Source organism: Larus michahellis, chromosome 5 (genome assembly GCF_964199755.1).
Source record: "Larus michahellis chromosome 5, bLarMic1.1, whole genome shotgun sequence".
In the NCBI taxonomy this organism is placed as follows: Eukaryota; Metazoa; Chordata; class Aves; order Charadriiformes; family Laridae; genus Larus; species Larus michahellis.
This window is the reverse complement of record NC_133900.1, coordinates 60,426,950-60,499,038: the sequence shown is the minus strand read 5'-3', so window position 1 is coordinate 60,499,038 and position 72,089 is coordinate 60,426,950. Positions and strand designations below refer to the sequence as shown.

Genomic DNA, 72,089 nt, shown 5'->3' with positions numbered 1-72,089 from the left:
GATACGGCCCCTGCTGCGACTGCTCTTTTGAAGTGCTCACAGGTAGGGGCAGCTCAGCAGAGGAAGCCCTGCTGTTTTAAACCAAGGAGCCTGAACCCGCAGAGATTACTTTCGGCTTGTTCTGGAAAGAAACTCCTGCTGAGCTGCAGGGAGAGGTATTCAAACAGGAGGGTGATAGGTACATTAGAAACATTGCAATTGATTAAATGACATTTTGCATGGGAGAGTGGTTCAAATTTAAGGTAAGGTCTTTGCACCTAACAGTAACATAGCTATAAACTGAATTTTAACCTGTGTTTTAAGGCTAGTGCCTTACCTTTGCTTTGGGAGTGAATTTTTAACTACACCTGAGACCGAAGATGTTGTGGTATCACCTGCCTTTGAAGTAGATACTGAGACATCTCTCTGCAATGAGAAGCAAGTCTTTAAGTCAAGTTCCAACTAAGCTACAGCAAATTTAAAGCCAATGCTTCAAGACAGCAGGTTTCTTTGTCTGCAGAGAGGAGCTTCAACCCCAGCTGTGAGTACTTCAAAGGCATAGATGCCACAGCTGGAACTAGAGCTAGAATTACGATGCCAGCCTCAACACACGCTAGGTTTTATGATCCAAAGGTTTCCAGCATCAGTTTTATGAATGTACACATTTTAATAAATTAGAAGCCATCTATAACACCAATTTGCAATTTTAAATACAGCTACACTCTAAAAAATTATTTAGATGAAGTAGACGTTTTAGCATTTGTGAATTATTTACATTTGTCAGAGGCCTTCCTTTCCAAAGGATCACAAATACACCTCCTGTAGTTTTGTAAGGTGCTGAAAGTAAGATTTGCCTTTATTAGCATGTCAGGGAGAACTCTTCCTATGATCAATCAAGGCCTCTGAAATATTTATACAATATACTGAGGAACGACTTCACAGCCCAGCCAAGTACAGCGTGCCCCGCAAAAAGGCCAGTGCTACTATACAGAGAGGTAGCATTATTCCCCAGACTTTATTCAGAAATAACCAGAACACTTCAGGCATGCAGCTTGGTACGTGAAGGGAGAGCTAAGAGCAAGGTTGCAGCTTTTGCCAGTCTCTAAGTGTGGCAAGGTGGGTGAGAACGAGCTCCTCACCACACAGACGCTGCATTCAGGGGAAGTTCAATTCACTTGGGGAAAAGCACAGATTTTATAATATTGTAAAAACAAACAAACAAACAAAACATTATCCCTGTGATACATTGTTTAACAGTGTTTCCTAGATTAATCCACAGACACCCCCCCATCTTATCCCTGATCCACAGAGTTTCCTAGATTAATCCACAGACCCCTCCCATCTTATCCCTGATCCACAGAGACATAGTTCCATCATTCTCCTTTCCTTCTGACTTTGGAGTCTAAAGAGAGGATCTAGATGCGGGCAAGGGACACAAAAGGAGAACTCCCCACTGCTCCATTGTCTACAGGGGGTGTTAAGCCAACAGGATGAGTGGTAAGATATCTTAAGAATAGGCTTTTTGGGGGTTGTCAATTCCATTTTTTAGTCATGAGTTTTATTTTCTCTGAAATGAAGCTCTACTTTTAAGAGTTCGCCCTTTTATTTTTAATGAAAAAGCTAAGTCAATAATTTACAGCTTTGCTGACAAAAAGGTCTCTTAAAAAACTTCTCTAGATTTCCTTGGTGAAGTAGCTTTATTTTACTTTCTCTTCATTATTTGATGAACAAAGCATTCTAGTTTATTTGGCTTTATTTATAAGTTTCCCATCCTTCAGAAATAAAATGAAAAGAGGACAAAAAAAGTAAGAGAATGGGGTGAAATCAGGAGGAAAAACTAAATTAAACCGTAGAAAGCGCGATGCTTCCTAAGAGTCCTTTCTACATACTCATTACACCTCCCATTTCCTCCTTTCCTCCTCTGGGCAAGAGGCAATACTCCATTTTACTAGCCCACGATGAGAAGCTATACAATGTTTGCTATCTCTCTGGCCAGTCTGGAATTACTGTCAATTAAGCTGCTCTGTGCAAGAGATATTAAAGAGTATCTCTTGTTCCATACTGGGGTTTACATTTTGTCTACAGCTATGAAGCTTTTTCAGTCTTTTTAGCAAGAGCAGTACAATGTCTTTGGAGGGATTATACGCTTGCCCTTTTCTTACTGTGACTTAAAGTATAATAGAGAGCTATGGAGTAAATATAATGCTGTAATTAACTGGAGTGGCTCTGCTGATGTTATTAACTATGAGTGTGTAACTCAAGTGGCTTCTGAATAGCCACAGAGGCCCAAGAGTGAAATACAGTTCTCTATTCACTTCATAGCCATCTGTTATTATTAAAGTATGTTGGGTTTTCCAGTTAATGCTGAAAGTTTTAAAGTAAGGCATCACTATGAGATGTTGGAAAATGGTTTTCTAGGTGGTATGTGATTGGGGGAGCAGGCACAAATTCTAATACTCTAATAATACATTATTTTACTGTGTATTATTTTACTGTGCATTATTTCACTACTTACAGCGAAGGCATGCTTATAATTCTGATTACCCTTTTTTTTTTTCCCCCCAATGCGGTATTCTTTTTCATTCTAATTCTTCATTCTGAGCAGTTTATGTACATCCAACATAACTATATTCTGCATTTGGGAGGAGTGGAAAACATACAGTTCAAAGCCATTACGGCTCTCCCTGCTCTGTAGTACAGAGCCCAGCTTGTGTGATTTGTCGCAGCTTTATTAAGGTTAACGTTCCAGTAACTGGTAGAGCATCTATTGCTCCTGTGGTTTTCAGCTGATCACGCTCATGATGTCCTTCTCATCTGCTTTCCCTTGCATACTAAACATTTATATTTCGAAAATAGTATGCTTAAAATTTCACCTTTTAATTCACGTGCAAGCAGCTAAAAGTTTTTATTTTTAAGGTGCTTATGCCATTTCTGGCACCTGGGAAAGCAGGACAGGAACCCTGGCTGGGAGAAAAAAGCTTAGCAGGCATCGATCCTTAAGCTTTTAGCACAGAATTGGAATTTCCTGAATTTTTTGGTGCTTCCCTTATTACATGCAGCATCACTCTAGTTCTATTTTTAGAAATTGAAGATATTTCAGGACAAATTATTAAAAACATGAAATTGGTCACAACAGGGAGCTAATCACTCAAAGGAATACAACAAGCTGGGCAAGATGGACCTCACCACTTTCCTTTATAATAGTACTCTGGCCAAATGTTTCAACTATAGCGGAGTACCCACAAGTCTCTGTCAAGCCACTGCAGTTGCGTGTAAAGAACTAGGGGCTGAGATGAAAACAGTCAGTAGAAATGTGAATCCAGTTGCTGATGGGCGGGGTGTGGAGATGGGATTGTGGAGCATTGTTCAAATTTGGGACACAATCAGATCTAGGACTGAAGTTTGAGACTAAAGTAACCAAAGCTTGTTTATTACAGGACTCTGTAAAGATGGTTGTGTTGCTGAATGCCAGTGACCCCCACAGGGCCAGCAAATGCATATTGTCAAAGGTGACTTTACAGATGGATATGGTTTGTTGAAAGACAGTAACGTCCAGGGCAAAGATGAGGGAATTAGATGAGCATAAACTGAATTTAATATTCTGGTGGATGAGAACCACCCCAAGGGCTGCAGAGCCAGGCACTAAGGGGGATGATGGGACCATCAGGACAGTGCCTTGCCAGCCAGGGCCCATCATACCACCCCAGTGGGACAAGCAGGGCACACCCAGGGATGGCAGCCAGGTTCAGCCAAGGGTCCAGATCAGAAAAGTTCATGGCAATGAGACAGGGCCAAGATCAAGCTGGGAAGTCAAGTTTGCTGATCAGGATTATGATCATGTCTGATGAAGATAATCAGGGTCAGGCACAGCCCAGTTGTTGCTAGGCAGGTTCAAGGTCAGGCTAGGAAGTCCTTTTGTGGGTTGGGGAATAAATCAACAGGATCTGTGGCCAGACATGGGCATGGCTGTGGCTGAGCTGGAGACTGAAACTTCTGTGACATCATTCATTGGGAAAGGTCTAATGGCCCCCGGCTGAACTGAAATTGAGCTCCTGAGCCATGGGCAGGGGTGGGGAGAGGCCCCAGGTGAGGCTGGTCAAGGCCATTAAAGCCTATTAGTGCCCTCAGGGCCCTGAGAATAGATGATGATGAGTATTTACAACAGTCCCTGAGCTACCTTTAAGATTCAGAATTGGGGTGGAGGCTCAAGACCTAGATTGAGCAGATAGCTTTAAACCGTGTCAGATAAACCCCACAGAATTAGGATGTGGGCTGCCAGCAGCAGCACGCAGCACGGTTAGGTCTATAGAAGGTCTCACTCAAGTATAGTTAAGGTTAAGTTCCACTCAGGGAATAAGTGATAGAGGAAGAGGCACAGTTTATTGCTGGATCAGTCAAGACTAGGATAAGAGTTGTGGCTGGCTGAGTAAGTAAATTGTGTTTAGTTTTAAGATGAGAACAGATTGCCTTGCAGTGTCTGCCTATAGGGCTGGGACACATTTTTTGCCAACTGGGACTGAAAATCCAGGTATTGCCTGAGCTTACTAAGAAGGCAAAATGGCAAAAAATGAAAATGCTTTTTCTGGTGATTTTCTTATGGGTGTGAACAGGAATAAACTGCACATCAGCTGAAAGCAAGGGTGAGAGCTTGGCTAAACTTTTTCCTTCAGAAAAATAGATTTTGTGTGTGTGTGTGTCAGTGGTCAGTTTAACATGGACAAATCCTGAATGTGAATCCTCCTTCTGAAGATATTTTGGTTGCAATCAATGTTATTGAATATTACGTTTGAAGCTGAAACAAAAACATCTGGGCTTCAGTGGTCCCAGTGCTCTGTTGACCTAGATGGAAAATTGGTCGGTCTTTCACAGGGTTTTTCTTAGGTGACCACTTTGGACACACCATCGTATTAAAGCTGCCTGGGTGCAGCGCTGCTGACTTTATCCCTGGAAGTAATTCTGCTGGTAACATTTTGAACATCAGCAAGGGCAAGTGGCAAAGCTTGCGCTTATACGGTGGCAGTGCATTAATTGAAAGTATGAGGGCTCTGTATAGCCAGGTCTTGTCACAGGAAGAAAAATTGATCAAATTATGCAAAGCCTTCCCTTTAAAAAAAAAAAAAAAAACACCACGTCTTTAAACAAATGAAGTAATGTTGTCTCCAGTAGGGAAGGAAGGAGTAGCTCCTCAGACTAATCTAGCCTTCCTATGGGGGCATCATGAAAATTCAGTTTGTCAGGTTTTTTTACTGTAATAGATATTATAGAGACATTAAAGATAACTTTATTCTAGGACTATGTTAGAGGATTAATAATGCAAACCTGCATTATTATAAACCAGTTTTTAGTATGGTAATTCATGTTAGTAAAGGAAAATAATCTTCCCTTCTTCCAGCACATGCTCACATTTGGCAGCCTTTAAGCTGCCAACACACTCCTCCTCCCTCCGGTAGCATCCTGATGATGCTACTGGGGACATCCTCAGAGAAAAGGACAAGATTTTTGCAGTGCTTTGTCTCCAACATGAAATTTCTATTGCTGTCAAAAGAGAGTATCTCTGTGGTTATCACTGACATCTTGACAGGAAGAAGGAAAAAAAAATTATTGATGCACATGAACACAAAATCAAACGACCTGTGAATAGATGTTTATATTAGCAGAAACCCATTCCTTTGAAAAAGTGTATGCACATACTGAGCAAGGTGCAGGGTTTATGGAATAGTTTTGTAGTGATGGCCAAGACAGATGAGGATAAATGTCTCTCTTCTTTTGATTCTCCTGGACCTCTTTCTCTATGTTCTGTTCCACATTCTAATGGGGGAAAGGGTAGCAAAAATGGACATTTTGGATGTATAGATGTTATTGAATGAAACTTTCATTTGTTGTAAAAGGATTAATCCTTACTTTAAAACCTAGTATAACTCTTTTCAACTTTTGCCAAAGATACTGCTGAAGTATCTTTTTCCCTGCAGTGGAGCCTACCAGTTTTCATTTGACTGCCTGTCCCAGCATAAGTTTTATTTGCAGATATTTTGGACGTGCTTCCGTGACATTTAACCTTGCTTTGTCTAATCTGGGCATGGAGTTCAGAGTTTGGTTTCACTAGGCACGGTATCTGAACATTAGACACTTGGGATAGCATTTTTTTTTTTTTAAGTGTCATGTTATGGCTGTATGGTGAATCTCCAGTTCATTTTGCTATATTCCTTAATTTAGCCCAAGTGTATATCTATGCAATAGCATGTGCATAGAAAAGTATTCTGCTGTATGTTAGAATAAGGGCAGGTAGTAATGGTACCAGTATTGAAAATGGCAAGGTGGAAAAGCAGTATATTTACAATCCTGATTTTCAACTGGCATCTACTGCAAAGGCAGGCATTATAGGAATCTGATCAAGACCCTTTTGGAATCAGTGGGAATTTTCCCATAAACATACTTGTCTCTAGGTCATTCACTAGATTTTTAATTAGCTTGGTGATGAAATGATGTCATATTAACGATTCTGCCATTAACTGCAGAAGTAGCATTTGTGAAGGAGGTGTTTTGATAAGGTTATGCCATTAGGTTAGCACTACTGATTTTTATCAAGTAGCCTACCCATTGTGCTCTCCCCAGACATGAAAACACTATGGTCTGCTCCTCTAAGCCATGTCTGACAGCAACTAAAGTTGCTACATGCAAGAAATAAATACAAAAATAAAAAATAAAACATTGAGCATAACTGCAAGAAATTAACTAGCCCGGTGTGGAGCCAAGCCCGTTTGTGGCCTGAGTCCAAGACCATTTCACTGCAGACAGGATGGACAACTTGCGGACTGTTTAAGTTTTATCACCTTCAAATCCTCATGCATCACAGACAAAATTGAGCTAACTGTTTTCCAATCCATTATGAAAACCCAGAGTGCCCAGCTATTCACGGATTTGTTTGTTTGTGGTTCCTGGATGTTTCTGGTTCTGTTGAATGCCTTCAAAGAGAGAAGAGAGGACAAGGATTAAATATTAGGCTGTAATTGAAAGTGATGATTTAAAAAATATTTTCTAAAAGGAACATTGTGCTGCTTGTGAACTCTGTCCTGTTTTCATCTTTGACAGCTACCACAATCGGGCTGTTATTCACAAAGGCTTCAGAAACAGCGTGGTCTATTCCACCCCAGTGCCTCTCCTTTAGTAAGCTTTTCGTGAAGACATACAACATTTCACCTACGTACGTGTCTAGCTGTCAGGCAGCATGAACTGAAATCCCAGGAAGCACCAAGATCGGATAGCTGGCAGCACTGAGCACATACCCCGCTATGACTTCTGTAGAGTTTATACCCTCCAGATTGGGGTACAACTGTAGAAGAGTGGTCAAAAGCAAGAAGAGGGTTAATCTGGGATTAGTCAGGAACAGACTAGGACTTGGACTGGTCAAGAACATGGGTTTTTACATCAAGTTGTATAATTGAAAAAGAGAGAGAAAGAGAGAAAAAAAAAATCTCTTAAGTGGAGGTTTGTTGGGTTTTTTTCAGGGGCACTTAGCTAGAGCTAGAAAAAAGCCAGTCTCTTCAAACGTGAATGCCTACACTGAGTCAACAGCAGGGTAATTCAAACACGTAATTTATATTTCAGGACCTCAATCTGAGCAATATGAATGTTTAAATAAGCAAAGATATGCTATTCAGCAAAGCCCCTTCTCTTTCTCCCAAATTGTAGCATTTCTTACATTTGATGTTTCAGTGGGAGTTCTACATATTGCTAAATCAAGACATCAAAGTGTTCTGTGAAATTGACAAGTAATTAATGGATACTGTTTTCCAGTCACACCCCTACAGAAGCCACTGTTTTACTATTTGCTGTCCTCCATGAGGAACTTTAGGTTTAAGAAATGTTGATGGCTATTTTTCCAACAAAACACAATGAGGTAATTAATAAAAAAAAAATAAACCCGATCAAATTAATTATTTTTGTTTGCTCTTTGCTAATGATTCAAAAACTCCAACAACATGCATATAAAGGAAAGAACCATCTATGAAGGTGCTTGCTTTTATTTTTACTTGGAAAAATGACTACTATACAGCATGACCTCTAGTACAGCATGGAAACCACTCCTGTGAGAATACTTGGAGAAATCATTTTCATCCATCTATAAACTGGATTTCATTGGCAACCTGTAAGTACAGTGTAATGCTGTCGGGTTCACAGATACGAAGGATGTGGATGGATATAGGTTTACAGTGCTGTCGCTGTAAACTGGAGTGCTTCAGTGTACGCTGTTCTTTTCTCTAGATACGTATTTCTCTCCTACCCTGGGCAGAGTAATTTTATTCTCCCTGGGTACCAAGAGCCATACTTTAGGTTAGACTCTATATCTGTGATGGAAGGATGAAGCACTTGCACTTGCATTATTATATTCCTATGCAGATTACTCCACTTTGACTCAGATAGAGTGAAATTAAATTAAAAGCTGCTTACCTATTAGCTCCTTCCTGACAGCAGATAGCAAGGAAGGACAGAAACGGCATTTTCTTTGAGTTCTGTCTCGTTACTTGCCTCTCATGTGCAATAGGCCTGCTCGGGTTGTTTTATGATTTGCTGTTGCAGAGAAACAGCAAACCATCGGCATAACAGGAATAAGGAGGGAATTCTGATCCAGGCACTTAACTCTGAGTCAAATGTCTGCTGAAACAGCAGGTTTGCCTAGGGCTATGGGGAAGATTGCCAGACCCTGGTATATGCTATACACATAATGACAACACCCTGGGCAGTGCTGGGTCGTACAGCACCTGCCCGGATCCTCTGGCAGTAGCTGCAGCCAGCATCACATCCTCTGAGATAGGATATCATTTGCCTGGCTTCTTGTCTGCTCCCAGGATGGAGAGGAGGAGGGAGATAAGAAACCTTCAGCTCCTCTGACCACCAAGACTGGGATACCTAGGTATTCTCTAGGCAAGTGGAAAGCTAGAAGGAAGGCTTTAGCTTAATTTTTCACACCAAGCAGTCCCCAAAAGGTCTGGTAGATGGAAACCCCAAGATTTCAAGCACTAGTGAAAGAATTAAGAAGTTAAATACTTAAGAATTAAGTATTAATTATTAAGAAGTTAAATACCTGATTTCCCCAGGTGAATAGGGATTTGCACTCTTTATTACAAGATGCAAGGGCAGAGACAAGTGATGTATCCTGATGTATGCCGATAGAAATAATTTGGTAGGTAACAACACAGAACAAGTCTGAAAACTGTACTGCTTATAAGAGAGAGGCAAAAGAGAAAATAATTTTAAATATATATATATATGAACATTCTGAAAGACATATATTGCAGGCAGAAGTATCTTTAGATAGAATGTTTTCAAATTTTGCATGTCCTCTGAGATCCTGTCTTACCAGGATCTTCATGAAAAAGTAAAACACATTCCTTTCCCATTCACATCTTTGTTTTTTTATTTCCTGTTCCAGAAGAAACTCTCTACCATTTAGATGTGAAAAATCCCCAGGGGTTGCACAGGAGCTAAGAAATGTAAAAAAGGAAAATAGTCACAGTGATGCAACCCTAAACCTCTACAAAGTGTAAATATTATCCCAGCACCAAATTCAGATGAGGCATTGTAATTGAATGACTCCCATTTCTATGGTCACAAACCACAGTGCTTCAAGAGCATCTTTTTGCTATTACGATGTTACTATAAATCATTTTACATGCGCTTAAGACTTCCCTCAGCTATCCCCGCTTGCTTTAGTATTTAACTGCTTGGACTGAAAAATGTGAAAACCCTATCCACACGATAGATTTGGTTCATTTGTGGTTTTCCTCATCTTCTCATAGAATACATGATTTCAGGTGAGTTTAGCAAAACTTACAGAGAGACCATTTTTGTTCGCACTTAATAAGCATTTCTATTTCAATCCACTGTTTGCCTAATCTCCCTGCTCTATGCTGTGCCGTGGCAGAGCTGCTATTATAGATAAGAGAGTGCTTGGCATAAACATGCACAGTAATATGAACAGTAACCACGGGTACCAAATCCTCCCGCTAGCATTCTTCCAAGTGTCAAAAGTCTATGGTTACCTTTCGGGAACCCGCAGCCCCTGTCCCTCCTGACAGCATCTCTTCAGCCAGCAAGTCACTGCCTGACAATTTATTAGTAGTTCAAACCACATGAACCTGACTAAATGCATGCTGGTCCCAAGCGTGTGGACTGAGGTGGGAGATGCTACGCTTAAATAAGTATATATTATTAATGAAGCTACGTGGTACTGCCTTATGCAATGTATACCGTTAAGGAGACAGTCAGGGAGGGTAAGCCAAGGAGGAGGCAGGCTCAGGGTTCATACTCTTTTATTCTATTCAGGGGCAAAATTTTCATGCCACGCCTCCGCAAGGAATCTTTGCAATGTGGTTCAGATTATCTTGTAGCGTTTGGCTTGAAGTGTCCCAAAACACTCTGTTGCTGTGTGAATGTGTTTTGTCTGATTCGATAAAAGAGTTGTGGGAAGAAAACCATGCCAAACACCAGATCTTTTCCAGGCATTTCTCTGCACAGCATGGTGTCGCGCACAGCAACAAAAAACAAATCTCAGATTTGCAACAGTAATGGCTTAAAAGGGATAGTCTCTGTGAGTATTTGCAGTTAAGGTTGAGTAAAATATTTTCTTCTCCTACAAGATCATGAACGTTTGGCTTGAAATATGCCTTAGTATAGTGCCATCCTTTCCTTCAGCCACAATGGCTTATCATTTTTTCTCTTTTTAATCTCTTCCACCCAGTGCAAAGTCACCCGGCAAGGATTCATTACAGCAATTCCAAACTAGATGAGGCTGTAATAGAAATAAAAGTGCATTCTGTGTATCCTAATTGTCAGCCTGAATACCTGTATTAACCAGTACTAGAGGAGTGGGATTCATAACACATTCGCCAGGGAACCTGGTTCCCTGATAAAGCTAGTTTTAATATCTTTTAATATTTTATATGTGGACTTGCAAAAAGCTGGCATTTTGCAGCTTGTTAATGCAGTTTGGCACTAAGGAAATGTTTCTATTCGACATTACTAAAATCTGCATTTAACCAGTAAAATAATTAATGTTCATTGTATTTGTGTTTCTGTGGGATTATTTGAACTGACATTATGCTGATTGGTTGGTATGTTTATACATATCATTTTAGAGGTTGCCAAGGAAACCTAGAGCACTCTTTTTTGAAGGAAATAATTCAAATTAATTGTGCCAGTCATAATTTTTAAATAGTTTTGCAAGTGATCAGTTACATAATTATGCTAAGAGAATATAGCCTTTCATATTTATTATTATGTTCCTAACATTTACTTTAGGTTAAAAAACAGCAGAACAAGTCTCCCCCTACATGACACGCTTGGAGGACTGCAGCTGTAGTAGTTTAAATATGTTAATCATATGAGCATCTGGTTTATGGAGGGTTTTTTCTGATGCCACGACGCTGAGCACAATGTTTCCATGGGTGATCTTATTACTGATTCATAAATCTGACCTTTATAAAGTAAAAGAAAAAAAAAAAAGCTCAATTTTAGGGCAGTATCTGGGACGTATTTGAGAGAAGTGGTTAGGCCTTTGCCTCAGACCTGGAGGATGTTTATACGCTTGCGTCAAAACTGTGATCCTGAAACTCCTGTGACAGCTGACTCTTCCCTCCCTTCCCTTTGGCTCTGCTTGCCCGGAGGCATGCGGGGGGCCTGAACCCGGCCAGCAGCCAGGCCCCACCGAGCCACTCGCTCCCTCCCCGCCGCTGGACAGGAGAGAGATGGAAGAGCAAAAGTGAGAAAACTTGTGGTGGGTTGAGATAAAGAGAGTTTAGTAAGCGAAGGAAAGAGAAAGAAAAAAACCAAAACAAAGCAAGTGTTGTGAAGGCAATCTCTGAGCAGTGGTTACTTCCAAAAAACCCGCTCCCTCGGTATCTATTGCTGAGCACGATGTCATACGGTGTGGAACATCCCTTTGGTCAGTTGGGGTCGGCTGTCCCACCTGTGTCCCCTCCCAACCTCTTGCCCACCCCCAGCCTGCTCCCTTTGAGAGCAGAACAGGAAAAAGAGAAGGCCTTGCCGCTCTGCAGGCACTGCTCAGCAACAGCCACCACGCGGGTGTGTTGTCAACACTGTTCTGATCACAAATCCAAAGCACAGCACCGTATGGGCTGCTCTGAAGAAAATTAACTCCATCCCAGCCAGAGCCAGTGGAGCACACTTCAAATTCTCTCACATACATAGAAAGGCAACTCTGTGCCTGTGCTAAACTACCTCAAAACGTCTTAAAAGCTGAGCATATACCACAGGCAAGTCAGGGAATGGAGACTCTATTTCAGCCTGTTAAAGGCCCTGAACAGCTGTGGTTGGATGGGCAGTCCCTATCTGCACCTCCCGTCCACCAGCAGGATCAGTCCCAAAGCCACCTCTGATCGCTGCCCCATAGGAGGGATGGGGGGAGGAGTGAAACTCCCCACTGCCCTTCTGCATGTAGTTATGGTGTTCAGGAAAAGGAAGACTTGGGCTCACATCATGGGGGATCCAAGCCCCCTTTCTGGAAAACATGGTCTGCAGGGTATTTTGATGAGAAGCACTCATCGTCTGCCCAACCGCCATGCAGAACCGCCCCCCCCCCACCCCGCCTTCGTCATACGCAGCAGAGCAAGTTGTGAGTGGAGAGCTGAGAGGAGCACGTGCTCAGCTGGGGCACAGGAGCCCATGCCAGGTTCCTGTGCCTGTGTTTTCTTTTCAGTGGAGAGCAAATATAAGCAAAGCGCAGTAATGATCGAGGTACTAAGCAACATACCTCCTCTAATCACTAGAGTATTTCACATAAAAGATGATGCATAGCTACCCTTCACATTTTCTTGGAAGAAAGTGTCTGCTTTACTCTCCCAGATGCATACTACAAGTACGGGGATGCATCTTCTCTGCAGCCTGAGCAACCATGAGGCTGTGATTTCATGCAGCTGCTCTTCACTAGCTCATGGTGGCTCCCTGTTCAGTAGAGATTTTGGACCCTGCTTTGAGAGACCTAACTCTACAGGCACCAGCCAAAGAATTTCTGTCCAAGATCTGCAAAAGACCTAGTTCCCTCCCGAGCAGCATCTGGAGGCCAGGCAGGATATACTCAGGCACCCAAAATGGCAAGGCATGCCTGTGTTCAAGCAACTTTGAAATCTGAGCTTATCTTCAATAGCGAGATAGCCCAGTCAAGTCAGGTTCATGATCTCTCTCACTTGCCCGCACCACTTCCAAAAGTGAGCTCTCTGCTATGTGCTCCCTTAGGTTTTTTTGACAGTGTTATCTGTTGTTAGATTTAAACTATCCTTAAATTACTTCTGCCCTACTGACTTCAGTTTTGCTTAATCAGGGCCACAGCAGAGGTGGCTAAACCTCCTCCCAACCCAAACCCTACTATTAAGTAACAGCATCTACAGAGACAGATGTTACCAGGAAACAAAATGAACAGTACAATGCACTTTCAAACCACCGTGTAACAGAATGACCTTGCGATTTCAAGGTCCCCTCAAACCCAATCACAGTGCCACGGGCAGCGCACATACCACCTTCAGCCACCACTTCAGGAAACAAGATGGTTTCTGAATGATAGTATCCCTTAATAATCACCCTGGTAAACTTTTATTAAGAAAATAGCTTTAAGCCATGGATTGGGATAATCAGAGCGATAAATAGTAGGATCTTTTTGTTGTATGAAGTAGCCCATAAAATATAATACTGACCTCTTTCAATAGTAGCAATGATAAAGTGGTGGTTCTCTCTCTCCATGGGCCTGACAGGAGCCTGGATTTTCAAACGAGGGACTGACCACCTTCAGATGCTTGCAGTCAGCAGAGTTGCAGGCTCCATGTTCTACTCCTTTCCTCCTAGCAAAACTTATTTTACTTTCAGCTTGTTGTTTTACCCCCCATTTATTAGTTGAATCTACCTCTTTTCTCTTGTTTTATGCATCCTTCGGACTGGGACCAACTTTACGATCACCAATCATCTGGCACAGGGAGGATCTCTTCTTTGATAGGAGCTCTCAAACTTTTCTGCAAAACCAAATAAGTATGCAAATAACTGCAAAAATAAGTAACTACAAAAACAGATAACTGCAATAATATTTAACCAATAGGGAACCAAATATTTTGGGCCAAATTATGCCAATTACAGTCTCTCATGAAGGATCTGACACATGAGTATGGCAGGGCCTTTGGAAAGTAGCAATTGATTGAACAAAGCATCAGACAATATCTAACTGTTTCCTGTAAAGTATTGCAATCCGAGGAGAGCTATTTAACATGATAGCTACTTTTGTTGGTGTTGTTTCACTCTTGAAGTGGAAGAAAAGAGAGAGAATTAAAATAAGACGAAATGGGCTTTTCTCTCTTTTAATCTTTTATTCCTAGCAAGTAAAATTTACCCTAGTAATAATCCCCTTAAATGCTGTGAAGTAAATAAACTTTCAAATGGAGTAAGTGTCTTACAACTTACCTAATAATTTCACGACTGTTGGAAATTTTAAAGTTTTTGAAACAGGAACTTTTATACATCCAATTCATCATAAATTAATCATAATTTATTGCAACAGAACCCATCAAGTTGAATTCAGTTGACATTAATGAAAATGTCATCTGTATTTCTATAGGTGCTCCATTATAATTTGTCTGCAGTTAAATATTGGTCAATCATCACTTAAAATTAGGCCTACCCTCAATTTTTCTCCCAGTATGTCTTCTGGCCATACATAATGTAACTCGATTCTTGAGCTGAATGGGTAATTGCTGCTCTGTCTGTGCCACTAAACTGCCCTATCATGGAAACACAATTTAGGTTTTTGTACCTGGTCAGTCTGGAATGAGTATCTTAAATGGAAAAAGTTATAGAACACAGCCAGTTAAATGAAATTCCCCGTTCTCTCTAAGCTAAGTGAGGTGAAAGTTTCCGAAATTGCATACAAAAATTGTCCCACCTTTTTGCAGAAGGAGGGAGCAGTGTTCCTGCAGCATTGACCAGAGAATGAAGAAAATTCTGGGAAGGAAAAATGATTTGGCCCTATAAGTAGACGTGGGGATTTTAAAAATGGCATAGCTGTATTTTAAAGCAGAAATGGTGAAAAAGACTTTTTGTAATCATTTTAGGCAAGGTGGGGTTTTCATTAACATAGATCACCCAAAAGGTGCCAAATGTCCTCACAGTCTGAACCCACAGTAAGTTCCTGACAAATCCCGTACTTCCGTACTGAGCCATTTATGCTGCTAGTTACCAGTAACGCATTTGTCGTACTGAGGGACTCATGGACACAGCCAGCAAAAGAGGCATTCATTCAACCTCAGTGCTGCATCTCACATGCAGACAAAATCAGACTGAACAGACTGAAATAGCTCCCTGCTGCAGGCAAGGGAGAACATGCAGAAGGTCACTCTCAGGTGCATGTTGGGAAACTCGCCACCAGAAGGGTCATGGAGGGATGCAGTAAATTCAAACACACAAAAATTATGTTCACTGTATGTATAATATTCAGGTGCAATAGACTTTTGCATTTGTAATACACACTGCCTTAGGGGGACCTGGGGGAAGAGTTTTCCAAAGAATGAAATTGTTCTTTCACAGGACAAAAGAATGTCCTCAAAATACATGAAAGATAAAGAGCATAGAGATGACAGAAATCAGTTACCTTTTTGGATTCCTGATGTCCCAGGGACATAACTCAGCAGTATAGATTTAACCATTAAATCAAAATCCTCTACAGTTACAGCAACTGTTCAAGCACACCTCTCACACTAACTCCGGAGATGCACTCTTCTAAAATTTCTGTCTCTGCATTTCTGCCCTCTGGTATTTACACACTGACAGTTAGAAAAATTAATTGCACATTCAAATATCGACTAAAGTGGGGGTTTTGTTTTTTAAATAGGATTTGGGGGCACGTTTATAAAGAAAAATCGAAACTTGATTTGACAACACTTATTATAGGATCAATGCATTTACAGGAATTTGGGCAGGAGTAGGCCCAAGTGATATTGTTCAAGAGAACACAACCATCTTCACAATCTGTAGGAATTATTTGGTGAGATAATCCTAATTCCTTTGCTGCAAGCACCGAAGTCTCTGGCAGTCAAAGGTTAAAAGTTGAAATCATCTCAATGTTTGTTTCAAGAATTTACAGATCAGTATTATTTTACATGAGTAAAATAAGGAGCTGTGTTTCTAAGCAGGCTCAAGAGCAACCAGAAGTAGAGAGGCCAAGAGAACTGATCTCTGTTACTTTGACGGCTACATCGATGGTGTTTAGTGAGTATTTTACAAGCAATAGAGATCTTGGATAGGTGCCCCTGGGTTTTAATTCCTATTCAGTTTTACAAGAGTTTAATACCCTGCTCTAAAGAAACCAAACACTGGCTGCAGGAATTCAGTTTCCAGCTTTTCATTCTCTCAGCAGGAGACCGATGTTCTTTTTTTCCAAATAGTTGAAAACATCAAGAAAATCAGCAAAACATTCAGAGGATGGAAATGTTCGAGGTAGAGAAGAAGGGAATCGTTTACATATATGCATTTCCCAGATTTGAAAACTTGTTTTTCAACTCACATTTCTTCCCCACTTACTGCTGCTTGCTGACAGTAAGCTTTGTTCAATTGTGTCAGAGCTAACAGGAAGACGATAGTACATCGCCCAGCAGATTCAAACGGCAGGAAGACAACTTTGCCAAAAAACAAGTAAGTAAATAAATTACTTTTCAAAGCACTAATAAGTAACATCAATAAGAGTTTTATTATTGATGTGTCCATGCTCTAAGCATCAGACAGTGAAAGACCAGATGACTCCAGTGTGGTTTACAGCCCGCTCACTGAACAGGAAACCACTGAGCTTCACTCTTTGTTCAAAAGCTGCTGCTAACCTAAATTATCTTGTAATTCTGAGAGTGGGGCAGTTGAAACTCAAAAATTTGTGTTGGTATTTCACAAACTTTGGGCAATTCCAAGGGTGGATCCTTAGGTACTAGATAAAAGAAGTGTGGATTAATGCAGTCCTAACGTGATCCCTGGCCACATGATTGTAAAATATTTCTTCTTGTTGTTTCTGAATACTAAGTACCGCTACTGCAACAATGCACAAATGTCGCTGGACAGGCTGATACAGGGCTAAGGTCCAGTGAGTAAAGAGGGTGATGGCGAGACAACCATCATCGAGGACACCAAAGTCAAAACCCATTTATGTGTTTCCTCCACACTCACTATATCTCATATATTCCCTATGGCTGAGTAATAACAGGCTGGAAGAATACCATATTAGGACTAGGGGAAATTGTTGTACTTATTCTGCTGGCTGGCAGAATGGGAAGGAAGCCATGTGCAGTGGCACAGCTGCACGCTAAAAGAGAGGTTTAGTTCCTATCTCCCTAAGCAAATTCATCCCTCGGACAATATATTGAATATGCTAAAGCATCAATAAGGCTGTTACAATATTTATGTCTAAAATGAACGTTTGTAAAATGAGTAGAGCTCTCTGTAACGGCACCAAACTTGGAGCTGTAAATAAACAAAAATCTAAGGATTGACCCAAGATTGTTGAATTTCCAAATCTGCCAAATCATTTTTTAAATTTAATTAATATCCTTGCAGCTTTCACTCATTCTGTTAAGCTAGACTCTTTGAGAAGTTTCACAGAACAATGGCAATTTCTAATATTAAAGTGGATTGTTTTTTTTTTTCTTTTTTTATGTCTTTAGATCTTGCCCAAACATATGTGCAGTAATGAATCTGGATATACATCCAAAAGGTAAAATTCTCTCAGTACTGAAAAAGGAAATACTATAGCATGTCTTCTTACCATACTTATTACTCCAAGTCACAGTTTGTAACATGCAAGGCATAAAGGATCAGAACGTTGTAAAAATTAAAATTAATTGTAAGAAAATAGGAAAAGAAATGTATATACACTAATTGGAAATTGTGTACCCACTCATGAATAAAGCAAAAGGGTGTTTACTTCCATAGTGCCCAAAAAAGATGTTGGCTTTGTGATGTTATACACTACAAAAAGCCATCAATAAATCATCCTCTTGTCGGAGGATGTACTGAAAACAGTACGTTGGCTGATGGCTTCTAGAAAGCAACTAAGGAACTTTCCTTTTTCCTCTGCTACTACTCATGAAGGATTCCCCTCTTTTTACTGTTTGCTGTTCCAAAACAATGGGACAATGACATAGGATCTCTAAATCCAATTCCATGACAGATTATGATCAGTAGTGAGCATGTTTTTAAATCACATTGGTTTCACATAAGCAAAACACTGCTCCTACTTAAGTCAGTGGAAAAATGATACCGCATTTCACAACTGTAGCTGAGCTAAGAGATATTTAATGCAAAACATACTAAATAAGGGCACAACTATCCAGATAAATTTATTTAGTATACCATATGTTTATTGTGTTATGTGAAGTTTGCTTAAATACATTCAATATCAATGTAATACAGAAGATTTATATTTATGGCTGGAAAAAGCAGTTCTGGAAAAATACAATGCAGCAGGCTATCATTTTATTGCAAGTCTTTTATTCTCTAAGGATAGCTGGCCATATCACAAAAGCTCACCAACACTGGCATTTATTCACGTGCCTTTTTCACATTCTCTGAAGCGAAGCCTGCCTGGTCTTTTGCTTGGTTTGGGAATGAAACCTATGCAATTCAAGAAGCTTCTACTTGTCTCGCCTAACCCCTCTAGAGGCTGGAGGTAGATGCCAATATACTTAACAGGACAAGTTTTTGCACCCTGCATTTGTACCAGACAGAAAAAAGTGACTCTGAAAACTGCTATGCAGGTTCTTCCTTGCAGCATTTCCAGCCTCATTTTTTTGTATTGAAGTGGTTAGGAGACACCCTGTCAGGATCACAAGGTTTATTAAAATATAACCCACAATACTTTATCGCTTTCTGTCACTGGCTGAAACACCACAAACAGTGACTGAAAAACCACTGTGTGTTCACAGGCTCACGGAAGTCAGTGGGAACAGATTTACCTCCTGCTTTTGTATTTAAAGAAGGGCTACATTTCTGATCTTGGGTTTTCATGTACAAATTGTTAACCTGTCACCCTTTTGAACAGACTTTTTTTAGGTCACTATGAAAAGCAGGCGAGGTTGCCACAAAATGCACGCAATTATATTCCTGCGCACATTAAAGAGAAATTAATTTCTTCCCTTTTGTCCTTTGACATCAGGCATTCTCTGTCAACTGGCAGAAGCACACCCACGCGTATACCGTAGAAATGTAACACCTTACTATTGTTATATATGATATACTCCATTTATTAATTTGACAGAGGATGTAGTAAAGCATCAAAAAAATTTTCAGACTGAATAAAATATGATCGGTCCCTATAGCTTGAGAAGACTCTGACTCTTGCCAGCCGTAGGTCTTTAGCTTGCAGTGAAATTGATGCCAGAAGGTCCAGCTAATTGCAACTACCTGGCACAAAGATTCTGCCCTCTTTCATCCCTGTACAACAGCCAGTGCAACAGAAGCCAGGAAACTGGATGTTCCAGGGTGATATATATAGTAAATATCAGAAACAGTCTTCCCCCAAGCAGTGAGCCTCTTTGACCGTCTTCCACCACCCGGATGGCACGCAGCACTTCTCATTCTGAAGGCCCCATATGTGCAGCATAGCTGACAGAATGAAATATTCATCTTCACTACCAAAATGTCATTCTTAAATTACAGGAGGAGCAGATTCTGGCTGGTTTGCAGCCCTCAGCTAGCGCAGAGCAAATATTTGGGCATTCACCTTATGTAAAGGGAATGCCCGCAGGAGAGCGGCAACGCTGCCTCTCCCTTCACACGCGCTGTGCAAAGGAGGCGTTAGAAGCAAAGGAGAGGGAGGGCTGGAGTTCCTCCAGACTCTGGTGATCACGGTGTAACAGAATAAACTAACCCGGACACCAAATTGTAAACCAATGTTGGATAGCAATAAATCACCCCAAAGACTTGTGTCAAACAGTCTCCTTTTAGCATCAAGCCATGAAATGCATGATGTTTACCACTGTTATTCACTTCTTATTGTGGAAGATAGAATGAGCATTTTTTAAACTAACAGAAGTAAAAAGGCTACAATTTAAGACACTGATTGCCTTTTTTCATTATTGTATCGGTACCAGCTCATTATCCTCTCATCTCCCTCGGTAATAGTATTGATTTAACTGGGTTTTCTCCTGATCTGCACCGGCATATCTAAAGAGAAAACCAGACAACTAGTTTGCATGAATAACTCTCCCTCCCCCCCCACCCCGTGAATGATGCTTGGAGGAGAGATAAAAGTACTATGTAATAAATGAACATTCAATGCCATCTGCTGGGGTATACAAAACTCTGCAATACCAGGCTCATGCAGTATTCAGAACTTAAGAATAGTGGCAAATGTAAAGAGACTGTTAAGGTGAAGACTGGCTTCCTTCAGAACACTGCTGGAAGGGAGGGTTGTGGGCTGCTGCCCATCTTTCACATACTTGCACAGGGTACAACACCTGGGCAAGAACTGGGTCTGGTTTCAACTCTCTCCTTGGCGTAAAAGGGTTTCAGTCCACAATTCTCCCTTCCTCCTAAGCATTAGAGAGTGCTGTAATCATACGTCATAGGTTAGGCTTAATAGAAGGAACTTCATCCTCTGCTTTTGAAATCAGGCTATTCTGTAGCCACAGACGCAAGATTTGCAAGGCTACAGGCAGCCTAAGCAAGGATTGCTTCAGGAGCCCAGAACAGGAGCATGTACTGGGCAAGGACAAACCACGGCTGTTTTGCATTAAACAGTCACTGGATTAAATGTGCAAATCAGGTTAAGGGAAGAACTTGTGAGTCTTTTCTCAAGTAAACACACTCTCCTGTCCACCAGCTCTTTGGCCCTGTAACTCATGCTCTCCATAAGACACGTTCCATGGGCAGACCAGCCACTGCCTAGAAGAGTTTATAGCCTGGTAGTTGGAGCGTCCTCGGTTTTGGGAAACATGAATTTGGAACTTCTCAAGCTGAAACCAGGACTCCAATTCCCTGGGCAAGTGCTGTGCTACTACAGAAAAGACATCAGCACAACTCATTTTCCAGTTCAGTCTGAAAGCAGGAGGTCAGATTCTCTTCTGCCGCTAAAGGAACACAATATATTTCTATTCAGAAGAGGGATTTCCAGGCCAGGATCCCCAAGCTCACCAGGGTGAGCCCTTACAGTTCTGCACCAAGCATCAAAATTCAGAAGAGAGAGAGGAGCTGAAGCACATCCTTCTCTGAGTATTTTCTGTGGGCGTGCTTAGACATGCTAGTGGTTGCGCATCCCATTTCCACGCAGCTACTTCCTTATGCACTGCATAGGTCAACAAACTCACGGGTGGATTTGCTTCATCTCCTTTGTTTTAGTATCTGTAAAATACTGTGCTGTTGACAGATTTTTATTCCTTTATATAAGCTATTAGTTATTGTATCATTTTCTACAGAATGACACCTGCTGACATTTTTTCTCCATTTCATACAGAAAACAGAAGGACTCTTCCTGCTAACACCTACCATTTTGTAAGTATCACAATGTTCTTCCTAAAAACTTCCCCCCCCCCCCCCCCCCTTCTTGATGTGTGTTTATATCATCTTGGCTATAACACTGGTAACGGAAAACATAATCTCGCTGGTTGTTAATGCAAAATAAAACATGAGAATTTTGAAGTATATATAAGAAATTTTGCTTTGTTTTAGTGGGAGCTAGATTAGAGAAGTGACTCACCCACTAGTCAAGTCTCTATTTATGGTCTGAATCTAAAAATGCACCTTTATCATAAAATCATGTGAAAATAACAGAAGTCAAGCTGAACAAGTACGGAAGTCATGAACCTCAAGGTTTAATATGTAACCAGTGCAAATGAAAGCTGAAAAGCTAGCAGTACACATTTCAGTGTCTTCCCATTTGTATCTGAAAGCTGGTTTTGAATTTCAGCTCAGGTATATAAGAAAAGACTGCAAATACCTTAACAAGTCAGAGAAAGATTAAAAGAAAGCACAGGTCTACTGCTTAATAAGCAATTTGAACAAGTAAAGGATGACTAAAGAAGGCTGATGCAATCAATACTTTGGCTGCTTCAGGTTTCATAGAAAGGTTGATTACAGTCAGACGCTATATGGAATTAATACCAACCAGAAGGCAGTAATAATGCAGAGTAGAACAGGGCAAGGACAGCCAGGAGAATATTTACTTATGCTAAAGCACTTAGGAATGTATTTGAAGTAATTTCTGAGACATTAATTGATTATCTTTGGGAACCCTCCAAGGAATCCTGAGTTCCTAAAGCAATGGAAAAGAACACCGGTAACCTCAATTTCTTACAAGAAAGCAAGCAGATCCTGAGGTTCATTGGATACCTGGAGAGACTATTAAACAAAGTCAGTCTGAAAGCATCTTTTGGAAATAATAAGTCTGATTATGTAAAACATTTCTACATGAAGAACATCTCTTCAACTCATCAAGCCAAAGTAATTTCTTTCCTGTCAGAAATACAACTGTAACGGGGAGAAAGAAAAGGGTATACATGGTATATCTTGGTTTTTGTTAGGTCTTTGACATTTCCCAGAAGACAGTCTCAGAAGTAGAAACCTGGTCTAGATGAAAACATGTGAAGTGTTTGCAGAATTGATTGAAAAAGTATCCACCCTCAGCCTAGTTGATAGTAGTCTGCTTATGCAGCAGAAGAGCCTGCAAACCCATGTATCCTGCAGGGGTCCATCTAGGGTGTGGTGGGTTTTTTTTTTTATTTACAGTTAGTTATAAAAAGGCAAACTTCACCCCAAATGTACTGTCAAGAACACTTCTTGGAGGTCTGCTTGATGTTTTAATAAAGATGTGTACAATCTGGAGAGAGTTCACAGGTAAGTAACACTGGGGATACGAGGTTCAAAGTCTTTTAAGTTGGTTGACAACTCGGGAAAGCTTTACAGAATTATACTTGCTTAGTGAGAAGACTAAAAGGAAATATAGTTATAGGCATTAAACATAATAAAGGTTGAAATAAAGTGGATAGTAATCAATTTTTTTTTAAGCGTCCTTGGAGGGTAAAACAAACTGGTTTAATTTGTAGCACTCAAGAGAAAAAGCATGAACTGAAAGGACAGTTAACTAGTGGAAGAAGACACCTCAGGAAGCTATTGATTCCCCATTACTAGAGTTCAAGAAGAGATTAAAACAAACATCAGGAAAGATCCAAGTGTGTGGATGCACCTGTGCTCTCTCTAGGAGCAAAATATAACTTAGAAAGCTACTGGCTGCCCCCAGCTGAGTTCACTCGGCAGTAATCTCAGCTCTGCACTATTTGTGCACGTCTCCTCCTGAAGGAAGCCAGCAGTTATGTTCCAGCATGTAAACAGTGAGTATGAAGGGTGGAGCAGGACTCCAGAAAATAATCTTGAGCAAACCTAGTACAAGCATGTAGACGCATCCAGAGATATCCTGAGTCACTCCCAGCACCACATTTCTGTGGACTCCACTGTTCAATACGTACTTGCTGTCGCGTTCATGTGGACTGCACGCTTGCTAGCACAAATTTTCAAAAACAGTGCATGTTTTTATTTTAAAGCATGACATTTGTGATGAGCTAGGTAATATATTCTTGCAAGTGACATATTTAAACAGTCAGTACAATACAAATACCACATGCCCCATCCCTGGAGGTGTTCAAGGCCAGGTTGGATGAGGCTTTGAGCAACATGTTCTAGTGGACTGTGTCCCTGCCCAGGGCAGGGGGGTTGGAACCAGATGATCTTTGAGGTCCCTTCCAACCCGAACCATTTTGTGATTATAATGAAAGGCACCATTTCAAATGTCTGCAATGATCATAAAATTAAGCACACTCGTGTCAAGAGTGGTGATGGGCCAAATTCAGAGAGAGACCTAAACTGTCTCCCAAATAGCTATTTTATGAATCTAAGTCAAAAATTTGGATCCTCAAAAGCCTTGCTCAACTACTTTCCAAGGATTCAATTTGCATCAGAAAATTTCCCCAAATAGTCTGGTTCTAGTAACCAAATATTTCCAAATCTGAAATTAATCTCAAACTTAAATTTATTTGTATTATCTGTGTATCTATTCTTCTATCCAGAACAAAGATTTGACAATGAAGGGCAAGAGTGATCTACAATCTTCCTCCAAGGTACCTGAGGAGGAAGAAGGTGATTATGAGATTGTAAGTTCTTCCACTCTGGAGGCCATCCATGCTTTGAGAATCCTTCCTGCCAAACCTCTACAAGAATCTGAATATGCAGGTAAATTTTGCTGTCTGTGGAAAGTGAGCCAAACCCAGAGGTAAATACAAACAGTACAGACTTGGGGGTTTCAATCCAGATATTTTTTAAAATGAAATGGTTCAACTGAAAAATAAAACACTGGTGGGCAGGAGCAAGAGAAGAGCTTTGTCTGCATCTTCATATTCAACAATTATCCTTATTTCCACTCGATTATGTTAAATTCATAATCACATGCTGCTTTTGTAATTTTAATATTACCTTCATGGGAGAAATTCTATGATCCCATCCCACCTGGAATGTGCAAAAAACTGACTGATCAAAACCACAACCATTTCAGAAAAGCGCACTACTATTTAGGCCTAGAACCCTTTAAGATGAAAAACATATTAAAAAAACACACGAAACCTTCCTCCAGATGATAATGTGCAGATGAAGAAATGTAGCGTTCTTTTTAAGGGCATTCTCTGCCACTTTCAATAGGAATAATAAGCAATTACTTGGAGTGTATTTCTCAGGCATTCTTAACCTTGCAAGATAGCTGCATTAATCAAGTTTTGGTTTACTAAAGCCATTCTAAGTCACATTTAATGCCCAAACATACATAGCCAATTAATATCCCATTTACGGAAGTGAAATATCATCCTGGCTCTCCATTGCTCAAAGCCATTATAAACACTCCGTGGAGGATTTAAATCATTAAAAAACTGGGGGGAAATCCTAGATGAGGAAGAATGGAAGCTGGAAACCAAAGAGATCTGAAAATACAAGATCAATATATGTATGAAAGCTTGCATCAGTTCACATCAAAGTAAGCAAAGATTTTTCTACTGATTTTTGTGGGAGTTAGTTTGATGTCTAAACAAATAGATGGCTTTTAATTTGAGTAAATTTAGCAGCGTGTGAGCAGATCACAATCAGTCTGAACATCCAGATATTCTACGTTACGTTCCAAAGACTCGTCTGCATATTTTATTTGGAAATCTGAAATAAATTCCAAATACTGTTTTTATCTTGGTTAGTAGTGAAGACTTTCAGTCAGCATGTTTTGTTGTTTATGTAAGACTGTCCTGAAATACCAAAAAGACCCCATTTTTGTTTTGTGATTTCAGAGAAAACACATTAAATAAAAAGCTGCTTTTTGCCTGTGTGCTATGCCCACTAACTATAACATGGCAGGATACAAGAGCGAGGAAAGGTCTGAAAATGTATTTCAAAAAGGCAAAACTCGATGCTAACATCCCATTTTGCCATCTTTCCTAGACAAATAACAATGCCCTTGAGATATAAAATTAATGACTCGAAAACCCATGCTAGTGTACAACCTGTGCATTTCTTTTAGATGGCCATGGATGCAGTATTTATTAAAAGCTAAAGTGAAAATTAAAAAGCTCTCTAGAGAGAAAACTACCCCCCCGCCCCTCACAAAACTGGAACACCACAACGGCGTTGCCAAGAACAAAGGTTCAGATGAAAAAAACAAATTCACTAATCTATTCACAGTTCAGGTCAAATGTCTCCCTAAACTGTGTATCAGCTTATGAAGGCTTTTTTTTTTTTTTAACCCCAGTGAGGAGGTTAACCGTCAAGCTATTACCAGGGTCACGCTTATGTCCTCAATACAGCTACTGAAATAATGGGGAAATTCTGAAAAGGGAAAAATTAAAAGGCTATAAAAATGGCAAGATCTGATCTGAAAAACACATTTTGAACATTAAAACCTCCTCCTCTTAAAACATAGTATTGCTGAATTACTCAGGCTTGCTTTTTCTTCCTCTTTTACAGATAAACGTTGTTTAAGGCCTTCAGGTACCACTTCCTCAGCGAACAACCAGCACACATCTCAGCCCCCTCAATACTCAGCTGTAAGTAAAGATCTTAAGCCCTAGTCACAAACAGATTTCCCCTTTTCTGTAACATTATTTAAAGTTAAGCACAGTCTATTTAAAGTCTTAGCCGCATCATATTTGATTGTACAAGGTCGCACAAGTTCACATGAGCCGTTCCTGTTTCACTTTGCACCAATGCTTTCACCACTTGCTTTCACTTGTTGACTGCTGGGGACCCACCATGTATTAGAGGCATCCCAGTCAAGAGCAGCGCTGTGTCTACTAGCCATAGTTTCAAGGATGATGAGTAACATCACATCTTTATTTTGTTTTATTAACAGATACACACGCCTGTTCTAGAGGGGAGGAGCGCGCCAAGTGCTAGAGGTATAATAAAAAATATCCACCCGTTTCTGCAATCAGAAATAGAAATTGTTTCAATTTTTGTACATAAGCAGAGATCGCGGATGATAGAATAGACATGGGTTTCAGAACAGCAGCCACAATCATACTACAAAATTTGCAATAATGTTTCAACTACCTAACATCAAAGTAATTATTTACAAAAGGAGATATATTTTACCTCATGAGCTCCCTGTTCCTTAAGCCAGGAGAGAAAAAAGCCATTCAATTTAAAAATCAAGTTTTCTTTTTCCCTATAATTATAAGGACATAAGAGAAGGATTGAGTGAAAGTCTGTGTCTCCTGAACTGTTCCACCAAAGGCTGCAAGATCCCTGCTATGCTTTACTTCTCTTTCTCATGATCTCATGCTTTTGGGCTCCCTGTCCTTCTCAGGCATCTTGTATGAATATATTGTAAAGTGTAATCTAATAGCTAATTTTAAATAGTAATATCAACTTCAGTAATTCCTACTAAGGACTTACATCCTAGGGTAACTATTTACAAAAGCTGTTTGACAATATTCTCCTACTAAGAATATGCTAATTATATGGTATATCACCTAGTATACATTTTTTTCTCCACTGCTTTACCGTTAACTGTAAATTTGCTTCAAAATGCTATAATTTTCAGTCACAAATGTACCTTTAATTTTTGTTTGTTCTGTTTTGGTTTTTGTGGTGAAATTGGAGACAGACTGCTACCTTACTCATCAAGAGCCTAGTGAGGTGTCCAACTATTAGTCCTTTGATTGAATGTTTCACTCAATCATAAGATTATTTTAAAAGTAGGTTTCTATATACTTTTCTGTATACTTTTTTATATTTGAGATACTTTAGATGTAGCAGTATCTCATGAAGTCAACTACTGAAGGACAAAATATCTGATTAACCTTGAAAGGAAATGGTATTTTTTTTTCTCTTAACATTTCCAAATCTTTGGACTATATGCAGAACACTGTCAAAAAGAATGCAATTGCCAAGCCAGGAAAACATGATCCTTTCTATGTTTGCTGGAACATCTGATTTTCAGAGAGTAAGATCAACAGAAAAATAACCAAAGAAGTCCATGCAAAATAGAATTTGTTTCTTTTTTTTCCTTTTAGTTCATACTATAATACAAAACATAGAGCCAAATAATTCCTCCAGATTATGTGAAAGTAAGCACTATAAAGTTTGCCAGATGAAAGGTTAGACTGACTCTTCTGAGAAAACCCTGACGTAGCTTGTAAAAAAGCTGAATTGAGAGAAATTCGAGTAAGCCAGCTTCAAAACCTGCAGAAATCAGTAGCAAAGGTCCCACTGACAGTTTGCCAGTTCAGCCAAAGCCTCGAATTCCACCAGGGTTTAGTAGGTTGGATTTACATGTTTGTCTGCCTCGTTGAGACTTGTGCTGGCGTTAAGAGAGATGCACCAAAGACAGTGGAGGCAGGTAAACTCTGCTGTGTGAGATTGCAACTTATGCTTTGTTTTAGTATATCTTGAGCTAATACTGTTTACACAGGAATCTATTATTTTTAGATAACTCCACTGTTATGAGATGTATCTTTACATACCCAGTGCTATTAAATGGCTTTGCCACCAGATGGCATGAACAGCACAGAAGAATTTTTTGTCAGCTGTTATTTTCTAGAATTGCTAAACATTTCAGGTACTGTTATTTTATTCAGATAAATTTGTTATGGTTTACTTGAAGGAGAACTTAAGATACATTGCATGTCTTTTTGCATTAGTTAGGACTTCACTACGTAGAACTTATGAAAATATTTTCAAAATCAAAATCTAGTGCAAATAGAGTAAAACAGGTTTCTTTATTAGTAAGATGTCCTATGTTCATTTAAATAATCAGTTGTATTTTGTTAAATTTGAAAACAAACAAAAAATAGATTTACTTTCATCAATTTTAAAGACTTTTCTAAATTCCTATATAAAAATCAAAACAGACAAAAAATGCATCCTGAACAGTTTGATAAGCATATATATAAAGACTCTGAACAATATTTAAATTTACAATGCCTGAATAAACATTACCCTCAAGTGTTTCATTCTGAAAGCCAGAAGTAAAACCAAAGTTCACTCTGTTTTGTCAAGTATCATGATGATTTTATTTCATTTCATATTTTAAGTTGAAAAAAACCAAAAATACATGTTTTCTCCTACGTTAACTTTAACTAATTCCTAGTTATGTCTCTTATAAAATGACTGCTTGTGAGTGATATTAAAAATATTTACTTGGCTACAGCACAAGATTTTCAACCCTTCTATGATTGCCATAATTATCTAAGTACACTTAGTCTCGTGTTTTATATGGAGAGAAGCAGAAATGGTTGAGAATGAGTTACAAATTGCATCTGAACCCATCCAAAAATCCATCCTTAAAAAAGGCTAAATGAAGTACAGATTGAACAAAATCCACGCCAGGTGCATCAAGCCTCATGCGGAGCCCATTGGCCTCCACGCGGCACAGCTAATGGAGATGCTGTCCAGCGACCTCCGTCTCAGGTCTAGGCTGTGACTTGCCTTCATTCCCACACACACCAACCTCCTACTGAACCTCTGAAGCTTCCAGCCCTAGGTTCACAGAAATTAATGCTTCCCATTCGGTAGCAGGAAATGTTATGGAGATGCAGATATGTTAGGTAGGACGTTAGGTGTGGAGAGAGAAACATGACCTTGGAGCAAAGAGTTCTGGAGGTTGAGCTGGGAAGGGGGAAGGATGGGGCTGGACTGCCAATAATAACAACAGTACCAGAATAAAGTTATGCCTTTATTTGTGAATTATATGGAAAGCACTCTATTAACAATTGTTAATAATTGTCTTTAGGAGAAAGAGTGAAAACACATGGACCCCAGGTAAGCAGAATCTTTCATCAATTAGAATTTTTACAGGTCATTTTGCCATTGAATATATTTTTAAAAGCTCACTGCAATTTTGCTAGCACTAACTAAAGGATAAGAGAACTCCTATCTGCAGTCCTACGTTATCTCACTTATTTGCATTCATGGTTTATGTAGATATCTTTTACCCCTCAGTGATTTTAAAATGGCATATTAAAGTATGATGTTATGTTTTGTAGAGTACACAAACCCTTTAACTGTTGACACAGGCATGTCTGCTTAATCTAAACCCTTTACATTTCTCTTAGTAAAACAAGGAAAGAAGTTTACACAGATTTTTGTTTCCTCTCTTTTCCAGAACCCTGTGCCTCCCCCACGGTAAGACCACATAGGAGATCACTTACCTGTGGTTCCTCCGGGAACTCAGTGCTAATGAACGCTCATGTCCACCTGTACCACTCATGGTAACGAGATGACTGGAAGTGAGCCAGCATCCTTTTACTACCTGGCTCTGTCTGGACTTTTTTAGCTTCTGAAGTGAAATTAGGGAGAGCAAAACATGAGTTATTAGTGTTGACAGCTGGGGCTGTCAGGCCCAGATCTCTAAAATCAACTTGGCTGAGCCTACAACCAAGTCAAAAGCCTAGAAATCTTGAATGTGGTTTAACCCAGGTATAAATTGTTGTGAAAAAAAAAAAAAAAATTATCTTCCGTCAGTTTGTATTGGTGCCTTAGGCTCTGTTCACCATGATAATATTGACTTGATTGCCTTTTAAATCTTTCTGCCAATTTTTAACTACAAGTCTAAGTCATGTCCATAGAAATCAACTGGAATATTGCCACTTACTCCCATAGAAGATGGGCCCAGCTCTATTCCATGAATATATTTTTCTATTATATGCCAACAAACAAATAATTAATCGCTTCTTGATCTTTTCATCCCTAAACAATAACTGCTACAATTAAGACACCCTTTCAAAAAGTCATCCAGGACTGACAAGCTTATTCCTCAGTGCCTATAAGAAGACTGCCATAAAAGTTGTAAACAAGTTTAACACATGATTCGCATTACAGACATATTCAGATTATTCTTTAAATTAAAAAATTAAGTAAGACCATAAAAGGACAGCGCAGCTTCACAAATTCAAAACTGTAAAAGTGCAGAAATAAGAACATTCTTATTTCATTATTCCACCATATTTCACTATTTGTTTCTATTTGCATTATGGTGATCAGAATGGTTCTTTATTCTCCCAGCTGGAGCTGGGCTATGACTGGCAGGTCTCAGAGCATGGGCAGAGCGTGCCCACAGCTGCCAGGAAAACCCTGGGCAGGTGTTAGCTGTGAGTTTTCTGGGATGAAGGGCATTTTTTCCTGTGTGTCTGAACTGCATGTTCCCTGGCTGGGCCTTATGCACAGCCATATCCACCCACAAACATCAACACTGGAGAGCTGTACTTGGCACATATTAGTGAAGCACACGGAAACGGTGTTAAGTGGCACGTAACGCAGTAATGTCTTGCAAATGTAGAATATTATCCAAAATTACTGTTGCTATTGAAGGGCCCCAAGAAGCTCCTGGACCTGAGCTAAACTCAGCACAAATACACTGAAATGCTCTCAGAAAGTTCCAGCGTTTTACTTCCTGTGCTTGCACTTGCAACACAGTCCCTGAGCCTCCTTTATTCCCTAATAGTTCTTCAAATTCTCCTTTGACTTCTCTAGGCCTCTGAAGACACTGCCAAAGCAATATCAGCCACTTCCTCCAGAGCCGAAGATAAGCAGCCAGTTCTTTCACACGAGGAAAACGCTCAGCCAAGCTCACACCTTTCCAATATCAGCAAAAGTCACAAGGTACAGGTGCATTCCTCATCCTCATTCCCTGAGAATCAAAATACTCTCCCTGGTCAAACCATGAGACTTTACCTCCACTGCACCTCTGCTTTTACTTAAGAAAAAAGAAGTTATTCTTTAGACAGCTGTGAATAATTGAGAGAAGTGGTATTTAGCGTAATGTGACACTAGCATTTTTTAAAGAAAAAACTGCTAAAACAATGGCAAAGAAGTAAAGGAGTAAAAAAGTAGGCAGAACTGTCATGAACACTAGGGTTTTTCCTACTTTTTCTTACTAACATTCAGTGGTTTTGCCACCACTTCTAAGTAAAAACAATTGCACTTGCTTAGCACAGTTGGTGAATCAAGCGACGGGGAAATACACTGACCGCACCAGAGATACAGAAATACACTCCACATCCCAAGGACGTTACATTCAGCAAAAGAAATGACTAATCTGTGTCCAGAAGTCTTGTTCCAGCCCATGAGATGAATGAATCCAGGCTACAAGTGGCTTCTTGCCCTTTCCATCTTGCCCTCCTCTGTCATACACCACCTGTGTTAATTCAACATCCTGACATGGCAGTGTGTATGGGCACCAAGCCCTGAAGCACAAACCCCTTCTGTCCGGCTGTATGACCAAGCATACGCATATGTCAGGTTATGAGACTGGTTGCTTTTTTCACGTAACACTTATCTAGTCAGACGAGCATGTATGTATGCTGCTCGCTGCCACATAACCAGATGCGTCTGTTCTCTTGCTGTGTGACCAAAACAAGACATTCATAAATGGGGATGATGGTGGAAACTTGCTGGGAAGAGGAATGACACACATCCAGGGGCCACATAATGCTCAAATGCCTCTCGATCTATTGCACCCAAAAGTGTGGGCAAAACCGAGCTGTGCCAATCCTGCCCATCCTTCCATAAGTAGTTTCAATTTCAGTCCATCAGGATGTAATCTTGCTTCATTTTACAAAGGTCACTACAAATCCCATGGGGGGGGAAGGCAAATAAATCAATGAAGTAATCTTCTGCTTAAAGTTAAGTATGTACTTCAGGAGCGAGCTCTAAGTATGGTGTTGTTTTTCTTCCTGCATGATGCTTAAGTTCTTTCATGGATTGGCTTCCAAAAGCTGTTGATTGTAAGACCTTTTATTAATACGAAGTAGCTTCATACTCATACTCGTGACCTGACCTATAGCTGCGAAGTTCCAAATCCCACGACTGATCCCCTCCCTCAGTAGGGCAGCGCATATATTGAAATCTCTGTGAGAACTGTTATAAGCCATGTTTGCCAGCAGACATCAGTATGCAAAGCACTTGGATTTGAAAGGTCCTATTATAGAACCAAAATCTATAGTATAAATGCATGTCATTTCTTATGATAGAATTAAAAAGCAGCAGCAAAAATCATAACCATCAAACTCCACACTGCAGTTATAGATACCAAAATATTTCTAATAGATTTGGGTTTTTTTAATCGTACTGGGTTTTTTTTAAATCACATGAGTAAGAGGCTAAGACCACACACGATCTGGGGAAGGCACTTCACAAATTTCCCACACAAACATTAAACTCCAAATATTTCTCACTCGTCTTCAGTCCAGTCACAGCTTTGTAAGGAGAAAACATACGTATGAGCTGCAGTGTGGAGGAGTACGGCGCTACAGCCATTATCTGCTAGACTGTAAGCAAAGCTGTCAAACCACAGACGTGATTTAGCAGTGCAAGTCCTGTTTTCCAACAAGATTTGGAAGACTTATAAAATTAAACACATCATTATTTATACACTCTATAAATAGCCTCATAAAATATATAGGCATGCGTAGGATCCTGGAACGCATGTTAGAAGCTTTGGTGAGATTTAAACTTTACATGCCTGTGGTAAGCAGGCCATAGGAGTGGCACGTCCCCTCATGGTGGGGGTCACCTTTATTATCGCTTAACTTTACCACGCAACCCAATGTCTTGAATATAGGCTTTCACGTGTCAAATAACGACCTTGCCAACAAACTGCAGAAGCTAACGCAAAAGCAACTATCCAAAACCAAAACGGTTCCTCTACTTTCTCCTAGCCTTCCTGAAACTTTCCCCTAACAGATCATTCCCAAACTTCTTTCCTCTTTAACCCTCCATGCTGATGTTTTTAGCACAGGCACAAGGAAGAGACGGCTTCTCGCTGAACCGGTGTTGAAAAATTGCTCCCAGGGTTTTCTATACTGTGTCTTCCTTGTACATTCTCTCTGGCTGATTTAGCAAAATAACTGACTGTCCTATTTTCTCAGTCCAGGAGGCCAGCTACACAGGGACTAAATCCTGGAGCCTTCAAAAAACTACTAGATGCTTATCCACACTTTCAGTTACTAAATAACTTCTAAAATCTGGTCCTCTGTCTCTTTTATTAAGAGATGTGTGCTGCTAAAAAGCATGAGTGTTCATCATGAGGACATCTAACAAAAGATGTCAGAATCAATACGTTGTCCCTTTTGAGGGGAGAATATTTTCTGACAAACTTTCTCAGGAAAGGAGATTCCTGTTGGTCAGGCATATCAGGAGAAGGCAGAAAAGTACCTAAACACCTACTTGAATCAGGACCATGAGAAGCAGTCTCCATTCCTCTTCTCCTGGTTTGCACGTCCTTTCCTCTGCACTTTCCATTCTGCCTCTGTGAATGTTTCATTTTTGAAACTCTTCAGTCTTCAAGGAACTCACCTCCATTTATAGCTGACTTCAAAGTTCATAATAAGACTTTCTGGCACGAGATTAAAAGTGTTGAAGAAATCTGAAAATCATTCATATCTCTTCTCCCCTCCTCCCAGAATAAATCCTTAACAAAGACTTTGCTCATTTACTATAATGAATTCAGTGGATGCTATTCCTTTTTTATGGAACTCCATAACCTTCTCCCGCAAATAATTTATGTAAAAAAAATAACCAGTCTCTGAATTTCTGTAATAAAATCCTTCCCTTGCCAAGGGCTATTAATTTTCAGTGATAATGTAATCAAAGTATTTAAGTACTCAAAGTGATTTTTATTTTATGATAATGAAATGTTTTGCATATAATTCTTTCTTTTCCAGACATCTATCTGTTAAGGAACTAAACGAAGTAAGTAATTGTCTTTGTATATATTAGAACCATAAAAACCATACACGTTCCATGGCTGTGCATCCTCTCTTGTAAGGGTATTTTAGCCTATTAGGTAAAAATACTATAAGAATCATATTAGCGTTGGGTAATAAGTGTATCCATCTTTGATGTGTGCAGCATTTTCAATAGCACTACTCTCTGAATGGCAGGTGAGTTCCTGAAGTTGCTTGCAGAAATTAAGACATGCATACAGTGCAAAGCTACCTTCTCAATTACCTACATAAAAGCATATCTCGTAAGGGCCAGACGCTGCGGATGCCTACGAATGGTGAGCAGCAGGCAAGACACTCTCTTTCAGAGAAACAGAGATTCCACATGGATTTTTAAAAGCAGAAAATTGAAATTATAAGGTCAGTAGAGGAGCGTAGTAGCATTACTGTGATGTAAACAGAAGGCTACCTCAAAACTAAGATAATCCTTTTCAATAAGAGAAATAAAAATTGACAAATTTTATACCCAGAATGAACCTCACCTATTACTTCCCCCAGCTCCCTTCTCCCCTTCCCCCAGGGCCTCTCACAAGTCCTGAAAAAAAAAAAAAAAATTCCACCACCTCAGCCAAATGGCAGCTTTGCCTGCAAAATAACTCCATTGGCGACTGAGGGGGCCACCACACTGCTGCTCAGGCACCTGCGGGGTTCCACGGCTTCCCCCAGCTGAACCCCTCGCTGCCCTGCCCAGCGAGGCTGGGACCACAGCCACAGGGATGCATGGTCCTCGCCATCCTCTGAGCCCAGCACAGCCCCGCACAGCGCAGCCCACCTGCCCAAGCTCCCTCTCTGCTAGTTCCTCAGACCTCCTGAGTTATGGGCAGCCCAGTAAACCCCAGTATATCCCCCAGTTCCTCTCCCACTGAGCCCGCCCTCCAGCTCACAACCCACCTTCCTCACAGCCGGTCTGCAAAGCTCCACCAAGGGCAGCTCTAGGCTCCAATCACCACAGAGACATGTACAGTCTCAACACCAGCGATGCTGAAGCAGCAGCGGCTCCGAGTTCTCCTGTCTGACAGAGGTTAAAAGGGTTCTTCTCTCCTTCCCCACATCTCCAAGCTGACCACCTCTCCTCCAGCAACCCCTGCACCAGTTTGTTATGGGCAGAGGGCAAAACCCGAGAGAGGCGATGCTAGGAACGCACCTATAGGCATATATAAAGCAGAAAGCAGTAACTTTTACACACAGAGTGGTAAAGGCAAGTGATTTTTCTTTCTCAGTTTCTGTAAAAAAAGTTTTTAACACGTTCCTTCACTTTCTACTTTGGCCAATGAAGTAAGGCAGAGGAAATGGGTTTAGCAATAAAGGGGTTTAGTTTTGACAAGTGGTTTCCTATAAGATGTATTGAGATACAGCCCCCACAATAATGCAGAGTGTTAAAGGATGTTTGTAAAATTCAGAGATAGGTTGTAATTTATGGCATTTTGTGTTTCTTACTGAATGGTCTATTTACTGCACTAATACATTTCTATTGTACTGCTTTTTTTAATCTCATTGCGAGGGAAAAGAGGAAAGAAAGGAATCTCTAATGCTAGTTAAGCCCAGCCATTTCCTACAACAACGGGTTGTAGCACAAATCTATAGTCTAGCTCTAACTTTCAAATCCTTTGAGTTTTTCTTCTCCACAGTTCTGACTGGGAGGCTGTCCCAAACCTCACTCCTCCTGTGATTAGAAACTCTTTCAGTTTGGAAGATCATTACAGAACATGGTTTGATTGCAATATTGCAATTAACATTTAATGCTACAAAATTTTATATTGGCAAGAAAGATAATATTTTAACACAAAAAGCTTTGTCTTGTCCTACATACTGACTCATTACAAACCAAATATGAAAATGCCCCCAAGAACAATAAATGTCTTACATCTGCAATTAATATTTCTGGCTGGGCACTGTACAGCTGCACAAATACACCTCCTAACAGGCTTTTAGTTTGGCTACATCTTACAGAGAGATTTTGTATATCTCATAACATGGAAAAGATAAAATTTAATTTGGATCACTTCCCATTCATATAGATCTGAAGACATAAATAGTTTCATTGCGACCAGGACAGAGCGTGCCCTTGTCAGGGTTTCAGACACCAAATGGCAGGTCAGTAGATTTGCGAGCAGGACTGCCCTTCACCGGGACCTGGACAGGCTGTAGGAAAGGGTCAAGAGGAGCCTCCTGAAATTGGAAAGGACAAATGCAAAATCCTGCCCCGGGGTGGACTAAGATCCTTGGCAGCAGCTCTGCTCAAAAGGACTTGGGGACCGCAGGCTGAACACAAGCCACTGGTGTGCCCTTGGTGGCCATAAAGGCTAACCGCATATCAAGCTGTATCAACAGAAGCATAGCCAAGAGATCAAGGGAAGGGACTATTCCCTTTTACTCATCACTCATTAGACAACACCTGGAGTACCGCACAAGGTTGCTGTTGACAGAGTGGGTCAGCAGAGGGTCCTCAGGGCATGCCGCACCTGCCCCGTGAAATGATGCTGATGGAGCTGGGCTCCCTTAGCCTGGAGGGGGGCGGCTCTGGGGGAACCCAACAGCAGCCTGCCACTGCCTACGGGACGATTATCAAGAAGGCAGAGCCTGACACTTTACAGAGTGCACAGTAGAAGTATAAGAGGCAATTATCTTGAAATGAGGGAGTTTTCAACCAGAAATAAGGAAGAAAAAATAATTATGAGGATACTTATGAGGGTGTTGGAACAGGTTGCCCAGAGAAGCTGTGAAATCTATGTTCTGGAGGTTTGCAAGACCCAGCTGGACAAAGCTCTGAGCTCAGGTCTCATCTCGCAGTTCACTGTGCTTTAAGAAGGAGCCTGGACTAGAGACCAGCCTAGGTTTCTTCTGACCTGAATGAGAATATAAATTTCGAAGTAACGGGAAAACACTACTGGGGAAGTAACTTCTAAGGAAGACTCAAAGTGCAACATCTACAAAGAGTAAAACTTTCTTCTCTTTAATGTTTATGTATTATAGCCTTGTGTGCATCAACTTAACAAACACAATAATTACTATTGCCATGTGAATCACAATAACACAGAAATACAGTGAAAGTTTGTGAGTCAAACTCTGGTCTTTAGGCACCTGTCTATCATTCACTTCTTTGTAACATAATATGCTGAATTAAGATTTCTCCACACAGTGATTTTGAATGAAGTATCTGCCATGAGAGTAAAAATAATTGTACTGTCAGTTAAGGAGCCTGAAAAGAAATGACTAATTTTAATCTTTGGGTAGTATACCTCCAGTCAATCAAAATCAATCACTTGATTTAATACAAGATCAATGAAGGAAAACCATATTCTAAGTTAAACTCACGCACCATAGTCATCACGAAACAGTGATCACTGCAGTAAACCATACGTTCGCTTATACCCCTAAAAATTCATCTCTCATTGTTGCCAGTGGACTGAGATCAGCATTCAGCCTGAGTTTTTGACAAAGTGATCAGGTATTAATGATTGAATTTCTATAAATTGTTTTAAAATAAAAAGATAGTTGGGTCTGTTGGGGTAAGTTCAAGTTGGGAATCAAAAGAAAAATATTTACTGTCTATGTTATCATTTAATATAGGCACCTGGAAGAGAACAAGGTTAGTATTTAATAATATGATATTAATTTGCTGTCTGTCTTTCCTATTCCAATAACAAAATATTCTATCGTTAAAACTCCAGCTAAATTGATCAGTACAGGAACTGTACAGTACAGTACAGGAACCTGACATCTATCCTGCTATGTAACATCAGGCTGTCTGGCTCTATACTCAAATGAGTAAGAGACACCCCCCAGGTGTAAGTCTGCTGAGAACAGAGAGATTTCGAGTGACCTCAAGTTGTGGAAGATGTAGCGGAAAAGAGGAATTTCACTCGGCATTAACTACAGCTATTTGGGGAACTAGGTTATCACATTTGTTCCGAGCAAATCAAAGTCTTAAGGTCCTGGGGAAAATAAGGATATCCCAAAGAGAAAAGACTGGATCTGCACAGAGAGTATCTCCCCTTGAAAGAAAGTTTTTTAAAAGCTTTAGGTTTTTAAAGCTACAAAAATCAGAGTTTTAAAAACATATCAGTTCTTTAGATGTACATACAGCTTGGAAAAACCAGCTTAAGCCACTCTCTGTGTACGTGTGCATGAAGGTCCACAAAAAAAAAAAGTTATTCTGAAATACTCTGAAAATAGACACAGGCTACGTGTTTTTTTATGGTGTTTACACCTCCATGTTAATGTGTTCATAATTTCCTCTGGCATTTTCTTTTGCAGATTAAGGCACACTTTACTGATTTTGAGCTAGAAATAGTATTGACTGCATTAATACATTCAATGCCTATCTATCCTGTCCTATAAAAAGGATTTATGAACTCTCTGTATACTTCTAGTACAGCAGTCTGCATTATTTACCATTACATTAAGCCATATTTGGCATCAGGAAAACCTGTAACATTCAGTACTAGTATAAATGTTTCCCACTGAAATCACTAACTGACTCATTTAAGCCAGACTGATTAGCTTTTTCTATTGAACTGCCTCCCCTCATGTATGAGTTTAAGTTACTTCATGATAGTTGCTAGACATTGTCAAGGTTACACATACGACGAAATAGTAAGTTCTTATTCTTTTTATTAATAGTTACAGATTTGGGGAAGAAACCCGAAATATCTTTTCAAGGACAACAGTATAAACCAAAGCAACATCCTGAAGCCAGGTAGGAATCTGAGAATTTCATGAGTTTGTAGTGGATGCTTCAAGGACTAAACATTCTGCCCTAGAAAATTATACTTCACTGTACAATAAGAGCAAGATGATATCACTTTCTGATGCCATGTAGTGATATATTATGTTTTGCCTTGATGCATGACAAGAACTATCTTTCAGAATTGCTTTCAAGCTATTGTAATTCCACATTCAATTTTTATCTTTAATAGCATACTACTGTATTACATTTTTGTCTCACTTTCCATATTAGTGTGTTAAATATATTGTATAAAGAAGCTCTGCCATCTCCAGCCTCAACATTTCCTCTCTCCCTTATTTTCTATTTTTATATACAAAGAATACACACTTGGCCTTTCAAATGCCAATTATTCTTCCATAGAAATCAGACACAGTTGCTCCTATTTTTCTTTTCTAACCTACACAACTCTTTTCTAAATGTGCATTTAAATCTATATCCTCCTAAAATACTCACCAAAAACCAAAAGTATAGGATAAAGTATAGGAAGTATATGAATGATTTCACATCTTTCCTAGATAAATACAGAATCTCTCATCTAGCCTTGTTTACAATGATGGCATTTCTCCAAGATAGAATTATTGTCTGGAGTAAATGTGACAGTATTTGTGACCCCTAGTATTTTGTTTCTTCTTGTGTGGTACCAGAGCCTCCCATGTGAAGTTATTTGGTCGGTGCTCTTCCCAGTGTAACCGTTCTAATTAACGGAACAGCAAAATACCAGCTGGGTACTCAGCAGCAGTCTAGAAAATCAGAAAGGACAAGGAACGACCGCTCCCTGGGTCTTCCTACAGAAGGACTGGGAACATCAGGTGAAATTAGCAGGGAACAGGCTCTGAACGAACAAGAGCAAATTGTGCTTCTCTACACATGCAGTGAAAATGTGAAAGTCCTGCCTAATACTCTTGTGGAGGGTAAAAATTTATATCACTTCAAAAAATGGCTGGTGAAATTAATGGAAGAGGAATCTGTCAAAAGATGCTGAATACAAAATTACCACCCAAAACCCAGGAAGGCCTAAAGCTGCAATCAGTAGAGGAAGGTGTATTTGGGGAAAGCACAGCTACGCATTCCTCTCTAATTTTACTCTTATTTAAATGCTTGCCGCCAGCAGAAATATTTTTCTGACAATTCTTTCATTCATTTCTTTCTCCTAGCCTTCAATGTACACGGAGCTCTAAAAGCAATTGCAGCTCAGGTAAGAATCAAAGATTGCTTGAAAAAATAAACCGGGTGGGGAGAAATAAGAATAAGAAACAGATTCGTGTTTCTACGTGTGTATGTCTGCACTGGGGATTTTCTATGCGCAGAGTTAGTGCAAAGGGATTGTTAATGAAAACAAGCACAGAACAAGCAAAACAATGTCACAGTCAATAGTAGCGAAGAAACAAGCAGAGTTACCTGCTCGGCTATACCCCATGCCCGGTTCAAGCTAAGAAATGCCCAACCCAGAATGCAAGTGTTAAAGCATCGCAGACCCCAACCCCAGAAAAGGAAGGGAATTTGGACGAGCCACTGAAGGACAATGGGGAGGAGAATACAAATTGGGCATACAAAGAGACACCCACGGAGAACGAGCATGCTGTGAGCACAACGGCCTCTGCTTTTCCAGGCAGAGATGCAATCAGCTGGGCTAAATGTAAGCTACAGATGTTCAGGACATTATAAAGCCGCTACTATGGGTTTAATGCCTTTGTGTTAACAAATACATTGATCCTTGAAGAAATTGCTTTAGATTTATCCCAGATTCCTAGAGGGAAGGATTTATAGGTGCCATTATCAGGCAGGTTTGTCAAATTATTATGGTTGGAAATAGGACATCCCCTGGACTGTGTGGTTTTACCTAAGGGAATATACTGGACGCCAACATTAATATATTGCCAAGAAGCAGCCTGTGGTACCGCTTGCCCAGGAACTGTGGCAACGTCCCTCTGCTCATTTTCCCTGGCTTTCTTTAAGATTCCCAGAACTGAATGCAACACATAGGAGCAGCATCGCTTGATTCATACGCACACTGTGTCCCTAATCTTGGAGGCAATACCTTGACAAACACTACTAAGTTGTGTTAGCTTTTTGCTGTCATATCATATTGTATCTGTTGTCCACCAACCCTTCTACCTAATTTCTTTTAGAAAAACATGGCCTCATTAGTATTTAACCCCAAATTTCTGTGGCTCATCCCTACCTTTCAATATAGTTACACCTGCTTTAAAACGTATTTCCATAAACCCCGCAAAAAAACAGAAAAACACCCGGCATCTACCCACAGACTTTTGAAAAGCAAAATCCCTTTATTAGCCAAACTTCATAGTAAGAATTGTGTAAGAAAAAGAAAACACCTATCATTCCACTCTGTAAATACGATTTCTTTTTGCAGAAATGCATACTAAAGATAAAAGATGCTGTAAAGGAAACTCTCTGATAGATTTATCTTTCATGAACAGATTCGTTGATAAAGAGGTGTATCTATACCTTAGATGGAGTACATTCAAAAAAACCAAAAAGACCAAGGTCATGCAATTTGTATGTCATTAAAACACACAAGCCAAGTTAGCTCATGCTGTATCTCCAGTCCTTAAAACGAGAGTTTGTACCTTCGGAGACCCAGGGGCTTTTGGGACCAAGGAATCATCCATGCTGGTAACTTCCTACTGTCCTTGACTACACTTACTATACTTTTATATTTTCCCTTAACTGCCTTTGCAGATGCTCTTTTGTATTAAAAACCCTAAACTGTGCCAACAACCTATGAGTTCCATGACGTGAATTTATGGTAAAAGCAAATAACACCAGGAAGAACATATGGGCTATATTATTTTTTCAGATAAAGTGGGATTCACCTTAACTCCCATTCATTGTCAGGCTAAAGAAGCCCACCTCCCCCAGCTTTGTTTCACAGGCTCCAGCTCCCTGACTCTGGTGGTGGCCCCCCACTGAGCCATTTCTGGTTATTAACATCCTTTTCATGCTGCAAGTGCAATTCCACACACTCTCCTCCAGATACCAACTAAAAATCCGTCTTTACGGAATCCACAAAGTTCATCTAGGTCTGTTCGTTCCTTTTCTCAGCAGTCTCTCAGTCTTTTTCCTACGTGCCCACACATCTCCACTTCAGATGCTTCCTACCATTCCTATCACTGCTCTTGGTCATTCAGGCTCTCTGGGAGAGCGCAATCTCCTTTTCCCTCTGTAAATTCCTTGCCCTCATGAAACAACAGGGACAGAACAAGTGGCCTCTGCCCTTGCTATCCTACAATTTCCTCTCAAGTCCATGTTTGTATTAAAAAATATTTAAAGAAATACTAGTTTTATTAAGCTTATATAAATATCCTTTTTTTAATCCTATGTAAGTACATATTTCTCTCTCTGATATTTTTAGCTTTTATTGTTCAAACCAAATGATTTTCTGTTCAAAAAATCTAAAACATTCTTCTAATTTCTCGACGAGCCGTTGTTAACTCTATCCCAGTCAGACCCAGAGCATGAGCATGACAAGAGAAGTTTCCACTTCTTGTCCCACAGTTTAAAACATACCAGAAAAATTCTACAGAACATACGCAGCACCGGTGACAAAGCAAACATGGCCCAGCTGTGGGCTCTCTTTTTAAAAATACAGTATCTGGGGATAGCGCCAAAAATGCAATGTGAACACAAACACCAATATCAGGATCCAATAAGCTGAACGGTGACATACTCACATTCTGACAACTCAAACTGATTGCAGAAACATAATGGAGGCATCTGATCCCAGACCCTTTGAGCAGTGATTTCATTGCTGAATGGACCGGTTGCCTGCTGAAGATCGTGGCTGTTTGTCTACTGAGATAAGCGGACATTGTGAAACACGGTGAAAATTATTATTCTGCTGTAAAAAGAGTGTCTTCCAAGTCAGATTTCTTTAATATTCTGTCATAAGCTATATGTGGGCAGAAAAATAATAAACTGATAAAGCATGAACAATAGATAAAACATAATACTTTGGCAAACAGTGCTATCTGTTGCGACAGTAACCAGAACGAAAAAGATGGAAGCCACTGATAATCATATTTTTCTCATTTACTCTTACAACAGACACTGGGTCGTTTCTCCCATCAGCATTGCATGAAACAAACAAAAACGCTTTCCATTGTAGAGCAGGATATGATTTATTTTTTTTTATCTTCAATTAAGCATTTTCTCCCCATGTCATGTACCTGCAGACTGCGCTTTACCTATACACTGAAGGTACACTATTGCTTTTCCTCGGGCTGTTTCTGCTGCATCCTAATCGGACTCAGCCCGAGCCTCCCACATTACGCCATGCTTTGTGTTCCTGCCCTATCCCCTGAACTCGCACGGCTCCCCAGCGACACAGCGAGCAGCCCTAAATGGCAGCCCTAAATCTACAGACGGTGAATCACATTTGCTTTGGGTGGATGGTTTTCAGCCACGTAAGCTCCCTGGGCCAGCTGCCTTCTCAGCAGTGCAGTACAGAGCTGGAACACACAGCCGGGGACCACCACCCACATCTTCTTCTTAATGCAAGAGCAAACTCGCTTCTTGGTCCCAAGTTTGTTAATTGAAACAAGTTGCAGAGCAGACCAAAATTCATCAGCACGGCAGAACCTCTGTATCCTTTAAGGTTTCAACAGCTTGGTGGAAACACTGCTAGCTCTCAGCGGGATAATAAGGGGCTTTAATATGATCCAACGTAACAGCAGCTCTGATCCAACACAAATACAAGGGGCTCAAAAGGTAAAAGTAGAACAGAATGAACCATTACACTTGTGGAATACAAATGTACTATATTTACTATTTTATTTAACATTTGCTATTTTATTAATAGTTTATCTTTAATATTTTCCTATTTCCTGTCAATTAAAAAACATCAGGAAACTCATGTGTTAAATCTCTGGGGGCATGAATCTGCAATCACCAGTGCTGCATTAGCACAAGACAGCTAATTGACACATAATTGACAGCTCTATATTTTGAAGGTTCATATCACAATACTGTATTTCCAAACTGTAAATGCTATTCTCAGACTTAATAAGTAAAACTGATAGGGTATAATGAAACTATAACTTAAGTTTAAAAAATACGACTTTTTTTTCCTTCTGAATTTACTTTTACAGGCTCCACGTTAAATGTGGAGAACTCGTCAGTGAAGAGGTCACCATCTCCTACACCGTACACAGCACGCAAAGATAAATCAAAACATTCACTTGTAAAACGGGAAATGCAACCTCTTACCCAACAGACTGAAAAGGTAAAGAATGCTTTGCTTCATAAAGAGGCAAGTTTTTAGAAAACAGGATTCTCACTATAGGGCACACACCCCCCATATGAACTGTGATTTACTCAAAACATTTCCTCAAGAAGTTAAACGGTCTGAAAGCTGTGGGTATTCAGCAGCCCTGAAAACAGTCCAATATAAGCTCTTGAAACCACGGATAAGAATTTACATGTCTAATTTGATTCAGATTTCCTCCAGGACTTCTCCATACAGATGCATTGCAATTATTTTTATAAACTGTATTAAACTCGCTTTAAATACAGATTAAGTATAATCTGTTTTCACTGGCTTTTGCTTCTGCCAGCTGTGGTTAATTTCCATACACTAATTATGCTATCTTAAAATTAAGGATTTAAACAAATATGAATGGTACATTGGAGAATATGATCGCCATGAAGCAGAGAAGGCACTGTTACAGGAAAACACTGTAAGTACAATTTATGTCGAAACCTGGAGTGTAAACTCTTGGAGAAAGTGTCTGTAAACTGTCCACGATGGCTTACAAGTTGTTGGGTTTTTTTGTGAACTAACCATACAATCCATAATTTAAATCCGTGTCATACAGGATGAGACATTCCTGGTTAGAGATTGTTCAAAGAAATCAAACGCTGAACCGTATGTTTTGGTTGTCTATTACGGAAGAAAAGTATACAACATTAAAGTACGTTTTCTGGAAGAGAGCCAACAATACGCACTGGGAACAGGGCTCAGAGGAGAAGATGTAAGTAAAATCCCATCTAATGTTATAGTCTATTGCTTTCATGTTGCACTCTTCCCCTTTCATTAAAGTTTCTTTTACAATACTCTCATTTCAAGTATGTCAAAGTATCAAGCAACTTAAAAATAGTAATTTAAAACAGAATTTTACATACCATGTTCAAATTCAGAGTCAAATCAATGTGAAAATTTTCTAAGTACTTCTGATACTTCTATCTACTCTAAGTAACACCTGCGAAGTAAATGGGAAAGAAAAGTCCTCCCTTTCTAGGCACACATATTATTTTAGCATGTTTTTAAACTTGTTATAAGCAGATATTTTAAAATATATACAACTCCACATATCTGACAACATAGCCTGTTGTGATTATTGCTGCTTAATGTCTCCTATTGTCTGCCTCTCATATAGCAAAAGGGGAATCAATATCTCCCAAAAAAATAATGAGGAAACAGGACAAAAGTTTTCATGGATGTTCAGGAGCAACTAAGTCACATGGGTCCTCACCAATCAGTCTTTCAGATATGGTAAATTTCAATTAGAAAAATCCCTTTAGATTAGCAATGCTTTTTTACATAATTAAATTCAATTATATTCATGATAAGAGTCTAATTCTTATTCTACCTATGCGGTTAAATAACAAATACTGTATCTGCATGTCTTTCACATAAGAAAAAAGAAGTTAAAACTGAAACAGTCATCTCTATAAAGATGCGATACTTGCAAAACAAAGTTAAAACAAAACTTAAAGATTGCTCAGCTGAGCATGAAAGTCAACATAAGGGAGGACCAGCTGCACAGCAAAGAAGCAAAGCGACAAACTACGAGTGTTATTAGCTATGTAAATGACAGACAGAAATCCAACTAAGGTGAAGCAGCAAAGCCTCTGTAGCTGAATCTTCAATTACGTCCTTTTTATGCGTGTCAATACCTTTAAAACTTACCTTTTCTATATAAAGACTTTAAAAAAAAAACTGAAATCAAAACTGACCCAAGCTAACTTGATAAAATTGACGGGTCCAAGATTTACATTTCGATTCTTATTAGAAAAGGTGGGATAGGATTCGTGAGCTTTCAGAGATGAGGGGCAAGGTTTACTGGCAAGTTGTTCTTCAGGAAAAATGGTTTAATAGTGAGGGAAAAATACCTTTCAGTGTTCAAGCACACTGAAATAGTTTGAGAAGCTGAAGGACAGAACAAATCAAGAACTGTACTGCAACTACAATTACCCTGGCATTGCTGTAGTGAACCACCAGTCTTCTGTAAAACATCAGCTGCATTTCTGAATTGAACGTCCCAGATAATTTCCTGGAGTTTTAGTATCATTTAGGAGAAAGCAAGTTTAGTTTTCCCTGGTTCTTACGTTGTTTAGTCTTCCTGTAATGACCCTGACAAAAAAAAAAGGCTCAGATTAGAAATAACAACTGGCTAAAAATATGGAATGGAACTGAAATATGGGTCTCTACAAGATGATGTAGTATGTGTACGGTACGCTACAGAATAAACACATACAACTACATTTTCATCATTTTAACAGATCTAACAATTGAGGTAACTAGAAAATTACCCAAACAATACATAAACGATTTGAACAATTTTTACTGAACTAAAAGGAAGGAGAATACAATTCCTCCCAACTCAGCAAATACCAAAATATACTGCTTTGTTGTTTGTTCCAACTTGTGCACAGAACGTCCATAACAGCAGGTCTGGACTGACAACAGTCAAATTGTAAAGTAACAATTCCAGAATAAGGATTTCAAGCATCTAGTTAATAACCAAAAGTGTATCTAAGACTTGGCTCCACGAGGCCTAAACTGTCATCATGACATGTTACTTTAAGCCTTCTTTTTTTAATATTGAGTATTGTTTCTCTTGAATTCAGAAATTCTTCCACAGATCAACTACAACAGAAACATTTCAGAAGTATTTTGCTAATCAGCTACGTGTAGTACCAGGGAGACACAGAAATGACAGCCTCTCATTTCTATCCATTATTCTTAGCAGCAGATGTGAAAATTAACACTGGACTGGACGTGAAACACATGTGCAATAATGAACAATTAATGGCACCAACCTTGCTCAGCAGAGCTACTTCCATCTCAGGCAGTCTGAAAGGATTCCCTGAAAATGCACTTTCTTGAAAACTGTCATCTCAATTTCTGCACCTCACTTAAGATTCTTATCTCAGGAGGGTGAAAATAATTTGTAAATCTGTGAATTACAGCAAAATTGCTGCCTATAATTTTCCAATGCCTGTTAAAATGCTTTCCAGAGCCCTCTCCATTGTCCCTCTCTTTGTTAGACCACATTTTGCAGTATGCACTGTGCACACACCAGCTGCTTTATCTAGATTAGCTGAATAGTCCCTCTTCACCTGCTAAAGAGAAAACAACCTAAACAACAACAAACAGGTGCAGACCTATTACATTTCTCCCCAGTTGTTCACTCTATTCAAAGGTTCAATCTTACTGATTTTCTCCAGCATGTTTTCACTTTTGGATTAGTTTATTTCCATCCATCAAAAACCTGTTTTTTCCTACACACCATTATGCAAAGTTTTTGTTATCCTATTGCAACTCTTGCTTTTTCATATACAGTTCACAAAGTATTAACACTTTGTATGATCAAAAAAGACTTCTGATTAACAATTTACTGTATTTAATTCAACTTTCATGAATGCATCATTAATTCTCATATAGCCCTCTAAGGCCATAAGGGGCGGGGGGGGGGGGGGGGGGGGGGGGGGGGGCGGAAGCACTGACCCTCATATTTGTGTTTATTTTTTAAAAATGTTACTTCTCTGTCAATGTGATGGTGATCAACAGCAAGTAACTGAAGTCCCATGCAGTTAAATTAGTATCAAGCTGGAATATAGCGAATACAAACAGAGAAAAAAACTGTTAGTAAAGCTGTATCTTTTGCTAGCAATTTAGCCACAGATGTTCACATCTACGTACATATTTCATATATTATACTGACCTGACTAAAGCCAAATCACATAAAGCTATAAGACCAGATCCCCAAACAAGATATATATGGAATTTAGGCATTTACATTCAAAATTGCTGTCCTGAGCACCATCGACTTGGCTGTTGTCTTCCCCCACTCCAGTCAATCTTCAATATTAAAGATCCAGAGATACCTGTAATGCCGCTTCTTCTCATGTACACCGTCCTTTTGAAGATAAAGAAATCAAAAGCTTGTTCACATTTAAAGCTGATCATGACACAATTTAACTATTTTTCTTATCATCTTTGCAAAACTAGATCTGCCACACACAAAGTAAGTTTTCAGCACGTCTGCAGCATCAGGCTCAACTCACAACACAACAACTAGAAAAATCAAAGGCAGGAGCAGGCTCCTCTTACAACTCAGTGCCTGTTTAACACAGAAGCTTAGAGCACGGCTCAGCGTCTATCTCTGGATCTTGCTGTTCTGGCCACAGATGTTTTCTCCATCCTCACCACTCCCGACCACTATTTGCAGTCACCTTTCATTTTCAAACCATTGGTCATACAAGTCACACCAATTCAACTCAGTTCATTTCAAAGTGACCTTCCGGTCTGTGACTTGAATGACAGTTCAAGGACAAACAGTTCTCATTCAGGATGCGTGATGTAGTCCACAGTCCTACCACCACCCCCATGCAACTCATAACCACATCTTTCCTTTCCTTGAGACCCTATTCCTATCTCCCCACAACAGCCTGGAGTGCTCATCACTATGATGTCTAAGTCAACTTCATGTTCGAGCAGCCATGAAGAGACTCAGAGCTTAAAATTTTAAATCTTACTAACTCAAATAAGAGTACAGGATGAAATAAAATAGGAAAACAGATCTAAGTACAAGCTGAGACATTTTCCCTCATTGCCAAAAATCTACAGCTTAAAGGTACAGTAATGAATAATGTGACATTAGCCTAGTCAAGCCACATTAAATTTCAAAAGCAGATGAACAATTGCAGTAAGACTTTTTACCTTTCCAACCAACAAAAAACATCAGAAAATAGAAAAAGAACTCATGCTGATAAAGAGTGCATTTAGAATAAAAAAAGTTAGGATTACTTTGGCATGGCATGAAATAAAAACCATAGTTTTGCCTAGATTTCTAGTAGCAATAGTGATCTTGAACATCAGGCAAAGACAAAAGAGCAAAATGAAACAAACGTATGCAAGTAAAAATTATCAAAACAAAACTTTAAAAAATTATCACACTGGTTTTGAGATCAAATAATTTTCACCTTAATACAGGAACAGTTTTACCAAATCACAGATTTAATCAGATTCTCAGTTATAAACTGGGTGTGGATCAGCTAGAGATGACAGAGAGTACCATGAGATACCATCACGTATACAATGAATGCCCATGTTTACAGTAAATGTGATATAATATAGATAAAAAGTATTAATGTCACAGTAAGCTTGCATTACTGTGTACAGTTCTAGTGATTTAATACCAATGAGTTCAAAGACTAGCTCAAGAGGAGAAACGTGTGATGACAGCTCAGTGGTGTGATGATGAGAGTTCACAGGTTACACACAGGGAAGAGAACTATTTAAACTGAAGGACTGCTAACCCTTGGAATGGCAGGATTAAGAGACTCCCACCAGGACAGGTGAGAATAAATACCTTGGATAGCTTTCAGTTGCTGCTCGATCAGTTCAGGAATCTGGAACCACATCTTTATCATTTTAGGAACAGGCTTGGAGGACATCATTGTTTTGAACACCAGAGAACAAGACTAAAACCCTGCTGAGAACCTTCTTGTTCCATACTTTAAAGGGATTTTGTAGCAACTTTGTCAGTAAACTGAATGGGAAAATAAAAGGTACATTTAAAAAAGTACAAAGAAACTTGGAGTATAAAATATCATGCACTGCTAATTAAGTGTAACTTTTGACAGCTACACTTAACTGAAGTTAGTTTAACAGAAAAGTTGGTAATGATTTATAGTTGCTTCATCTTTTCAACATCTATCATGACATCTGGCATCACAAACTTTTACAGGTGATACTGTATTGTCAGGGCTTAGACATCTTAACCAGCTGCTTTCTCCCACACGAGAGACACACACAAAGGAAATAAGAGGATTAAAATCTACTGCTTTTCCTTTTATGATTGTTTCCATCTGATCTAGTCATAATTCTATGCAAAATATTACCTATTTCTAATACTGTCATTTGCAATTCTTTTAGCGTAATAGATAAAACCATCTAGAAATTTCATTTTCAGTCACTGATTACAATTTTTTTCCCCCCCCCAGAGATTTAATTCTGTGAAAGAGATCATTGACTTCTACAGATATGTTCCCATCACACTCATTGACGGAAAGGATAAATCAGGAATCCAGAGAGAACAATGCTACCTTACATATCCATTCAAGTTGCGCAACAGATGCTTTCTGCCTTAACGTCACCGATTTATTTGTATAGATGTAAATAGAACAATTATTTAAATGTCTCAAAATCAGATTAGCCTTTGAGTGGGAAGCTCGCAGTAATATTATGAAGCATTCTAAAAAAATCTTCTCTCTAACCGAGAACACAGATCTACTCCATTTTTTGATTCTTGTAATTCGTTTTTAACTTTGAGAATACAGGTAAAATATATGCCATTGTGTTAATTCACAGAAAAGTGTTAAGAAACTGACTCCTGGTATCTTGACAATCATTGAGCAATTCGCTTATCTTGCACTCAAACTTCTAACACAAGACAAAACCCAAACTCAGTCTTGCTTACTTAAATGTCACTGAAGCTGTCAGTAGCAAAACCTAATAAAGCATACTAGAATCACATAAAAAAGATATTCTTGCTTTTAAAAATACACATGAAATGCTATTTATCTGAACACTCACTGTTTAACAATTTCATTCAGTGTGCATAGGTGTTTGCACAGTAACAAGTTACGCTCAGCAGCCACTGAAGTCAGTGGGTGTCAGCCGATGCTCATAGGTACTGGAGCAGATTATAAAGCTAGCTTTAATTATGTAAATTCTATTACTTAACTAACACTTACTCTTTAGCTTAAATAGCAGGTACTTGTATTCCCTATCTGAGCCTTCACACACTTACATAGTTAAGACCATTATACAAACAGTCCCTTTGAATTCATACCATGTGCAAATACAGAGACAAAAATCATCAGCAGGAACAGAAGATGTGCTTCAAACTCAGCAAGAAAATATGTTCAAGTATTTAGGTGAGGGAGAAGGTGATATTTTTCCAGCAAATTACAGTAATATTTATTCATATAATTCCAGGTTTAGAATACTTAACTAAAATAATTATAAATATGAAAGGCAAACCAGTATTTTTCTGCAAAGCATCCATAATCTTCCGTTCTAAGCACAGTCAGAAGTTTGAATAGGTAATTGGAATATACCAAGAAAGCAACCTCGGTTACTTTATCCTTACAGAATAGGAACAAGAAGAATAAAAACATTCAAGCCCAAGACATGATATTCCAACCCAATTTATGGTGTAGTACGTATTGGCACAAACTAGCTATAAAAAAATTTAGCAGTTGGTTGTTATTTCCTTGCAATCTTTTTATTTCTCAATGCTGCATCAAAATGCAAGGGAACATTCATTATAATTATTTCTCTCAAACCACTGAGACTGTTAAACTTGAAGGAAATTGTTCGGACATAACATTATCTAATAATAGGAATGAAAATTAACAAAACATAAGCTGCTAAGTAGATTTTGGTAGAGCTCATAAAAAGGAAAAGAGACATGACGTAATCTGCTGTAAGAGTTTCACAGCCACCATACAAATGAACTTACAAAAGGTTTTCATGTTAAAACAAAACAAATATTTTCTAAATTAACCCCATGTAAAAACCCCACAGCTTAACAATTTAGATGGTAGATTATGGTGGTGATATACAAAGCATTGCAGATGTTTACTGAAACAGTAAATTTGCTTATAAAAGACAAGCATTACTAGTATACTTAAACCACCTAGAGTTTATAAAGCTGAGCAGCAACGCATCCCCCATCCCCCCCCCGCCCAGTACAGCTTTCATGAGGAATGGTCTAATTTTGCCAGTGACAACTCTTACAAAGCAAATTCAAAACTATTTATTTTGTAGCTTTTACAGAAACAAAATTAATTCAAACAGCAACCTGGACTGAAGGAGTTAAAACAAAGGAGGAATTTTAACCATGTTATTTTCTATGTTAGCAATTTCAGTATTTATTATATGTGATATGACAGAATTTCAATGGAAGCTTCAATGCAAGCTGTTTTCACAATCCAAAACACAAATAGTACTGTTAGATTTGGCATCAAAGTATATGAAGTGAAAAAAAAAAAACCCTCTAGCATACCCATCTAAAAAAATATAGTTCCATTTGAATACAAAATGAGAACTGTCATTTCATTATTACTGACAAAACAGACAAAATAAGTTTGTTCTGTGGAATAGGTTAGTCTGATACAAGTGATAGAAAAATTGTCCAAGTGTACATGACAAAAAAGATCTGACAAAGCACCAACTATCTGGAGGATTTTAACACTGTATTGCAAAATGATGGGAAAGCAATGTTTTAACTTGTTTTGAAAATAAGCCTCAGTCAGATGTAGTTTTAAAACATTTACATTTCAATGCAGATACAACACATACTTTATCAAAACAATGTATAATCTGCTGGAGTATATAAAAAAATATTCCCAGCTTAAATTGTTTACAAAAATGCACCAACAGTGAAAGGAGTTGGGAACCCAGTTCAAACATAGAACACACATCCAGCATTAGAGTCAGTATTGAATTTTGTATCTGTAAAAATGAAAGAAGTTATTTTAATTGCAAATATGTGCTTCAGTATAGTTCACCCTATATGAGTTTAAAATGATTTAAAATTGACAAGATGAAGAAAAACATCTACTGTTCACGTACAGAAACATTAGACTTCAGTATCATCCATCCCTCTTCTTCACTAAAAACTTGAAATTTGGCCCTGACTTAAGAAAGTGTTTAAGCAACGTTTACACTGCACTGAAGTCAGTAGATACACATTAGATACACATATGTAACTAGGCACATGCTTGTATGAATTGAGGCCTACAAAAAATATATTCTAACATCTAAATTCTTAAGAAGGATGAAAGATTGCATTGAAAATCTTGTTCAACACTGTCAATGTAAAAGCTGTGCAACATGGTTTTTCATTTTGAAAAGTCTTCATCTTCAGCACGTTCCTCATGTAAATAGGCATTAACTCACCAACGGGAGTTCTAACCAAATGCCCTGTTCTGCAAATGTGTTTCTATCAGGCTACACGCACATGATGGTAGAGGGTTTATGTCTGGTTATTATTTCTTTAGATTTCAGAACAGCCTTGAGACCATACAGAGAAAAGCTTCTCTCTCCTATCTGTCCAAGCCCGATGATACCTCCGGCTCTGCCTGCTCAGAACAAAGATGGTATAGAAAGCTGACAGCGTTCCGCTCTCTTTCTCAGATCTACGCAATACAGGCTAGGTATAAGTACTATACAAAATTAAACTTTTTAGTGCTATCTGACCTAGTGGGAGTAACTCTGATCCCACAGATTCACTTACAACCTTGTATCTCCTCTGAAGTCAGCAGAAATGTTTCTGTTTTGGTGAAACACATTCCTTCCATTTAAGTTTTACTTTTTATGCGTGGTGCTTAATTTACCACTAAAACCTATGGTATATGTTTGCTGCCCACAGAGGATCAAAGGTGCTTTTCAGTATGCGTATGCTCAGTCTCTGAAACACCATGCCATAATAAAGCTAACTAACCCCTGTCAAATTTACAAAGATCTCATCATCTAAGATTTTAATCCCTACAGACCTAGCACAAACCAGTTACAGCACAGTATCCTAGCACAGAGAATGATAACTAGAAAGATGTTTGCATAGCAAATCTTTTTCAAATTTCTCCTACAGAACAGATGGAAATTGACCTCCAAAACACATTTCAAACATGAGAGCAAAAAGTAGCGCTTAATCCTCACTACTGGCTTCTCTGTATCTCTATAATTCTGCTCTCCTCTCCCACTTTGCTAACAATAAAGATCTTTTGGCAAAATAAAGCAGTTATTTCAATCTTCCTTTCCAAGAAAGTTAGTAACCCTCATTAAGAGGGGAAACCCTCCCTCAGTCTCTCACTTAATGCTTTTTTGCTGGAAGAGAAAGAACATCCCAACCCTTGGTTGCCTCTATCAAGTGCCTCTGCCCATGACTTATCCATTCTTCTTGGTCCATATATACTCTTCCACAAAACCAACACTTAAACATACACTGAAGTGTATCAGCTGGTGAGGTTTCCACCACCTGGTAGTTGTTTTTATGGGTCTTTTTCAGTTTCATTTTTAGCATATTCTGCTTTTTTCCTTGGTTTCCTGTCTCAACATTCTGAAGAGTAAGACGCTTTCGATAACGTTTGACACCAAGAAAACTACTTGTCCTTTCTGACAGAACTACTTTCAGGACTTGACCTTTATACTTGTTGATAGTCTTCATGACATTAATTATCTCTGGCGAGTCAACATCAGGATGGTTTAGTACCACAACTGGCTGGTTACGACGAGGGCATTTTATCAGTTGATTCATTCTCAGAGGGACAAGCCGAAGACGTCTCGCTGTCAACAGATACAACGTGTCAGAACCTGAACTGGCTTCCGACTGAGTTCTTGTTTTCCTCTTAGGAAGTTCCCTGCAGCTTGCTTGTTTCACCTTATTTTTAGGACCTAGTTGACTTTTTGAATAGGGTTTGCTTTGCTTACTCACATCACTGCTTTTTGGAAACGGTACACCAGTTCGTCTGTTATTATTTTTAACACTTGCTTCTCGCTTTGGTCTTTGCCTGAGTGATATACTTCGGGACTGAGCATCCGGTTCACTCTGATTAGGCAAACATGGCAAGTTACTGCTAAGCGTCTCAGAAACACTGACAGGAACCGGGCGAGGCAGAAACATTTCATTGCAATACACAGAAGGAGCTGATGTTTCACTCCTGATTTCTGTTCCATTTGAGTTTTGACTGCTAGTAGCATTCAGCACTCTCAGCATTGTCCCTTTGGGGATAAACACTGGAGTAGCAACATGGGAATTTTTAGTTACCCTGCTTTTAGATGTTCTTGCACATGTAAGCGACTGATCTTTACCGTCTTCTTCGTTACCAATCACACTGCTTCCACCACGCACTTGAGACAAAGACGCAGGCTGTTCCAGCTCAGTGGCAGGAACAACTCCCTCACAGCTGGCTGAATTTTCTTGTGGGAAAAGTACCTTTTTACTAGAAGCATGACATCTCAAAGGCATGGATTTCATGTTAGATTCAGCAGCAGACATGAGCTGAGCGATCTTTCTACACAGCAATGTTGCTGACTTCTTATTGCATGTTGTGTCATCCCATCTGACATCCTCTGGAACGTTTTCAGCCCCAGAGCTAAGAGAAAATACAGACGAAATAACAGGTCCCTCAAAAGGATTTCCTTTATTTTCCATCTTCTGTAGTTCTAATGATTCCAGAAGAAGATTGTTCTTTTGACTTATGGTTTCAGCTCTCTTTACTTTGCGAAAGCCAGAAGTCATGTCCTCACAAGCTGGAGTTTTAGTGACCTGAAAGTTTTTTCCTGCTTCAGAAGATGTAACAGATTTTTTATCAAAACCCTTACCAGCTAAATGTGTTTCTGTAGAGCTGACTGGCAGACTCATACATTCTTTGTCATTCCTCTTTAGAGGCAATGTATCCTTTTGTTTAAGGACTGCAGAAAAAGAGGAATTTTTGCCCTCCTGAGCAGCCTCTACTGAAATGTTCTTGGAACTTTTCTCTTCAGAAACAGCAGCATATTTTGGAGGAGGTATATCCACAGCTTCTTCATAACAATACAAGTCGTAATGTAGGTTTTTTCCATCTACTTCCCACCTTGAGGACTTAAGATCACTTTTTTTTTCAGTACTATTTATCACCAGAGATGGAGAACAAAGTTCTATAACACCTGAATGGACATCAATACCCTTCACTAAATGAAAACATAATTTCGATGCATCTTCCCTCTGTATAGATACAGAGTTACAGTCTGAGAGTTGAGAATCATAAAAACAAAGACATTCAGAATTCTTGTCATACGTACTATCCAAATTAAGCTGGTTACTAACACTGGATAATTTGTCTACATTCACTTCCATGGTTAGTAACTCACTTTGAGACACAGATCTTTTTCCTTCTGCAGATTGTTCCATACCTTGATTCTCACATTCCTCTTCAGCACCGTCCACAGGTTTGTAAATTGCTTCTTTCATAGGAATTAATTTAAGAACTAACTGTTGTGCTCCATTCACTATTTTAATCTCTACTATCTGAGCTAAACAGTTAGAAGGAACTACAAGTTCAGACGGTGCAATTACTGTTAAAGGCATCCCAGGTTGTAAAGGCTCTGTTTTTGGAGAATAAACCTCAACTTCCACACTTTGATTCTCACACACGCTTATTTCAGATGGCTCCAATACTGTTTTAGCCTGGAACGATGCTGTGTTTGTGCTACATTCTATATCATGAGACGAACAGACTGTTTTAGTTGCTTTACCTGGAATCTCACAAACCACGTTTGAAGAGGAATTTGAAAGTTCATTCTGAAAAGGAATTTTACCATATTTCTGCTTTCCAAATAAAGTGCTTTGACTTGGCTTCTTTTGCTTGTGGTTTACAATAGTATTTGACAGCCGTTTTGTGGGTGTCTCATGTACTCTTCTGGTATGTTTTACTATATAGTCATGTCTAACAGCACCGTATTCACAGTATTCACACTGATATGGAAAAGTTCCAGTGTGTTTCACCAAATGTCTCTGGAATTCTCCTTTGGTGTAGGATACGTAATTACAGTGGGAACAAACAAATTTAATTTCTTCATGTTGACCTACATGCTTTTTATATTGTAAAGGATCCTTTGTTGAAAATCTACATTTATCACAGTAGTATTTACCTGGCAGAAAATTTTTAACTTTAAACGTTTCCTGGGTTTTACTTGGGGATTTTTTTTCAAGTTTTTCAAAGTCTACACCATTGGCACCCTCAGGAACAAAATGGAAAGCTGGTGGTGTAATATGACTGCACTTCTTGCAGATGAAATTTTTGTCTTCATTCCACCCAGGCTTCTTATGCTTTTCTATATCTTGCATTGAAATTTTCTGAACGTTTCTGCATTTTATACAGCTTATCAGTGACAGCTTATTGTTCTCAGCCTCAGTCCCTTGGTAACAGCAGTTTTGGTCATCATCCCCTTTTGATGGATTTGTTTTATCCTCAGAAGATTGCTTTGGGGATGTAGTTAAGGAATTATTTTTATCATTAACTTGGCCAGGGTACAATCTTGGTAAAATTTCCCTCATTTTTTTCAACTGCATTTCAGAAGACGTGACTCTGCACCAGTTTTGTCAAACACAGCAGTGACAGAATGTTTTCTTGATATTAGTCTTGTGTATGCTGCTCATCAATCAATCATTCAGGCCACCAATCTGCAGAATATACACTTTGGAAGAAATGGTGCTTAAGGAACTGCGTCCATATTATATTCCATGTTCTTAATTTTATTCAATCAACTTGCAGCACTAAAGAATAAAAAGCAGAAGATTAAGTCAGTTACTATTCACTGATCACTGAAATACCATGAACTAATAATTGAACTATCAGTGGACTACATCTGAATTACAGAGTGCAAGTCTACTGTTAATATACTACTGATTGTATTCTGCACATACAACCACTAACTGCAAGCAAAACATACCCAATGTTCATAAATTCATAAAATTATCTCCTATGCATCAAAACCTAAAGAGTTCACGCTATTTCTTCCATGTCATGAAAAATTTTATTTAAGAAATGTATTTATAAACCTAACAAGACAGACACTTGGTAACAGAATTGATTTCAGTTCATACACATACAGCCTTTAACTCAGGAAAAGATATTATGAAACACTGCAAGCACCACTCATTTGTGAATCCCATCAGGAAAAAGACGAGTGACTACAATGGTTACTAGAAACACACAACTATAAGGCGTTTTTTTTAAATAAAAGGATTTTTAAGTTAGCATGGAAATTCCTGAAGTACAGAAGGAAGTTCTTTTCTAATCAGTGCCAATGTTTCAGATCCAAACTGTCGTAAACACTAATTCATAACAAAATGTGATTTATACTTCACATGTTCTCAAAGTAATGAAGTCAAAACAATCTGCGACTGCAAAATTAATTACTTTCACTTCTACAAATAGTGTAGTGTAATCACTTCTATGTATGTGGACAAGCATATAAATAATTCACTCCATCCTCATAACACAGAATGTGTTAATCAAGCAAAATAAACAATGCAATGGAAGGCAGAGGGAGAACAGTAGTATCAGTGTAAAACCACCACATTAATTTGTGCAGTATATTTGGCCCCACAGGTTCCAGCACTCTTCATGTCTCTTTTCTACATTCAACATGAACAAGATCTCAGCCTTTAAGCTTTTGTCAAGACTATGAGACCACTGTTATTTGGAAAATAAAAGACTAATTAGCCTTTTGAGACACACATAAACAAAACAAAGTCCAAAGCCAACAGCAGCAACCAGTAATATCTACTCAACATCCTTTTTTTATTCAAGCACTCTTACTTACAGACACACTGTTGCACAGATCTGCATTCATATGTAGGCCCTATTTCATGAGGTTATTTCCAGAATCCTTTACATTTCAATACATCCTAGAGAAGGCTTTTGCTTCTGAAACCCAGTTCCTCTCCAAGTCTACCTCCAGAGTGCAGGGTCTCATTTGGGCTCCAAAAGCAGAGCGCTCAGATCACCTACGTAGCATCCTATTATGATAATCCTACATGAATGAGGGAAAACTTTACACAATGGTACATCTCCACAATGGCTTGACAGGAGTAAGCATCTGATCCAGAAAGTTCTTCTTGCATCTCCCTGTGCTCCATCTGCCAATATCCCTAACTGCTATTGGAATGCTGCCCTAAAGATGGGGTTCTGCAAAGAGCAAGTATACCAACGTAACCTCAAACAACAGTAAAAATACGTTAGAAAACTGGTTAGGGATGATGTAATGGGCTTTTCACTCTTTAGCAGATGGGTGGCTGCACCCCTGTAAAACTCCTCAGAAGGAAGTTCTTAGGACTTAGTAATCTCATTTCATTGCAATGCAGACAGTTTTACATACTTATGTGAAAAGCCTCTATATCCTGATTTGAAAAACAAATCAGTGGCAGCCTCCCAGGAAGAAGAAAAGTATACATGACTACTGTACCATAATCTGAAGATTATTTTTTTTTTAAGCAATTCTAACATTTGTAATATTATGCTCTCTATCATCCAGATTCTAAAGAGGAAAGAAAAACAAATGCTTCTGGTAGTCTCAGATGGACAATTCTTCCCCTGCTAACATGATTTCTTAGACTTAAGACACTCGTTGACACACAAGTGTGACGGTAGGCCTATGTTCAGGAGATCCACTGGTTTATTTAATGAGGAAGATAATAAGAAATCTTGATAAGACCAAGATCCAGACCAAAGATGTTCTGAAGATTTCTGTGCAGCCTTAAGAAAGAATTAAAACTGCATTTGAAAGGAAAGGGTGAACTTGGATCAATATTTCCTTTTTTTTTTTAACAGCTATTTATCGATACTGAAACTGCCCTTCATACAAACTGACCAAAAGATAAGCGTAGAGCACATTATGCCATCAACATCCTTAACCACAAAAAGCAGTATCAAAACCACAGCATTTTCTTTTTTTTTTTAAAACACAGCAAACTTCACCTTATGAAACAACATGAAGGATCCACCTTTAAAGAGCAATAAAGTACAAGAAACACTGCCAAACATTTTAAGAACGTTTCAATTTACCAGCCAGATCTGGGCTGCTCAGTCCAAGAGGACATTAAAAACATTTAGAAGAGATAATTCAAATAACTGGCCAGTAATCATTCTAAACTTTTCTAATTCAAACAACTTTATATAGGAAAGTGAAAACAAATAGGTAAATAATCCCCAAACCAAGCTTTTCCATTCAGACTTGTGACAAACACCATGTTGCTAGAATCCAGATTTCAAATGCTGGTGGAGTTACTGCAAGTGCATTTCAGATGTGCAGTGGGTTGACCTAGCCAGCAGCCAAGCAGCAACACAGCTGCTCACTGGCTCCCCACCCCTCCCTGAGTACAAAGGGGAGAGAACTGGAGAAAAAGAGTAAGAAAGCTTATGGGTTGGGACAAAGGCAGTTTAACAGGTGAAGGAAAGGCACAGGGAGGTGGCGCAAAGGAAATCATTCACCACCTTCCACAAGCAGACCAATGCCCAGCCAGTCTCCAAGCAACAGCCACCTCGGAAGGCAACATCCCTTCTCCCTCTACTTCCAGTTTTCATTGCTGAGCATGATGTTCCATGGAACAGACTATCCCCCTGACCAAATCTGGTTAGCTGTCCTCCCAACCCCTTGCCCACCCCAAGCCCACCCACTGTAGCAGAGGCCGGGGCAGGGCCAGGGGGGAGGTGTGTGGAAAGAAAACCTTGGCATTGTGCAAATGCTGTTCAGCAACAGGCAAAACACTGGTGCGTTATCAACACTGCTTTACCCACAGATCCAAAACACAGCACTGTACAGGCTGCTATGAAGAACTTTAACTCCATCCCAGCCAGTCCCAGTAAAAGGTGAAAATGAACTGAATAACCAGTTGATGCTGAAGTGACAGTGTTGTTGTCTCCCTAGCTAGTTATTCACCAATCTTTCCTGAACGCTGAATAGTTAATAAGACACATTTTGATGTGAATAGGTCCATTTCATCATTATCTTGGATAGAACAAGCGCAAAAGTACATAGTAATTTCATTCTTATATTGAAAAAAAAAACCTATTTGTTTTTTCTGGTTACTTCAGAAAAGTGAGATCATCAACATACACAGACAGGTCGTGCAATCCAGCATCCATTTGCTTCATACCAAGGGGAGGGGGACAGTGATGAGGGGTAGTAATTCCCCTGAAGATTTGTTTTGATATTTAAAGGGTTAGCAAAGACACGCATCAAAAGATTTAATTAAAAGACACATACATGATTTTTCAAGTTACAGTCAAATGCAGAGCACAGACCAATCCAAAGATATCATCAAAGGAAGACCTGAATGGCAAACACAAGAACAAGATAGATGAAGAATGGAGTAAGAGATACTAGGAGCATCAAAATCAATTGCAGCCACTATCTTTACAGGAACAGATTCAGAAAAAATACGTAAAAACACTGAAATACAATAAGGTACCTGAATTAGGAGAAATTAAAAAGTTCAGAGGCCCTAATTTTGAAAAAAAAAAAAAATGGACGCAAAATCTTAAGAGGCACATGGAAAAAGGACAACAGAAGGAAGATACACCAAACTCTCTCATGCACTCTTTCTACCAAACAGCTGCAATATGACATCATTAAAAAGTCAGGCATTTAATGAAAGCAAATATTCCTGCCTTTCACACAACACTAGTATATCTTGAATGTTGCTGCTCAAGACAAAGTGATCAATAGAGCTGCATGAGTCAAAGGGCATTCCAAACAGCAGATATTACATGTACATAAAGGTCAGAAAACAAAGATCAATTAAAACCAAGAAAAATAGGAAGACACATCCTCTGCAGCCTGACTATGCCAAATTCATAAATACAAGGTTTTCTGCACTGCAGTACATTACAAACCACTGATGTGGCCACTGTCAGACAGGAATTGCCAGTGCCTACCCCTGAAATTTCCATTTACTTCAAATGCATTAATACTTTGTTCATCATTTCAAAGAAAAACATTTATTTTCCAGTGGTTTAGTTCCTTTTTTTTATATTGCAATGCTGCTATCAATGAAATGGGTGTGACAAGCATATGTGATCAAATAAATAAGATCAGCAAAGATTCCGCAAAGCACGCACCTCACACACTAAGTTCACAGACTGCATCCAACAATCAAGGCCTGCTTTGGTATCGAAAAGCCCACGTAAGCCATCTCCTAAGCGAAAGAAGTTTAAATAGAATTGGAAGACACCGTGCATCACTATCAGGAAGATGCAGTGTGTAAAATTTCAGTCTTTGTAAAACACTTAAATCTCTGTTAATTATCTTGCCTGTATTTTATAATTATGTATATGTCATATACTACCCATTTAACATCAACTGACTATCTCTCTTAAGCAGAGTTAACTGTTCTACTGACCCAACTACCTAGCCGCCAATTATCAGTCACTGATTTTAGGCCTAATGACTGGGAGAGATACGAAGTGCTTCACTCAAGTATAACATATTGTACTGATTAAAAGAATTGATATTGCATTAAAACCAAATGAGTCAAACACACCAAAAAAGTTTTATCTACAATTGTTTCTTCTTAAAAGGCATCTTCTTTCACAGTAACAGCTAATTACACAGTCATAACACTTTTTGTATCTGAAACTCACATGAAGCTTTTCCATCAAAATGAATAAGGAATGTCAACGCAGAGAATTAAGAAGAGCAAAGACCACGCATCAGGTTTTTAGAGCTCACTTTTATTATAAAATATTCAGTTATTTCACTCTACAGAAAAAAACTAATTACATTCAAAATTTTTACTACTTATAAAGTTATGCAAAATACCAATTAAAAGGAAATCACTATTTTTCAAATGCATAGGTGACAAAATGACCAGTTTTTTGACACTTATTGGCATTGTATAAAGGCAGGTACATATATGTACTATACAATATTCTACTGAAACGAAGGTCCGCTTCTCTGTGGCTCTAGGACTGAGGCCTAGCTTCATTTGTATCTGAAAGATATACATTTCTGACACATTATTCAATTGCTTGGTGGTCTTCTTCCAGTAAGTTAAGCAATGCATTCTCAAGTAACTACTACATCAAAAGTAGTGTTTTAGAGAGTGCTCAGAGATGTTTATACAGTTGTTTATCATTACGGGTATGAACAACTGTTAAATTTATACCACACATTTCAGCATTTCACACAATTTACAACCATTTGAAAAAAATCTCTCTGTATATTCAAAGCACACTGACAAGTATTTAACATTACCTCACTCTCAGCTTTAAGGCCTGCAAGCAATAAAGCAAGGACGTATGGCACTGAAGAAAATGGGAGAGGCGGGAGAGTCCCATTAAAAGTACATATTCCTCTGTGTCCAGTTCTAAAAACACTCATGTAGATGCTAAAATGCACTTCTACAGGTTTAATTCCTGCTAAAATAGCCACACACATAAGTATTTGCAAGAAAAGGACCTTGACTATAACCTTTTCCTGTAGTAACAATGCAGAAGAGAATGCTAGCAAAATCCTGTGGAATACAATTATTAGTCTTAATACTAAAATAGACTTTTTTTTTATTAAATGTATATTTTGAGACACGCTACATCTGCAATAACACTGATTATTCAGATAATTTATTAGATGAAATCCAAGCCATTTTATACATCTAAATTATCTTAAGTGTCCAATGTAATATTTTTTAATGATAGATTCTCTTGCAAGAAAATTTAATGTAGGATTTAATTAAGCGAATTATGCCCAAACAGAACTCTCCAAATAACAGGTCTCTAAAGAATTTTTATACAAAATACAGGATGTTCTATTTTGCTCAGTAATACAGTTACTAACCCGAAAGCTTCTTTTCTTCAGGAAGAAGACCAAGACGACAAACGTGGACAACAGCTTTACAGTCCAGTCTAACGCAGCCTGATGGCGTCCACGAGACAGCAGCACCCGCCAGCCAACACCAATAAAAAAAAAAATCCCATTTTCTTGGGTATCCAGCCCACCCACGCACAAGCGTTGCCGCCTCTCCGGGGAAGAGAGGCCTCCCTCGCTCAGGGGCCGTCTCCAGAGGTCGAGCCCCGCCGCTGCCCGGGCGCTTGGCGGACCCTCCGCAGGCCGCGCAGACCTCCGCCCGCCCGCCGCCGGGAAGGCGGCTCCGCCCGCGCCGCCACGCAGCGCCGCCGCCGGCCGGCAGAGGGCAGCATCGCGCGGGCCAACGGGCCGCAGCCCGCGCTCGCCGCCGCCGGGACCCCCGGCCCTCCCTGCGCGAGCGGGCGGGCAGGGCGGCGGTGGGCAGCCGACAGCCGCGGCGCTGGGCCGGCCAGCAGAGGCCGAAGGTGGGGGAGCCTTACCTGGCTCGCAGCAGGACGAGGAGGAAAAAAGGGCTGCTTCCCTCAGGGGCAGACCCCGCTACCGCTCACCTCGTCTCCAGGCGCACAAGAAAAGACCCTCAACCCCCCTGTCCCGCAGCTCCCGCCCGCTCCCCTCTGAGGTACTTACCCCCGCGATGGCGAGGGCAAGCCCCCCACCGCTGCCGCCGCCTCAGCACGGCCCCCCGCCCACCGCGGCGACGGAACTGACCTCAGCGGCCGCTGCGGCGCTGCGCCCCCCCATTGGCCAGCGCCGCGCCAACGCTCCCGCCGGCGGCGCCGTGTAGAGCTCTACTGAGGTGCCCCGCGCGCCGCGGCGCAGGCGCGCTGCGCGGCCCGGCCCGCCCCGGCGGGGAAGGCGCCGGCCCTGAGGTGACACCTCGAGGGGACCCGGCACCCGTGTGGGGACCCGGCGCCGCGCCGGGAACGCAGTGCGAGCCGTGAGGGAAAGAGGCCGGGATGGTATTGAAGCATCTGCAAGATGGTAGGCGAGGGTATTGAAGAAGGGGTACGGACCGTCGGGTTGTTGCCAGCTGGCCGTCCCTCAAGGACTCTGACAAGACAACAGGCCGAAGGAAGAGCTGTTGATCCCAGTATTCTCCCTATATTCCCCCTGATACCACCATGCTTTATTAGTGTATGGCGTGGTCATAGGTTTCACAGGGATGGCTCAGTTAAGTAGCATGGCGATGTAGTTGCATATTTTCAGAGGCTTCCTATAAAATACAAATTTCTCTTTAAATAAACTGTTCTTAGTCAAAATTGAAGGAAGAAAATAGGATTTTAACTACCAGCATCTTGCCCTTTAAAAATACCTTTAACATCACTGCAGTATCTAACCACACTGCTTAAAAAGAAAACTGTATTTAACATAGGGGCCAAAGTCTTTCCAGATGCTGTTTTAAAATGGGGATTTTTGGTACATGACTTCAAAATTAAACTCTTTTGCTGACTGTTCTGTTAGCATGGATTCTGTGGGATAAGAGAAACCATGAGTAAGTTACATCTTCCAATCAATTCTGCCCTGGAATGATTGGAATCAGGGCTTGACCTGCCCTTACCATTGTCTAAACATGAACACTGATCAAATTTTGGGATAGACTCTTCGGGTCACAAAAAAGTAACGGGAAAGCTAAAGCTGTCAGAGAGGGAACTTTGGGGAAGAAGAATCCTCTCAACCATTAACATTTTAGTTACAAAATGAGATGTTGCTCTGAGTCTGTTACATTTTTTGATCAGCAGTGTAAGAAAAAACAGTGGAATTTGGAATATTGTAGTTTACTGAACAGTTTTAAAACTTGTGAAGAAGGTCGTCTGGCTGACAGAGACGGTTGGGATTTCTAGAAGGCTTTTGACAAAGGCTGTCAAAGAAACTAGGCAGTAATGGCATAAGACCAAGTACCTTGGAATGAGTAACCGGTTAAAGATGGAGCACAGGCGGTGGGAGCAAGTGTACAGTACTTGTAGTATAGAGGTCACAGGTGCACTGCTGTCGTGATCTGTACTTGGTCCTGCTCAACATACTCACAAGTCACTTGGAAAAGGAGCTGGATGCTCAAGTGACTGCCTTCTGATGCTATCAACCTTTTCAGGGACTTAGGGACAAAAGCCCACTGAACATCTGCAGAAGGGCCTTCTGAGCCTGAATAACTAGGCAGTAAAATGGCAGATTACATTCTGGGTAGATAAAAGTGACTCACAGTGGGGAAGAACATCCTAACTTCAAATATAAAATTATGAGCTCCAAACTGACTAGTACTGCGCAGGAGCAAAATCTTGGAATTGCCATGCATTTCTGTGAAAGCCTCACTTCAGTGCTTAATAGAGTTCAGAAATATATGCTGGGATTTGAAAAGAAACAGAGAACAAACCATCCTTATGCTGCTGTGTAAATTCATTATTTGACCACATCTTGAAAGCTGTGTGTGGTTCCAAGTTCCCTCATCTCAGGAAGACAGAATAGCAGTGAAAGGTAAAAAAGGATGATCAAAGTACTTTGCTCTCAACTTTGATGTAAGGACCAACTAAGGAAGCTTCTGTGTGAAAAAAGATTACTCGATATAACACAGGGCTAAAAATTGTGAGTGTACATTGTAATGTAAACAATTCCAGGTGGAAATTGTGTACGTGGATCTCATGAAAGCCACCAGGGACAATTTGCACTTATTGACTTGTGTCAGCTGCTCTGCAAGGGTGATTGTGTGGTGTGATGAAAATTCATTTCCCTAATTATTACATCAATCAGTCTTTATAATATGGAAGTGTATGAACTTTGTTAATATATATTAGTTCACATTATACACTGGAATTCTACTGGAGACTTTGGTATTTGTTAATGCTTATGTAAAACAAACTAAAGGACGTTCTCGGAAGCTTAGAGCTGTCAACAAAGGATAAAGGATACCCATGGACAACCAAGATAAAGCCAGCATCCTAGCCCCTCTAACACAGCGTTGAAACCCTCACAGTGTCATCTGGCATCACAGATAAGTAACTTTAGCAAGAGTGACTCCAGGGATGTCTGGATCAATAGACAAGTAGCAAGTACGCTGCAGAAATACAGTTGCTTTGTAAAGTTCTACTATGATTAGTAATCAATAGTGTGGGTCTTAGTCAAATCATGTTGTACCTGAATGGTTGAAGGGTATAAGAACCCTGCATAAAACCACATTCAGGGTGACCCAGTTTGGCTGGCATATGTCCGGCGTATGAATTTACCCTTGTAATTCTATACTTTGTTTCCTGGCCTCTCTCCTTGGTCAGCATGGGCCAGTTGCAAATTTTTGTATCAGTGAGCTGCACTTAGCAGATCGTTTTCTTCAAAACCAGAAAAATTTGAAACATTCCTGAAATAAAAGATTATGTTATGTAACACAAGCAGTAATTCAATAAATATTTTGCTAGTCAAAGTGTTTTTTTCAGCTCATCTATCTGTATCTGAAACAGTCCAGAGTGCAGTAAATATACTTCACATCAGTAAAATGGAATCAGTTATCCAGTACACAACACTGATTAAGCACTTTTACCACTCTTCCTTAGATACGTGTCGTTAGCTTGCTCTGAAGTTAGAAAGGCAATTGCCTGTAACAAATGCAAATAGATTATTCAGTATTTAAATATGGCCAGACTAAACAATGTCATCCAGGAGAACCTTTGTTATGTAAAGCTTGAGAGTCAATTTGTATCTTCCTCAGTGTTTTCCAGCTACATAAATTCAGTCCCTTCCCTGCATTTTCTAACATTTGAAAGCTACTCCATTTCCTTTCCCTGTCATGTGAATGTTGTCTTTGTGGAGATGTGTCAGACTCGATCAGAGCAGATCATAACTCCTCTGTCTTGCTTAGTTTCCAGCCCTGAACGTATTTAGACTACCAGAGAGGGAGTAATTCTGCCGCAGTTACCACCTTATCACTCCCCTTTCGTTTGCCACTTGCTAGTTGTCTTTGATGACGTCTGAATTCCCAGCTTTTGCGAGGTCTTTTGTTCCTTCTCAGTTTGTCCCGTGACTCACCGACCTCGCAGTGTTAGTTAGGCACTTGTGAACATCCGTGCTGAGGACCCTAAAGGGAGGGTCATCACTTAGTCGTGAGGGTTGTTACCTACATAGGAGATGCTAGGTAACGCTACTAATTGGCAAACAGAAGCAGCATCCAAGCAAGTAGCCTATTTTACTTCATAGTGGCTCCTAGTTTCTACAGCAAAGACACGATGCCCCTCCTGCATCCTTGCACCGTTGCTATCCCCTGTGAGACTGGTCCTGTCATGTGCTGTGGGACACCCACATACCAGGAATTTGCCATGACTCTTGTGCTGCTGCTCCTGCTTGTCCTGCTGTCAGTCTGCATTTCTTCCCGCCCTCTAACAAGATTATCTGATACGAAATGCTGATCCTGGCTTATAGAGTTATGAGAGCCACACGTAGACAGATGCTGCTGTAGAGCTTCAGCTTTGCAGCTCAACTGCAAAACTATGAAACCGCTGTGTTTGGAGAAGGCTCAGGAGGAAAGAGAATAAAGAGGGTAAGTAAATGGGCTACAAGATTAATCAGGTGCTCTAGGAGCTTTTCTTGAACAGTTTTGCTTTGTGTGTTATTAAATTCACACACCTCCCCCGTCCCCGTCCCCCCCCCAAAAACAAAAGTATGAAAGCAATGCACTAGAAAACCTGAAAAAAACAGCTGTGATAACTGTCCTGCGGGGTTACAGATGGCAAACTAAACTATGTATATGTAAGCAAAGAGAAAAAAAATGTTATTATAATTGCAATGATGTGACCAGGCTAAAGGACATTAATCAGAACATCTACTACACAGTATAAATACTATAGCTACTATTCATTATAATTAGCATTTACTAAATCAAGAGTTCAAAGCTGGTTTGCTAAGTAATTATTTTCATAGAGATTGATGTTACTCACCTGTGTTGATGACTGTGGGTAGGTCTTTCACTCAGCCCTGAGGGATAACCTTGAGGGACATCCCCACTCAAGGGAGGGATTCCAAACACACTACTATGGAGGGAGTGTACTAGAATCCCTACCATTCAGAGATGGGACTAGGCTTTTATAGTATAAAGTGGTTGACTGCCACTCATTTGTTGCTAAGCCAAACCTTCTAGCTCGGCAAAATACTTTATTTCTGTCATTCTTTTTTTTCCTCTTAGGAACACCTGGTTTCACATCCTACCCTGTAACACTTATCCGTGGGGCTGCCTGAGTCAGGCTAATCCTCAGTGTTGTTTGACACTAAGGACACTAAGTATGACCTTCCCACATGTCTGGAAGTTTTCCGCTAGAAAACTCAATACAAGTAGGGCAAAGTTCAAGACAATGTTCTTATTTCACCCCCACCTAGGCAGAGTGTCCTGCTACAATAACCCAAGTTGAAAATGAAAAAGGGCACCATTTGGAGACATACAGAATGTCTCTGAGCCATTGCAGTAACCTCACATAACAGCTTCTCCTATCCCACTTCAGGACACTATCATAACTATAGTCAGGTGAATATGGTTTTTTACTCTATAGGCTGCAATATTGCAGTAGCACCGTCTGTTGAACTCTGGGAATGGAAAGAGCTTCTTTTGGGTACATATTCTGTGAATGCACTTTGTAGGTCTGAATTATGTTAAGTGGAACGTTTTGGCTTCCAGGGTGAAAACATACTACTTTGTAAGCATTCAGAGCTCTTAGAAAAGAAAAATGCAATCTTTGTTTTCTGAAATGTGCAAACACTAACTGCATACAATGACAATACTCGGGATTTAAAATAGCAGCAACAGAAGTTTCGATTCTGAAAGTTTCCCAGCCCCTCATAATGCAGGCTTGGATTTTGAGACTGAAGGAGCCAGCTTAGTTGTTGCTTTGCATTTCTGCAGCTAACGTTAATGCTGTACGATACTTTCCCGCTTCACGTGGCTTAGAAAAATGCATACATTATATGATGCGTTCTAGAGGTTTCTTTAGATACAGGTTGCTTCTAATTACCAGAGCACTCTCTCCTGCTATTTTGTTTGATTGGAGGGCATTGGGACTATTAAGAAGTGTCGAGAGGGTAGTTTTACATTATGATGTTAATTTCTGCATCTGTATTTTTAAAAGCATTACGTGACTATAGGATGCTCAGGTTTTGCTGTACCAAGCATATCACTACTGGTTTTCTATTGCTCTCTAGTGGCCAACGTGTAACCCTGCTGCTATACACTGTAAAGATTGCCTTCATGTTTTACTATCAGAGTGTATTACTGTTACATTATAAGCCTGTCTGCACACATCACCTTCAGTTTAAGCAAATTTACACTCCGAGCCTTGGGGAAGAAAAAATACAAGTCTCTCGCATTTTTCTGTCTTCTCTTGCCCCAACATTTCTAATATTTCCACACACGTTCCTATTTGTCGGTAACCTCACTAACTCAGAGATAGCATCTCTTTTCTCCACCCCAAAACAGACACACACAAAGCTTTGCTCCCCTGTTCCTGAGATACGTGGCAGTGCCTCATTCTGCCCCTCACCAACCAAAACATGTTTTGATGGGCTAGTAGCAAGCAAGGCAGAACAGCTTCTAGTTAGATTAATTTAGTTGTCGCTCCCCCAGCAAACGACAAGGTTTTACAGTCTTACGGGGAACTCATTCTCATGTAGACCTCTACTCATTTATCAAATTGTTTAATTTGGGAAACAAATTCAAGCATGAGGGTGAAGGCTGTGGGCTGTGTGATCACATAAACCTTGTTCCCTTGGGAAATCAGGTTAACAGATGAAAGTTAAAGCAAAGAAGAGAGAAGCCAGCTGAGAGTATGGTCAGGGCAGAAACAAATGAGGTTCTGAACTACCGGAGATGGGGACTTCTGTAAAGCCTTTTCAACAGACAATGAGTGATGATTAATTTGGGGGTGACTTGGGCATTTCCGTGAAGGGCAGCACTCAAAGAGTACCTGCAAGGAAGAGACCAAAGCTGAGCCAGAGCCCCTTCTGGCACTGCATTCCCTGGCTAAGCTGAGAAAAGCCCCTGGGTTAAGGACCCAGGGATGGCTGCTGTCAGCTGGCACATCTCCAGTGGCACAGGAAAGAAGCCAAGGGGCAGTGGTGGGGATCCCGGTGCTCCCCAAAGCTTCCTGAAGGGAGGGGAGGAGGGGAGGGGAATATGAAGCAACAATTAAAAGTAGATTAACTAAATTAAAACCACACAGAGTTACAACTAGATCTCTCTCACCACTTATTTTTGTGGCTTGTAGCTATTCCTTAAAAACACTTGAAACTACCTAAGGATAGAATAAGTTCCTTGCAGCTGTCTTAGTCAAGCAACAAAAAGTGTTCATAGTAAAGACGTATCCTGTAAACTGATACAGTAAGAGAAATCTGAAATAGAGTCTTACATTTTACACAGAAATTAGAAAACCAGTGCTTAGCCAGGTATCATTAACGTGTCTTAATACTCTTTTCAGGCTTTTCATATACAGTCTGCAGGTGCACTAGAATACCAGTGATATAGTATATTTTCAGTGGGGTAAATAGTCTGCTAGGTATTTGTTTCACTTCCAAATATATACACATGCAGTAAGACAACCATTACTACTGTATGGTGGTATAATCTGTTAAAAACAAACCTTGCAGTAATACTGATCCAACATCTCATAAACACCCAGTGCTTTCCTAGGAACCACTGCCAACAACTCCGGCTCCTCAGGCTTAATTTATCTGTTTCAGATTCTCTCGGGGAGCTTTCATACAAGGAAAAATGGAGAGAACTGTGAGAAACAGGAGAGGCTTACCATACAGTGAAGATTTTACCACACAGGTGGTAAAATCAGTGTAGGTGTTCTCTTACCTACATTAGTGCTAGCTGCTGTGCAATAACAAAACCAATTTCTTTAGAAATTAGCTGGTTTCATACTTTTGTGAAAGCAACTTTGCCCCACTGTAGTAGGGGCCTCATTCCCCTGACTTAACCAAAATTTCAAAGGTGCCTTAGACCTCTCTTGTAAGTATTGCAACTTTTACACAATTTTTTTTTAGATAATTAGCCATTCTGTGAAGCTTATGTTTTCTCGTTATTGTCATGTGATCTATGAGGAAATTAAAGACAGGTGGAAGATCATCCCTGTTAAATCTATACATATTCAAACCCTGTTAAAGCTATAGGGGCCTTAAATGACATTCCTTTATTTAAAATAATTTTTCCTTATGACTTTTTATAAAAGGTTCCTAGTTTCATATTAAAGAAGATACTCAAGTGTACACGTAAATCCAGAAGACTGCTCAGTGTGTGCCTTTTTCTTTAGAATAAATGAAGAAGGATAAAAGAAGAGTTTGGGGTTGGTTTTCATTTTAGTTTTCTCCCAGAGCTCCAAAATTCAGATCATCATTATTGTTTGTGTTTCGCTTTTGTATCTATCAGCTTTAATTCCTGAAAAGGTAAAGGAAGGAAATAGAAGGAAATATTTTAATC

At 39.7% G+C, this 72,089-nt stretch overlaps 2 protein-coding genes across 5 annotated transcripts; one reads left to right on the top strand and one right to left on the bottom strand.

Moving 5' to 3' along the window:
* Positions 1 to 17,566: 17,566 nt before the first annotated feature.
* CLNK (cytokine dependent hematopoietic cell linker) lies at positions 17,567 to 63,739 on the top strand. Of its 4 annotated transcripts, XM_074587601.1 has the most exons (16): positions 17,567 to 17,725; positions 21,464 to 21,501; positions 24,069 to 24,231; positions 25,996 to 26,075; positions 26,381 to 26,426; positions 29,264 to 29,292; positions 29,636 to 29,655; positions 31,003 to 31,131; positions 34,194 to 34,221; positions 37,824 to 37,842; positions 38,877 to 38,952; positions 40,137 to 40,177; positions 44,094 to 44,227; positions 44,604 to 44,681; positions 44,820 to 44,975; positions 50,236 to 50,503. In XM_074587601.1, exons 1-16 carry the CDS (start codon positions 17,701 to 17,703, stop codon positions 50,380 to 50,382), a joined length of 1,209 nt encoding a protein of 402 aa, XP_074443702.1. In that variant the 5' UTR covers positions 17,567 to 17,700; the 3' UTR covers positions 50,383 to 50,503. The 4 variants fall into 4 exon arrangements, with proteins under 4 accessions (XP_074443702.1, XP_074443703.1, XP_074443704.1 ...); XM_074587602.1 differs by lacking the exons at positions 17,567 to 17,725; positions 50,236 to 50,503 and adding an exon at positions 63,641 to 63,739 and having other exon boundaries at positions 21,280 to 21,501; XM_074587603.1 differs by lacking the exons at positions 17,567 to 17,725; positions 50,236 to 50,503 and adding an exon at positions 53,302 to 54,029 and having other exon boundaries at positions 21,280 to 21,501.
* On the bottom strand, positions 51,515 to 64,407 carry ZNF518B (zinc finger protein 518B). Its single transcript, XM_074587599.1, has 2 exons — positions 64,277 to 64,407; positions 51,515 to 57,557 (listed from the first exon to the last, which is right to left on the bottom strand). Exon 2 carries the CDS (start codon positions 57,351 to 57,353, stop codon positions 54,114 to 54,116), a length of 3,240 nt encoding a protein of 1,079 aa, XP_074443700.1. The 5' UTR covers positions 57,354 to 57,557; positions 64,277 to 64,407; the 3' UTR covers positions 51,515 to 54,113.
* Positions 64,408 to 72,089: the final 7,682 nt, after the last annotated feature.

Excerpts from the sequence above, each read along its gene's own strand:
- CLNK (XM_074587600.1), top strand. The coding sequence starts at position 21,427 with ATGACACCTGCTGACATTTTTTCTCCATTTCATACAGAAAACAGAAGG. Across the intron at positions 29,293-29,635 it reads TGAAAACACATGGACCCCAG|AACCCTGTGCCTCCCCCACG; the intron begins GTAAGCAGAATC and ends TCTCTTTTCCAG. Across the intron at positions 40,178-44,093 it reads TAAAAGCAATTGCAGCTCAG|GCTCCACGTTAAATGTGGAG; the intron begins GTAAGAATCAAA and ends TTACTTTTACAG.
- ZNF518B (XM_074587599.1), bottom strand. The coding sequence starts at position 57,353 with ATGCAGTTGAAAAAAATGAGGGAAATTTTACCAAGATTGTACCCTGGC.